Source organism: Lissotriton vulgaris, chromosome 8 (genome assembly GCF_964263255.1).
Source record: "Lissotriton vulgaris chromosome 8, aLisVul1.2, whole genome shotgun sequence".
NCBI classification, from domain to species: Eukaryota; Metazoa; Chordata; class Amphibia; order Caudata; family Salamandridae; genus Lissotriton; species Lissotriton vulgaris.
The window spans coordinates 1,382,027,499-1,382,099,587 of record NC_141696.1 but is presented as its reverse complement, the minus strand read 5'-3'; positions in this window follow the sequence as shown (position 1 = coordinate 1,382,099,587).

Genomic DNA, 72,089 nt, shown 5'->3' with positions numbered 1-72,089 from the left:
AAATTAGTCTGTCCCTGGCCCAGTGCATCATGGGAACAGGGCAGACCAAACTACCAAGCCAATTCTTATATTGGGAAGGAAACAAGCTTCCGGGGACCGGTTTCTGGCATTTCAGCCGTCTTCGGCCCGGCTTGCTTGAATCCTGATGGTGCAGTGAGCAAGGGACTCACATCTGAGTATACCCTTCCACGCTTATGGTGGACAAAACGATTCAGAAAAGGGGGTGGTGATGGACAGAGTATCTGAATTAAGCAGAACACTCCTACCCAGTCCAAAGATCAGGGCTTGATCCATCACCGTTTTTTAGCTCACTGCACCATCCCAGCTCAGAACCTGGCTACATGCGATTTAGTCTGTCCCTGGCCCAGTGCATCATGGGAACAGGGCAGACCAAACTACCAAGCCAATTCTTATACTGGGAAGGAAACAAGCTTCCGGGGACCGGTTTCTGGCATTTCAGCTGTCTTCTGCCCGGCTTGCTTGAATCCTGATGGAGCAGTGAGCAAGGGACTCACATCTGAGTATACCCTTCCACGCTTATGGTGGACAAAACGATTCAGAAAAGGGGGTGGTGATGGACAGAGTATCTGAATTAAGCAGAACACTCCTACCCAGTCCAAAGATCAGGGCAGACCAAACTACCAAGCCAATTCTTATACTGGGAAGGAAACAAGCTTCCGGGGACCGGTTTCTGGCATTTCAGCCGTCTTAGGCCCGGCTTGCTTGAATCCTGATGGTGCAGTGAGCAAGGGACTCTCATCTGAGTATACCCTTCCACGCTTATGGTGGACAAAACGATTCAGAAAATGGGGTGGTGATGGACAGAGTATCTGAATTAAGCAGAACACTCCTACCCAGTCCAAAGATCAGGGCTTGATCCATCACCGTTTTTTAGCTCACTGCACCATCCCAGCTCAGAATCTGGCTATATGCAAATTAGTCTGTCCCTGGCCCAGTGCATCATGGGAACAGGGCAGACCAAACTACCAAGCCAATTCTTATACTGGGAAGGAAACAAGCTTCCGGGGAACGGTTTCTGGCATTTCAGCCGTCTTCGGCCCGGCTTGCTTGAATCCTGATGGTGCAGTGAGCAAGGGACTCACATCTGAGTATACCCTTCCACGCTTATGGTGGACAAAACGATTCTGAAAAGGGGTGGTGATGGACAGAGTACCTGAATTAAGCAGAACACTCCTACCCAGTCCAAAGATCAGGGCTTGATCCATCACCGTTTTTTAGCTCACTGCACCATCCCAGCTCAGAACCTGGCTACATGCAAATTAGTCTGTCCCTGGCCCAGTGCATCATGGGAACAGGGCAGACCAAACTACCAAGCCAATTCTTATACTGGGAAGGAAACAAGCTTCCGGGGACCGGTTTCTGGCATTTCAGCCGTCTTCGGCCCGGCTTGCTTGAATCCTGATGGTGCAGTGAGCAAGGGACTCACATCTGAGTGTACCCTTCCACGCTTATTGTGGACAAAACGATTCAGAAAAGGGGGTGGTGATGGACAGAGTATCTGAATTAAGCAGAACACTCCTACCCAGTCCAAAGATCAGGGCTTGATCCATCACCGTTTTTTAGCTCACTGCACCATCCCAGCTCTGAACCTGGCTACATGCAAATTAGTCTGTCCCTGGCCCAGTGCATCATGGGAACAGGGCAGACCAAACTACCAAGCCAATTCTTATACTGGGAAGGAAACAAGCTTCCGGGGACCGGTTTCTGGCATTTCAGCCGTCTTCGGCCCGGCTTGCTTGAATCCTGATGGTGCAGTGAGCAAGGGACTCACATCTGAGTATACCCTTCCACGCTTATGGTGGACAAAACGATTCAGAAAAGGGGGTGGTGATGGACAAAGTATCTGAATTAAGCAGAACACTCCTACCCAGTCCAAAGATCAGGGCTTGATCCATCACCGTTTTTTAACTCACTGCACCATCCCAGCTCAGAACCTGGCTACATGCAAATTAGTCTGTCCCTGGCCCAGTGCATCATGGGAACAGGGCAGACCAAACTACCAAGCCAATTCTTATATTGGGATGGAAACAAGCTTCCGGGGACCGGTTTCTGGCATTTCAGCCGTCTTCGGCCCGGCTTGCTTGAATCCTGATGGTGCAGTGAGCAAGGGACTCACATCTGAGTATACCCTTCCACGCTTATGGTGGACAAAACGATTCAGAAAAGGGGGTGGTGATGGACAGAGTATCTGAATTAAGCAGAACACTCCTACCCAGTCCAAAGATCAGGGCTTGATCCATCACCGTTTTTTAGCTCACTGCACCATCCCAGCTCAGAACCTGGCTACATGCGATTTAGTCTGTCCCTGGCCCAGTGCATCATGGGAACAGGGCAGACCAAACTACCAAGCCAATTCTTATACTGGGAAGGAAACAAGCTTCCGGGGACCGGTTTCTGGCATTTCAGCTGTCTTCGGCCCGGCTTGCTTGAATCCTGATGGAGCAGTGAGCAAGGGACTCACATCTGAGTATACCCTTCCACGCTTATGGTGGACAAAACGATTCAGAAAAGGGGGTGGTGATGGACAGAGTATCTGAATTAAGCAGAACACTCCTACCCAGTCCAAAGATCAGGGCAGACCAAACTACCAAGCCAACTCTTATACTGGGAAGGAAACAAGCTTCCGGGGACCGGTTTCTGGCATTTCAGCCGTCTTAGGCCCGGCTTGCTTGAATCCTGATGGTGCAGTGAGCAAGGGACTCTCATCTGAGTATACCCTTCCACGCTTATGGTGGACAAAACGATTCAGAAAATGGGGTGGTGATGGACAGAGTATCTGAATTAAGCAGAACACTCCTACCCAGTCCAAAGATCAGGGCTTGATCCATCACCGTTTTTTAGCTCACTGCACCATCCCAGCTCAGAATCTGGCTACATGCAAATTAGTCTGTCCCTGGCCCAGTGCATCATGGGAACAGGGCAGACCAAACTACCAAGCCAATTCTTATACTGGGAAGGAAACAAGCTTCCGGGGAACGGTTTCTGGCATTTCAGCCGTCTTCGGCCCGGCTTGCTTGAATCCTGATGGTGCAGTGAGCAAGGGACTCACATCTGAGTATACCCTTCCACGCTTATGGTGGACAAAACGATTCTGAAAAGGGGTGGTGATGGACAGAGTACCTGAATTAAGCAGAACACTCCTACCCAGTCCAAAGATCAGGGCTTGATCCATCACCGTTTTTTAGCTCACTGCACCATCCCAGCTCAGAACCTGGCTACATGCAAATTAGTCTGTCCCTGGCCCAGTGCATCATGGGAACAGGGCAGACCAAACTACCAAGCCAATTCTTATACTGGGAAGGAAACAAGCTTCCGGGGACCGGTTTCTGGCATTTCAGCCGTCTACGGCCCGGCCTGCTTGAATCCTGATGGTGCAGAGAGCAAGGGACTAAGCATGGGCGTAAAATCCGTTCCGCTCGCGGATTTGGCGGATTTTCGGTAAATTCGCAATCCGCCAGATTTGCGAATTTCCCGCAAAATCCGCAAATTCGCACGCAGCGGATTTTTTGTTTCTTGGTCATACAATTTTGCGGCGCGCGGCGTTTACTTCCCGTCATTCATCGTTTGCCGAGTTATTTTTCTTGATATTTTGCGAGTGCTGCGCCATTTTGGATCTTCCTGCGGGATCCCGCGGGAATTTTGCAAGCGCGATTACGTAATCGCGGCTTGCCAACTTGTACAGCGAGAGTTTGTCAACGCGAGTACGCCATGATCACGTATTGCGGTACTTCGCAATTGCGAGCCTGGAGATGCGGCGAGCAGCAACAATCTCGCACTCGCGAAAATACATAATTTGCAATTCTGCACAAGAAATCCACCAGCAAGCAGCATAAACCTTCTGGAAATGATGATTTTTATCTGAATAACTCCTCAGGTTGACATTTGCCTGCACTTTTTTTGCGAGGAGTCCATTTTGGGGAGGGGTGGGGGGAGGAAAGAAGTGCCCCACAGTCTTCAACTTCCTGTTCCTATCCAGCAGGCTCCTCCCAGTGCTTTGTCCATCTTCTGGTCACTTTTCATTTGGATCTGGAGCTGGAAGGATTACTTTTTGTGGATGCTGCTGGATATTTGGATTTGAGGCCTTTTTGACTTTCTTTGGATCACTTTTGGATTAGAAATTTCACAAGTAAGTTTGTTTGGGGCATTACAGTTGCTGCAACTACAATTTTGGAATTTTCGATTTTTGGGCTGTTTTGGGGCCTTTTGCCCAGGGGTACTCAGTGGTGGGTGCACTGAGTCTTTCTGTGGGGTGTTTTGAATTTAAACAGCATGGAGGGGCTGGATGGCTTGGGATTGTGCTGATTTTTCTGTGATTTTCGTTTTTTTGGCCTGTTGTGGCCTTTTCACCCGGGGTAGTGAGTGGTGCATGGGCCTAGTCTTTCTGTGGGTTGTCTTGAATTTAAACATCATGGAGGGGCTGGATGGCTTGGGATTGTGCTGATTTTTCTATGATTTTCGTTTTTTTGGCCTGTTGTGGACAGACCATATGGTTGGGGGCCATTTTGAGTGCTGCTACAGGCCCTGGCCATGTGCTGTGAGGGAGGGGGCCATTTTGAATGCAGGCAGTGTTCTCAGGCCTGCACCCATTTTGCCTAGCTTTCTTCCATTATGCCCGGGGGTAGTGAGTGGTGCATGTGCCTAGTCTTTCTGTGGGTTGCCTTGAATTTAAACATCATGGAGGGGCTGGATGGCTTGGGATTGTGCTGATTTTTCTGTGATTTTCGTTTTTTTGGCCTGTTGTGGCCTTTTCACCAGGGGTAGTGAGTGGTGCATGTGCTTAGTCTTTCTGTGGGTTGTCTTGAATTTAAACATCATGGAGGGGCTGGATGGCTTGGGATTGTGCTGATTTTTCTGTGATTTTCGTTTTTTTGGCCTGTTGTGGAAAGGCCATGTGGTTGGGGGCCATTTTGAGTGCTGCTACAGGCCCTGGCCATGTGCTGTGAGGGAGGGGGCCATTTTGAATGCAGGCAGTGTTCTCAGGCCTGCACCCATTTTGCCTAGCTTTCATCCATTATGCCCAGGGGTAGTGAGTGGTGCATGGGCCTAGTCTTTCTGTGGGTTGTCTTGAATTTAAACATCATGGAGGGGCTGGATGGCTTGGGATTGTGCTGATTTTTCTGTGATTTTCGTTTTTTTGGCCTGTTGTGGCCTTTTCACCAGGGGGTAGTGAGTGGTGCATGTGCCTAGTCTTTCTGTGGGTTGTCTTGAATTTAAACATCATGGAGGGGCTGGATGGCTTGGGATTGTGCTGATTTTCTGTGATTTTCGGTTTTTTGGCCTGTTGTGGACAGGCCATGTGGTTGGGGGCCATTTTGAGTGCTGCTACAGGCCCTGGCCATGTGCTGTGAGGGAGGGGGCCATTTTGAATGCAGGCAGTGTTCCTAGTCCTGCACCCATTTTGCCTAGCTTTCATCCATTATGCCCAGGGGTAGTGAGTGGTACATGTGCCTAGTCTTTCTGTGGGTTGTCTTGAATTTAAACATCATGGAGGGGCTGGATGGCTTGGGATTGTGCTGATTTTTCTGTGATTTTCATTTTTTTGGCCTGTTGTGGCCTTTTCACCAGGGGGTAGTGAGTGGTGCATGTGCCTAGTCTTTCTGTGGGTTGTCTTGAATTTAAACATCATGGAGGGGCTGGATGGCTTGGGATTGTGCTGATTTTTCCTGTGATTTTCGTTTTTTTGGCCTGTTGTGGACAGGCCATGTGGTTGGGGGCCATTTTGAGGGCTGCTACAGGCCCTGGCCATGTGCTGTGAGGGAGGGGGCCATTTTGAATGCAGGCAGTGTTCTCAGGCCTGCACCCATTTTGCCTAGCTTTCATCCATTATGCCCAGGGGTAGTGAGTGGTGCATGTGCCTAGACTTTCTGTGGGTTGTCTTGAATTTAAACATCATGGAGGGGCTGGATGGCTTGGGATTGTGCTGATTTTTCTGTGATTTTCGTTTTTTTGGCCTGTTGTGGCCTTTTCACCAGGGGGTAGTGAGTGGTGCATGTGCCTAGTCTTTCTGTGGGTTGTCTTGAATTTAAACATCATGGAGGGGCTGGATGGCTTGGGATTGTGTTGATTTGTCTGTGATTTTCATTTTTTTGGCCTGTTGTGGACAGGCCATGTGGTTGGGGGCCATTTTGAGTGCTGCTACAGGCCCTGGCCATGTGCTGTGAGGGAGGGGGCCATTTTGAATGCAGGCAGTGTTCTCAGGCCTGCACCCATTTTGCCTAGCTTTCATCCATTATGCCCAGGGGTAGTGAGTGGTGCATGTGCCTAGTCTTTCTGTGGGTTGTCTTGAATTTAAACATCATGGAGGGGGGCTGGATGGCTTGGGATTGTGCTGATTTTTCTGTGATTTTCGTTTTTTTGGCCTGTTGTTGTGGCCTTTTCACCAGGGGTAGTGACTAGTGAGTGTTGCATGGGCCTAGTCTTTCTGTGGGGTGTCTTGAATTTAAGCCTCATGGAGGGCATGGGATTGTGCTGATTTTTCTGTTTTTTTCCGATTTTTTGGGGGTGTATAACTGAACTGATGTTCCTCTGTCTTCCATTGCTTTTAGGTGCACAAGACTCAAGAGAACCACCAGTGCCAGGAAGAAGTCCTGCAGCGGTGTGTGTGTGCAGCATAACGTCACGCGACGTCACGTCCGGCCTCAGACAACTCTGCAACTCGTGCAACTGCGGCCTGCTGTTCTGACCTGCTCTGAAGAAGATGGCCCCAAAAAAAGGTCTCCATAGCTTCTCTAGCAAGAAAGTTGCTAGTAAGGAGCAGAAGAAGCAAGTTACCAAGGAGGCTGGTGTGCCGGCCGCCGCGTTTTTTGGGAGTAAAAAAAAAAAGTACGCCTGCAGCAGCAGCGGGATCTGCTGGGGACCAAGCTGGGAGCAGCACCCCCGCTGGCTCAGTGCCTCCACCACCACGCCAACTTAAGTCAAAGCCCTTGAGTGCTTCAGAGGCAGTCAGTGTACTTCTTCAATCACCATCGACCAGTGGTGTTGGCTCATCGCAAGAAAGTAGCAGCAATGTCCCTGAATCAACACATGTTGTTGTAACTCATCTGACAAGTGTTGAACAACCACAGCCGCAACAACAACAACATGTGCAAGTACAAGCCCAAGTACATGTGGAAGGAGAGGCAGCGCAAGGAGAAGCGCAAGCAGAGGTGCATGGAGGGTCACAAGTGCCCACAATAGTTGTTCCTCCCGAAGTAGGGGCACATCAGGAAATTGACAATCAAACCGAGATATCATTTGAGGAAGCCACTCCTCCTGACAATCATTCATTGTCTTCCACATCCCTAGCAAGGAAAAGATCAAGGGGGGTGTCTACATCTTCTTCAAGCCCACCTCCTTCTGATGATCTGGATGAAGATTGGGAACCATCACAGCAGTCTGAGAGTGAGGCACACCATGATCTGACAAAGATACCTAAGCGTAAAAGGAAGGTCGTCGAAAAACTCATAGCTATGGAGTGTGATGAGGCTCAACAAGAAGTGACGGATACTGCTGCTGATGAAGCCTCTCACGACGACGAGCCAGTCATCATAAAGGTCACTGCAGCCCCAGCGGGCATGCAGCAAAGAGACATTTTGACCCTATCCCGAGAAGCTGCTGAGCGTGATGATGATGTCGACGAGGAGGCAATGGAAGAAACACCACAATCATTGGAGTTAACTAGTACACCAACACCTACCACTTCCATATTTCTTAGTCGCCAGAAGGGACCTCCATCCACCTCGACCTCAATTAGTGGTGGTGAAAGTGCAAAACGTACTGAAGTTCGGCAATCCACATCCTCCACTTCATCTGACATTAGCAGCAGGACCACCACCACCAGTATCGCCGCCTCCTCTGGCCCCCAAATACATTTCAAGTCCGCAGTTTGGGACTTCTTTAGTGTTTCCACAAAAAAGGAAAACCTCGCCATTTGTAGCATTTGTAAGTTTGCAGTTAGTCGTGGTAAGTTTGGTTCCAACTATGGTACCGGAGGCCAGAGAGGTCATCTTGAAAGAAAGCACGCTGTCCAATGGTTTGCGCACCTACAGGCGATCAAGGAAGCCCGAATTGCACGTAATGCTGTTTCATCTGATGATGACGAGGAGGAAGAAGACGTGTCAAACACTTCACTTACACCCAGTACCCCTGTCAGCAGCACACCCCATGTGAGCCACACTAAGAGTGTGGGAGAGAGTGATACACCAATGCGAAAAAGTTCATCAGCGAGCGTAACTGGGTCGAAGATATCATCATCATCATCCCGTAAATCCTTGGTCCAGGGCAACATTAAAACGATGTTGTTTACAGAAGCGCAATATGAACGCAACCACCCACTGACGCGTCTGTATAACACTAAGCTGGCTAAAATGCTAGCTCTGGACCTTCTCCCTTTTTCTTTTGTAGAAGGGGTTGGTTTTCTAGAATTAGTGGCAGCGCTCTGCCCTAAATGGAAGGTTCCTAGCCGGTTCTATTTTGCCCGAGTTGCGGTTCCAGCACTACATGAAGATGTTCTGGAGGTGATTGGGGCAGCTTTGCAGAAGAGTGCTGTTCACACTATACATCTGACAACAGACATGTGGACCAGTGGCGCAGGCGCTGATTACATGTGCATCACTGCACACTGGGTCTCTTTTTCAGGGGTTAAAGCAAAGCTAAACGCAGGTGTTGACCCGGACCAAGTTTTTAAAGCTGCTCGGAAACATGCAACACTAGCCATGTTTGGTTTGGAGAAACGTCACACAGCAGAAAACATTTTGGATGTGTTTAACACAAAGGTCCTTGACTGGCTGTCCCCAAAAAAACGCCAGGTTGGTTATGTTTCCACGGATAATGGCGCCAATGTAGTTAAGGCCATGGAGCTGGGTGAGTATTTCAGAGTGCCGTGTTTGGCGCACTGTATAAACCTGGTTGTCAAAAAATTCTTGAGTGATAAAGACAGTGCTGCGTACAGGGTAGTGGGCACCTGCCGAAAAATGTGCAAACATTTCAGCCATTCTTTTAAGGCCCGGAAGCATCTGAGGAGCCTGCTATATGAACGTCAAATGCCAGTGAAAGCACTCATCCAGGAGGTGGCAACACGTTGGAACTCAACCTTCTACATGCTTGAGCGTCTGTATGAGCAGTATACGGTACTCGATCACTATTTCTTAACACAGGGTACAGCTCAGAAGGAGGACCTGAGGATGGGTGCGGCGCAATGGGACATAGTTAAAAGCCTGACACGCATGCTTCGTCCTTTTGAGTTCTTCACGCGTGCAGTCAGCAAGGAGGACTGTAATTTGGGAAAAGCTATCCCATTGTTGTACATGCTGGAGCACCAACTGAAGGAGGTGTGTTCTGTGTTTCAAAAAGATGAAAAAAACCAAGACCCTTTTGTTCTGGCGGAGAAATTATTAGAGCGCCTACAAGGTGATGAACGTGTTAAAATGATCCACTCAAACCAGCATTACATTTGTGCTACTATTCTGGATCCACGCTCAAAAAGGCGCTGGCAGGCCAAGCATTCTTTCCTTTTGCTGATGAAGATGTTACAAAGTACAAACAGTGGCTAGCCTCCTCAGCCAAGAGGTTTGAAAGAGAACGGCAGAACATTGAAGGAAAAGGCAGTACATCAGCATCAGCAGGCCATCCCCAGTCACAACAATCCACTTCTGCACCTGTGGCTGCGGCACAAGTGACCTCTCAGCGGTTAAAGAGACCGGCAACCGGATCATCTGCACCACCAGACACAACAGTAACATTGGAGGCTGAAGAGGATTGGCTAGCTCGGCTTGGGTTTGGTTCTCAAAAGGTCACAGCAACAGCTAAGCAAAGTGGAGGAACCTTGGAGGAGCACCTTGAGTCGATGGTGAAGGACTATCTGAATGACTCAACAGAGGTCTATGTTAATGCTGACCCATTGGCGTATTGGCATGGGAAAAAATAATTGTGGCCACAGCTCTCCAACCTGGCTTTAAACTACTTGTCTTGCCCACTCGCAAGCGTGTCTTCTGAACGTGTTTTCAGTGCTGCTGGTGGCATTGTAACTTCCAAACGGAGCCGCCTCTCGCCCAAAAATGTGGAGTGGTTAACAATGATCAAGATGAATCAGCACCTCATACCACCAGATTACAGAGTACGAGAAAGCACGCCGGATGAAGACGAGGTGGACAGCAACATAGATGAGGGAATTTCTTCTCTGTCAGGTGACACTGAGCTCACCCTTCCTGAATTCGCAGAGTATGACGACGAAGCCTTATTCTTATTCGTGGACCGTGACACCGAGCCCTGAAAATGAGACAATGAATCAATAACTTTCTTTTTCGTCCTTATTCACTTTTATTCCTGTGTGTCTGTCTTTCTTTGTTGTGCACAGTTAATATAATTCAAACTTTAATCACCTAATCACAAAAACAAGCCCATCAGCAGAACTGTCTTCACTTGTTTGCTTATTGATTTGAAGGTGCCGCAGTCTGCATTCCTCAGGTTCACAAGTTCAGAAGAACATGCTCCTCTATCCTCCTCCTCCAGACTCCTATTTCCATCAAAGCAGAGGGCTGGTTTATGCCCAATGAAGAAAGTCTCAGCACTTGTGGGGGTGTTGTTCTACCTCTTTGCTGGTGAGTTGACAGCTCTGGGGCCATTGCTGGGAAGCTCTAATACCGGATAAAAGTGGTTTGGACCAAATCCGAGGCGGAAATTCTTTGGTGTTTTTGCTGACTTGCTTGCCTTTGAGGTGCTCTTTGGGGGGGTTCCCGCTGTTTGTGGGTGAGTTTCGGGGTCTGGGAGCACTGCTGGGACACTCTAATCTTGATTGCATTTGCTTTTCAGGAAATCCGTGGTGGTAAACCGGACTTATGGCCTAGCTACACAGCGCGTTTGGACCGAAGGCCGAGAAATATTGTAAGTATGAGATTTTGCTTTTGGCCTGTTTGGGGGTGTTATGCTTTTTGGCGGGTGGGTTGGCGGGTCTTGGGGCATTCCTGGGAAGGTCTAATACCGGATAAAATTGGTTTGGACCAAATCCGAGGCGGAAATTCTTTGGTGTTTTTGCTGACTTGCTTGCCTTTGAGGTGCTCTTTGGGGGGGGTTCCGGCTGTTTGTGGGTGAGTTTCGGGGTCTGGGAGCACTGCTGGGACACTCTAATCTTGATTGCATTTGCTTTTCAGGAAATCCTTGGTGGTAAACCGGACTTATGGCCTAGCTACACAGCGCGTTTGGGGGTCTTCTACTCGTTTTCTCCTGGGTTGACGGCTCTGGGGCCATTGCTGGGAAGCTCTAATACCGGATAAAAGTGGTTTGGACCAAATCCGAGGCGGAAATTCTTTGGTGTTTTTGCTGACTTGCTTGCCTTTGAGGTGCTCTTTGGGGGGGTTCCCGCTGTTTGTGGGTGAGTTTCGGGGTCTGGGAGCACTGCTGGGACACTCTAATCTTGATTGCATTTGCTTTTCAGGAAATCCGTGGTGGTAAACCGGACTTATGGCCTAGCTACACAGCGCGTTTGGACCGAAGGCCGAGAAATATTGTAAGTATGAGATTTTGCTTTTGGCCTGTTTGGGGGTGTTATGCTTTTTGGCGGGTGGGTTGGCAGGTCTTGGGGTATTCCTGGGAAGGTCTAATACCGGATAGAAGTGGTTGGGACAAAATCCACGCTGATTTTTTTTGTTGCTATTTCTGACATTTTGCTCAATGTAGCGTTTTCGGGGGCCTGTTTGGGGGGCTTCCTGGTGTTTGTGGGTGGGTTTCGGGGTCTGGGAGCACTGCTGGCTATGGATACTTTACTTTGCAAGAGGTTTGAAGCAAATCCATGGTGGCAGAGGGGAGTTAGGGCCTAGCTGCAGAGCGCGCGCGGAGTGATTTGGGAAATTGGCAAAAAAATGACTAAGTCCCCATTTTTGTACTTTTGCTCTTTGGCTGTCTGGGGGTCTTCTACTCGTTTTCTCCTGGGTTGACGGCTCTGGGGCCATTGCTGAGAAGCTCTAATACCGGATAAAAGTGGTTTGGACCAAATCCGAGGCGGACATTTTTTGGTGTTTTTGCTGACTTGCTTGCCTTTGAGGTACTCTTTGGGGGGGTTCCGGCTGTTTGTGGGTGAGTTTCTGGGTCTGAGAGCACTGCTGGGACACTCTAATCTTGATTGCATTTGCTTTTCAGGAAATCCGTGGTGGTAAACCGTACTTATGGCCTAGCTACACAGCGCGTTTGGACCGAAGGCCGAGAAATATTGTAAGTATGAGATTTTGCTTTTGGCCTGTTTGGGGGTGTTATGCTTTTTGGCGGGTGGGTTGGCGGGTCTTGGGGCATTCCTGGGAAGGTCTAATACCGGATAGAAGTGGTTGGGACAAAATCCACGCTGATTTTCTTTTTGCTATTTCTGACATTTTGCTCAATGTAGCATTTTTGGGGGCCTGTTTGGGGGGCTTCCTGGTGTTTGTGGGTGGGTTTCGGGGTCTGGGAGCACTGCTGGCTATGGATACTTTAATTTGCAAGAGGTTTGAAGCAAATCCATGGTGGCAGAGGGAAGTTAGGGCCTAGCTGCAGAGCACGCGCGGAGTGATTTGGGAAATTGGCAAAAAAATGACTAAGTCCCCATTTTTGTACTTTTGCTCTTTGGCTGTTTGGGGGTCTTCTGCTCGTTTTCTCCTGGGTTGACAGCTCTGGGGCCATTGCTGGGAAGCTCTAACACCGGATAAAAGTGGTTTGGACCAAATCCGAGGCGGAAATTTTTGGGTGTTTTTGCTGACTTGCTTGCCTTTGAGGTGCTCTTTGGGGGGGTTCCGGCTGTTTGTGGGTGGGTTTCGGGGTCTGGGAGCACTGCTGGGACACTCTAATCTTGATTGCATTTGCTTTTCAGGAAATCCGTGGTGGTAAACCTGAGTTATGGCCTAGCTACACAGTGCGTTTGGACCGATGGCCGAGAAATATTGTGAGTATGAGAATTTGCTTTTGGCCTGTTTGGGGGTGTTATGCTTTTTGGCGGGTGGGTTGGCGGGTCTTGGGGCATTCCTGGGAAGGTCTAATACCGGGTAGAAGTGGTTGGGACAAAATCCACGCGGAAAAGCCTTTTGGCACTTTTTGTAACTTAGGGTTCGTTAGGGTTAGCCCTAGCAGCAGGATTGCATGTGTTTCGGGGTGTTCTAGATTTTTGCAACTGAGTTCTGGGGTCTTAGAGCACTCGTGAGAATGTGTAATTTTGGTTGCAAGTCATTTGAAGAAAATCCATGGTGGGAAAGGGGGGATTTGGCATAGTTAAAGAAAGCCTTTGCCACTATTCTTAACTTAGGGTTCGTTAGGGTTAGCAGTATTTCTATTGCATGTGTTTGGGTGGGTGGGTTTCGAGTCTTGGAGCGATGCTGGCTATGGATACTTTTGCTTGGTTGCTTGCAAGTGGTTTGAATACAATCCACGGTGGGTAAGGGGATATTTGGGCCTACTTTTACTTTCAAAGTACGTTTTGTCACCAGTTTTCTGCTAGGCCTTGTTTTTTGAGATTTGATTGGGGGTCTTCTACATTTTTGCGACTGGCTTTAGTAAGGGTCTGGGTGGGAGCACTACTGGGAAGATCTAATTTTGTTCTAAAACACAGTTTACAGTACACCTAGCTTGAGGGGAAAGATCCGCTACATTAATTTGCCCATACTTATTTATCCTTCAAAAGGTGACTCAGACAGAGTACGCACTTTCAAAAATATTGTACTGTCTACTAGGAAAATCAAAGTGTGACTTTTGCACTCCACAGCCTACATACCTTATATTTATTTATCAGTGGTGTTGTAATATTATATCACTTCCTGTTTTTCGTTGAATAATTACAGGCCGGGTTTCAGTCTGTGCAATGGGGAAAAAAGGATGGAGTCAGGCTTCACATTAGCGAGTCGCAATTCAGCATTCACCAGGCAGGCAGTGGACAGGGTGTCTTCTGGTCACCAACATTGATGGACGAAGCGTCAGCTGCAATGGAGGAGTGCCGCTAATAAGAGGAATTTTTTTCTGCATGCAACTTACTTACCAATTTCAACAGAACAACTACAACAACATACAGATACAGTATCCATTGTTTTTTTCTATGACTGTGACTGCATTTCTTGGATCTCTCTCTGCTTCTAAATTGATCCCTTAACACATCACTTAGTCCACTCCACTATCACATCTGCACCACACATAGTCATTTGTAAGTGCTCCGACGTAATTCGCAAGTCGCAGCACGCCCCAGCCCGTAGAGGACTGGGATGGCCCCAATGATGAAGCATGTCACCAAGGGGCAACCCTGGTGAGTGAGGGGACACCTAGAAAAAGAGCAATTTCTCCTTTTCTATCTACTATACCTTCCAGACCAACCCCATTGAGTGTTGTGAATGGATTTATAGTGACCAGCAAGGCTCTCAGGTATCTGGCAACAGAGACCTTATGTTGAATATAGTTATCAATATTTCCACACACGCCCTGTACTGTCGCATTCTTTCTTCCACAGACTACTTACTTTTCACTGACATGCATGCAGTAGTGCATGGACTTTCAAAGATTGATGGATAGGTTTGTACCCAAAGATTTGTTTATGTTCACAATTGTTTGTCCATGTTGTGCTATTTTTTCTTGTCTCCCAAAACCTTTCCCAAAAACCCCCGTACCCATCCATTTTTCAAACCCTAACCCTCTTCCCCCGGGCTGTGTGGTTTTGATTGATGTGTGACTAAATTACAGCAATAAATCCACACACTTGCTGGGGAGGATAAGGTGATAGCAACAGGCTGGTGAAGAAATCCGAGGATATATTCTTACTCTGCTTGACAAAGACCCATGGCTAATGTCAAAGAACTTCAACCGAATTAGTAGTTATACTTTACCATTTGTTAGGCTACAATGTGGCACTGTTCTAGTGTACTGTCACCTGCTATATTCTCTATTGTACCGTTGTATTGCTCAGGAGGACAAACCAGATTTCATTTTCTTTTTTTTCATAGGCATGCAACTGCCACTGTGTCACACCACTAGTACCACCGCTATGAGGAAATTTCATCCGCCCAGGATTGCCAACCTTAATCGCCATTTCCCGTGGAGCCAGCCCTGTGCCTAGCCCTACTTTGAAACACTAATTACAGGCAAGATAAGCGTTTGGTGGGAGGGAGTATAATGGAGTATTAGGAGAGACGAGAGACTGACGGTAGTACTACTAAAGTCCTAGGACTCATGTTTGGGCATTTACACTTAAAGGAAGAAAATGGAACTAAACTTTCAGGAAAACAAAGTTACTGTTAAACCCCCACCCACCAGGCAAGCAGTAAAAACAGGTATGGTCAGATAAAGTTTCAAAAAGTATATTTTTATAGCCCTAACAAAATAATCTCCCGCAAGACCCTCCCTAACCCCAACGGTTGTCCTTTAAAAGTCCCAAACCCAACTCCCGATTCCCACCCCCCAAAAGTCTCTAAAAAAGGGGCAAGGGACACTATGGGTGGATGCTGTTTACTTTTTGGGCCAGGGCATCATACTCCTCGCGGAGCAAGGCGTGCTCTAAGCGGAGCCCCTCCAACACGTTGGTAAAGTGGTGGAGCTCCTGCTGAAGGCGGGATACCCTCAGGGTACTGCGGCGCAGGCGTGCCTTGCAGTTGCAATGGCTGTGAGAGGCAGCTGTTGTCCTTGCTGCTCGGCGTCGGCGTTTGGCAGCCCGGCTCAGTCTGGCTGGAGCACTGTGCTGGGTGGCAGCCCGTGGGGGCACGGAGGCCGATGCAGCCGACGTTGTTGTCGTGGTCGCCTGCGCACTTTCGTCGTCCTCCAGGGCCACCAGCCGCCGATATTCTGCAACAGTGGCATCGATCCTCCGTTGCCGGGCCGCTCTAGCCAGCTCCTTCCTCCTTGTTGGTTTGGAAGGAGCATCTATATGAAGAAAGAAAGATATAGTCTGTAACCAATGCTCTTTAAGATTAACTCAATCATTCAGCAGAAATTTGTGTTGCAGTACAACTAGCAACTTGCAAGCGGATTACATAACTATTGAGGCCAGTATCTATCTAACCTCCCACTTCTTCATCCTTGCTCTAACATTAGTGGGAGTTTAAGGAACAAATTCTACGAGCACTATGGACTTCCATTGGAGTCGACTATGAAAGTACACCCGTCTTCTTCTTCTTCTTATCTCTTGTTTAGGAAAATTGGTACGTTATCTTCTGCAAGCCGGCATAATGCCAGCGCAGTGAACTTGCACCCGAGAAAAAGAGACGCACGCCATGATGAGTGACCTAGACTTGCGTTACTGTACCGGTCCAGTACATGCAGGTGGTGAAGCTCTTACTTTTCTATTACGGGTGGCACTGAGAATACTCTGTTACAAGGGCTACTGCTTAATTAATTTAACTTTCACCCTACAGTGCAAATGAGTACTAGAAATGGAAAATGAAGAAGATAAATAATCTGATTATCTATCACTTCACATGGGATGTTTTTGCTTACATATGGGATGACTTTAGGTGCTTTGCTTTTTATTGAGTGACCAGTGATACATCCACACATGAATGACTGAGTACTACTAAACTTATTAAGAGAGGTAGGGAGTGGCCACCGTAATAACCGGATCTATGCTGTGCTTGCAATACAAACTACTGCTACTATTGATGGTAGTATTTGGACAAAATTACAACTTCTTTTCCTTGCCTTTCCTACACTGGAACGGACGTGTGGGTGCAGTGTTACATGCTCTTCAAAGTTACACTTAGTTCATCCACTGACCGTCTACTCTCTCTAGATCATGGGTACTCACAAACTTTCTCTCAGGGGCTACATTTACAGTGTAGGTTGTGGCCGAGGGCCGCACTGGTGGGGGCGGAGTCAGACGGGGCGGGGCTAAAGCAAAACGAAAACTTGTGACCATGAGGTTGCACACAGGTCCCTGCAGCAGATGCCTTCATCCACTGAGCCACCAGACCCAGCATTTACATACATCTCTCTCCCTCCTGCTCTCCCTCCTGCCCTCCCTCTCCATCTCTCTCTCCCTCCTGCCCTCCCTGTCGCTCCCCCTCTGTCATCTCACTGTGTGTGTGTCTGTCTGTGTCAGCCTTCAGCCCGGGCTGAGACAGCTTCCTCAACGCGCACACACAGACAGCCACACCAAAGTACTTAACAGGTATTTAAAAGACCATTAACATATTATTGAGGCTTTGTTTGTTGTAGCGCCCCTGCATCTCCACCCTGACAATAACTGCTTGCCCGGCCCCACAGAGCAGAGGCTTTGTTCTATTTCACCTCTTTGTGGCCCTGCATCTCCACTCTGCTCTGTGGGGGCCGGGGGAGCAGTGATTGTCTGCAAGGTCTGCGCACCGCCAAGGAAGGCTTGCCGGGCCGCCACCGGCCCGCGGGCCGAACTATGAGTACCCCTGCTCTAGATACACATATGCTATCTAAGAGTCAGATAGTAGCATGATCCAGGTATATGGACACATACAGTTTCTGTGTCACCCACACAGGCTGTTGTCCTTCCACCAATCATTGCTTCATCATTCACCCAGCCATGCATCTCATATTCTTTCCTTCCCAGCCACGTCTTCAATCTCAATAAGTAAGGAATATATAAGAGCTTACCTCTGCCCGCCACCACCACCGTCTCAACTCTCACAGCCGGCACTGGAGCCGCCGCCTCCTCCCCTGAAGAATTGCCCTCCGCCTCCGTGTCGAGCACCACCACCTCCGCGCTGGCCCGCCACCAGATGTTCCACCTACAAAGTACATTTAAGAATGTTAGAATAAACCACTCACTAGTATTTGGTCTAGGAATGAAGACATGTGAAAACAATGTAATTTGTGACTGTCTACTCTAAAGTAAAAAAATATGTCCCTTTTTCCAGGGAAGGGTGTTGTCTTGCTGCACATTTTGGCACAACTGATGAAGGCTGGCTTTTTAACACGCACCATTTTTCTCCACACAGACAGAAGATGGACCTCTAACAACAAGATCAAGTTGAAACCAGGTGAGAGCTCGGCTCGACCACAAGAAATGTCTTCAATTAATCGTCAGCACTAACCACTTTTCCATTCTCAGTTAAACGTTTAGTTTTTTTATTATGACTTCATTTTAATAAATGTGTTTACTTTTAATAAAGCTTTTAAACTTAAATAGACTCTGTGTTTTTTGGTCCAGACTAGAGTGACTGAGCGAAAGGTTTTGCAATTTTTGCAAGCATGAGTCCGTGCCTCTGACACTTCTTGACTCTGACTCCGTACTCTTGAGCTACGTTGGATAATCATCATTGGGGATCAATCATCGATGAATTCGGGAGATAAATGACTGTGCCACACTATGTAGTCAGTCAGTAAGGACATTGGGGGTTCAAAGTCTGTTATCACAGAGGTATGTGGAAACTCTAACAGCGCCTAATATAATTGATAAGCAATGCACTATTTATTGTCCATAGTTCTGTTTCTGCAGAAGAATTGTCCCTGCAACAGTAGTGGTATGGATTGTCCTCCTATCCAAACCAAAAGGTAGTATCTTATTCTTTCTTGGTGGTCATTTACATTTTATAGTTGGGAATTTTCAAAGCAGATAGAACACTTCAAAAGACATTATGGACAATCCCAGAGGACTGCACTAAGTTTATAGAGCTATTGCTGACTAGAATGGGAGTTTCGCCAACCGTGCAATGTTAGTTAGCTACACAGACAGACTAATAAGAATAATCTAGTAATACCACAGGGAGTCATAGTAGAGGCAGGATAAGAATTTAGATACAGTCTACAAGAAGATCAAAGACAATTTTGAAAAAATCAAATAAGGAACGCTAGGAAAAATAGGTACTAGTCTAAAATGAAAACTTACTGGGGCCAGCAAAGGAGCCCTCGCCTGCCCGATCCTGGCCCTGTTCAACAGCATCCGCTGCCGCCTGCTGCTCCTGTGTCCCCTCGCCCCTGGGGGGAGCTGACGTACAACATGAAAGAAAGAACAGAAAACATGGATGATTGTTGCTTGTCAATGTCAACCAAATCAAACATTTCAAAACAACAATAACAAAATATTTCCGCGAAATTATATTGATTAGGGTTAGTTTTCATTGATTTGCGGACCTGCGACTTCGAAAGTCACGTAACTCACTAAACAAAGTACTGAAAGGTTCACCTAGGACTGGCAGGCAGCAGTCCGCAGGCAAGACGCAAAGTGACAGACAAACTCCATTGTGATTTCAGTCAGATCAGTGACAACACTAACAGTTGCCTGCTACATAACCAGTCATTTAAATAGTCAAACTATCAATCCACTGCCACTATTTTTCTTATTGTCAGGGGTACAAAGGAAGGGGCAGATTTAAGCCCCTTGCGGCTCTTTTGCTCCGTTCTTGCGTGACTTTTGTGACGCAGCAGCTAAACAAAAGAGGCGCCATGGTGCGGCGTATAATATTATAACAACGTGACGCATTTGGGAGATGCATCCCGTTATAAAGCCCTGCGCAATCAGGGGGCGTTCCGGCGCAAGGGAGGGCATTCCTGCGCTGTAACACATCCTAAAAGTGGCTGAGGGAAATCTACAAAATTTCAATCAGTCACCTTTAGGACAATGATGCGTCACACAAACCCTGCACCTGCTTGAAGCAGACGTACGGCTTGACCCAGCATTGGGGAGATAGGGTACCGCAGAGCATTGCTGGAGCTGCGCCATCGTTGCGACGCAACTCCAGCAGAAAAGCTTCGGTGATGTTTTGGGCCCATGGTGCGCCGCATTGCAAATACGGCGCACCATGTTTGGTGGTGGTAGCGGGCCGCACAATTACTGGCGCATCCCTGCTACTTTGCAGGGATGCGACGGTAATTGCAATTCTGCCCCTTAGGGGCATACTTGCTTACGCGTTCTGGCGCATCTCCAGAGATGCGCCAGATCAAATGCGTCACACAAAACTACCCTTGCGACACGGCAGATGCGCCTCATTTACAATGCGGCGCGCCCTGGCGCAAGGGTAGGCACTTGCGTGACGCATCTCGTCACGTAAGAGCGGCGCATCGCTGGAGTCACGTCGCCAACGCAATGCAACTCCAGTAATGCTCAGGGCCACCCAATACTTAACATGCTGTGTCAGTCCTTACGCCTGCTTCAAGCAGACATAAGGAATTGAATTGACGTAGCAGCGTCGCAGAAGTGCCTGCGTTAAATCTTGTAGATTTCACGCAGGCACTTTTGCGAGGCGCACAGCCGTCGGACCGCCCACCCTGCGTACTAGGAACGCACCCATTGTGGCGCAGGCCCATGGCTTTATAACGTGACGCATCTCCCTAGATGCGTCACGCTGTAAATGACTCGCAGGGATGCGCCACGTTTACGCCGCTGTTGCGTCACGCAAGGCAACGTAAACGTGGCGCAAAGGGCTTGTAAATGTAATCTGCCCACTAGTGTCAAGCATTACGCAGTTCTGTAAAGTACACTCGTACATAATAGTTACTCAGGCCAATGAGACCACAAAATAGAAAACAAATAAGCATAGTAGCAACGCCACTGAGAAGGAGAGCAGTGCACCTGAAATGCACAGAAGATTTTGAAATATAATTTAACTACAATGTAATCGTCAGCAGCATTATTGGCTTGCTCCATGTAAAAAACAAATATTTGCAATACAACAACACAGAGCAGGAGAAAACATAGTAGTGAGTGATGAAATAGCTACTACTACTCACCAAGCCCGGGGATCTCCAAGCCGAGCTGGTCCAGCAGGTCGTGCTCCCGGTCCAGGAGGTCCGTCCAGCGGTGGGTGGCCTGGCTGTAGGTGCGCTGGACCCCGGAGAGTTGGGACATGGCCCAGCACACCTTCTGCCACCGCTTCCGGCGCTCCCGGATGTTGTAGCCGCCGGCCGCGATCCTGCCGCCTCCCGCGATGGTCCTGGGCAGGCGGCGCTGGACGAAGTAGACCAGCGCGCCCACTTCCTCCGGGCTGAAGATCTCCCGTCGCGTCACCTGCTCCCCCCTCAATCGCCCGCATGCTGTCCTGGCACGGGGTCCAGGACTCCTCCTCCCCGCCGCCGCTGCGGCCCTCAAGTGCCTGGGCAGCTTCACGGCGCCTGGCTTCACCATGGTCTGGGCAGGTAAGGTAGGAAGTAGAAAATTAAGAAGGAATAGGATAGGGAAGAAGAAAAGAAAAGAGTTTAAAAAAGTAGTTTACAAGTAAACAAAAATAGCAGAAAAGACAAAAATATACAGCTAGGAAAAGAGAGGGATAGATAAGAAGCAAAATCGTTTGAAAAAAAACTGAAAACAAGCAAAGGATGGCAAAGATAGCAAGAGGATAAACACCATGCCCAGACACAGGAAATGAATGAAAAACAAGATGGCTGCCCGTTCACGAGCGCGAAAGTAAGTTCGCACGCGATTTTCCTCACGATCTCGTGCAAACTTGTACTCGCAATGCGCTTACTTCGCGAGATTATACATAGCGGGCGGAAACGGAAATACGTCAGGCAAACAAAATGGCCGCGCCCGTACTCGACCTTGGGGTAAATTCGCGTGTTGCGCTGCAAGCGGCTCGCGAATACTGCAAAAAAACTCGCGAAATAACACGCCGCAAAAAAATATAAAGCTCATTCGCACGAATTGGCGGCTTCTGCGGTCGGTTTCGCACGACGCCGAGCCTCGCAAATAGCGCGAAATTACCGAAAAACGATTTTTGCAAAAGCAAAACAAATGAGCAGGTGCAAAAGGTCAATCTCATGATTTTTAACGATTCCCTGTTGTGCTTCCTGAGGGGGCCCTCCAGAATTCGGTTGCCTCCTTGCAACTATTGTGTGACCTTGCTCTGACCTTAACTGTATGCCACAAAGGTCCTGATTTACAGCTAAGGGAGCAGACAAGCAGGTGCCAGGCTGGAACTTCAAATTCAGTGACACATTAATTAGCCCCTAATTCATTATTGTCAGTTGGGGCAGGGCAGGTGTTGTTAATAAACTAACCCCAAATTAATTCATGTCAGTTGAAGCAGGGCAGGTGTGCTTACTTTCCCCCCCCATCTTCTACAGTGATGATGAACCAGAGGGTGGCATTGATGTAACAGAGGGTGGCATGGGTCAAAGAGAGGGTGGCAGTGGTGAAACAGAGGGTGCTGGGAGGCTGTGATGATGAACCAAACGTAGAAACAACATAGTCGCGACCGTTGCGAGCCGACAAGTAAGTTCGCGATTTCGAACTAGTACCAAATCCTTGCGAACTGGCAGAAACACTTGCAAACACAAAAAAAAAATCTGCGAATTCGCGGATTTTGCGGATTGCGAGTTCGCAAATTCGCTAAATTCGCGAACGCCAGATTCGCAAAATTCACCCATGCTTACAAGGGACTCACATCTGAGTATACCCTTCCACGCTTATGGTTGACAAAACGATTCAGAAAAGGGGGTGGTGATGGACAGAGTATCTGAATTAAGCAGAACACTCCTACCTAGTCCAAAGATCAGGGCTTGATCCATCACCGTTTTTTAGCTCACTACACCATCCCAGCTCAGAACCTGGCTACATGCAAATTAGTCTGTCCCTGGCCCAGTGCATCATGGGAACAGGGCAGACCAAACTACCAAGCCAATTCTTATACTGGGAAGGAAACAAGCTTCCGGGGACCGGTTTCTGGCATGTCAGCCGTCTTCGGCCCGGCTTGCTTGAATCCTGATGGTGCAGTGAGCAAGGGACTCACATCTGAGTATACCCTTCCACGCTTATGGTGGACAAAACGATTCAGAAAAGGGGGTGGTGATGGACAGAGTATCTGAATTAAGCAGAACACTCCTACCCAGTCCAAAGATCAGGGCTTGATCCATCACCGTTTTTTAGCTCACTGCACCATCCCAGCTCAGAACCTGGCTACATGCAAATTAGTCTGTCCCTGGCCCAGTGCATCATGGGAACAGGGCAGACCAAACTACCAAGCCAATTCTTATACTGGGAAGGAAACAAGCTTCCGGGGAACGGTTTCTGGCATTTCAGCCGTCTTCGGCCCGGCTTGCTTGAATCCTGATGGTGCAGTGAGCAAGGGACTCACATCTGAGTATACCCTTCCACGCTTATGGTGGACAAAACGATTCAGAAACGATGCTTAACCGGGCCGACGACGGCTGAAATGCCAGAAACCGGTCCCCGGTAGCTTGTCTCCTTTCTGGTGAAGAAATGGCTTGGTAGTTTAGTCTGCCCTGTTCCCATGATGCACTGGGCCAGGGACAGACTGATTTGCATATAGCCAGGTTCTGAACTGGGATGGTGCAGTGAGATAAATAACGGTGATGGATCAAGCCCTGATCTTTGGACTGGGTAAGAGTGGTCTGCTTAATTCAGACACTCTGTTCATCACCACCCCCTTTTCTGAATCGTTTTTGGCCACTATATGTGTGGCAGGGTATACTCAGACATGAGTCCCTTTCTCACTGCACCATCAGGATTCAAGCAAGCCGGGCCGACGACAGCTGAAATGCCAGAAACCGGTCCCCGGTAGCTTGTCTCCTTTCTGGTGAAGAATTGGCTTGGTAGTTTAGTCTGCCCTGTTCCCATGATACACTGGGCCAGGGACAGACTGATTTGCATATAGCCAGGTTCTGAACTGGGATGGTGTAGTGAGATAAATAACGGCGATGGATCAAGCCCTGATCTTTGGACTGGGTAAGAGTGGTCTGCTTAATTCAGACACTCTGTTCATCACCACCCCCTTTTCTGAATCGTATATGTCTTCAACAGCATAGGCAAATACATATTGTGTGCTACATTGATAAGTTACTTCGGTACTAAAAGCATATAATCTGTTCTACTTTGCTGCGATACTTGAGTTACTTGAGGTTAGTGTTATTATTGTGAAATGGCCAATCAAAGGAGACAGGCTTTCAGTTTCTACAAATATTGTTACAACATTGCAGTATTTGTTGACACACATTGATTTATATTTTAATTTAAGTGAATGCCAATACTGCAGCTTTTTGGCCATTGCACACATAGGGGATTATTAGCATGGCAGGCGGATCGCCAAAACACCCCGCCGGACGGCCATTTACCCCCGCCACATTATTTTTTCTTTTCTTTTATTATTTTTTTATTGAGTTTTAAATAGTGCTGGCTAGACCCGAAGGTATCTGAGTGCTTTACATAAGGAACCAACATAGCGAGTTACAAGGTACGATAATTTAAACATATTTCTCAGCAAGTTACAAAGAGATGACAAGTAATAAGAGGCAGAGAAGGAAAAGAGGGACAAGGATAGGAGTCTGGGAATAGCTGAGAGGGGAGAAAGGTACCTGATGGGGGATGGGGTAAAGGGCGTCCAGCAAAAAAGAGGAAAAACATTTGAGGGTCATCAGAAGGAGACAGGAGGAATGGAAGGATGGAGGGACAAGGGTTAGACAAGATGGTGGGTCCGGATCATGGTAATCGTCGAGACCATCTCCACAAAGAAATGGAGGGATGCACATAAGTCACGAGAGTCGGGGTATCAGAGCGTTTTACACAAGAAATGCAAGTAGCGAGTTATAGGTACGATAAATTAAACAATTTTTAATTTTTTTAAATTTTTTTATTTCTTTATTCCCAAATAGGTTCTCCACTCAGTAACATGTGTAGCACATATACAAATGTTTTGTCACAAAATTAAGTGCAGTATATCACAATCATTCGCATGGAGTGGTATTAAATACAATGCAGCATCTTTTACGTTTCAAATTGTTCTCCCCAAAAATAAATCAAGAAAAATTTCACTGTAACGTATTCGAGTGTCAGAACCGATATACATAAAAATAAAGAATACCAAATAAATAAAACCCCTAAGTAAGCATGCAAGCGGAGGAGAGTATAAGAGAGCCTTTCTGCCGGTAAATCAAATGCAGAATCACAATACCATCACCCAGGGGGTGTAAGCAATTTCACGGTTTGTGTCAAGCCAGGACGCATTGAGTTCGGGGCCTGCAAGGACCAGCCGCCTCATAAATACCAAACACATCACAGATAACCTCATGAACAGCCATCCGTCCCGATGCCTACAATCACTGTGTTGATGCATGCAGTGGACAAGTAACCGGCATCATGTCAATGGAGTATTTCGTCATAGTGCAACCAGTAGAACATTTACAATATGTACAATAGTGATTTCCAATATAGACAGTTTATACAAGTATACAAGTCAATATACTTGTATAAACTGTCTATATTGGAAATCACTATTGTACATATTGTAAATGTCACATGAGCACTATTCACTATTGCCACATGTTGCACTTTTGAACTATGATATTGACAGTCATTTATGAATTACTTTGAATGCATCTTGAAAATATAAAGATATAAATAGTTCCATACAGGTTTTTCTTTTCATTTATTGTAAGAACCTGTTCTGTATTCTTGTCAGAGGGAGGAGGTAATATCACATGCAAATAGAATTTACAAATCAGTTGTTCCACTACCCGACAGAACCAACTTTTTCTTTAACCATCCTCACCTCCAGCATATTAACAGCCAATGCAGCCACCACCATACCCACATACCCCACCCCACCACACCACATAGACCACCCCCACCATCAGCACAACCACATACACCACATCTACCACCACACAAACTGACACCAACTCCACAACACCCACAGACACTGAAGCTACCAACACACCAACATGCACGGAACCCAGCACATCCACAGACACCGGAGCCACTACCACACCCACATGTACCACAACCACACCCCGCATCTCCACAGCACACCCATATACACACACACACACACATTAGAATTCACACCCACAAAACTCAAATGCCCGCACTCATCCAAACAACAGGCACATATGATGCAAGACACACCTAAATGTGCACGACATACACCTGACCCACAGGCACCTGCACCGTCAACAGACTCATGCACATCAGACACTGCCACTCCCTCCTCCTCCCAATCCCAACTCCCTGACGAACACCCTACACATTTTCTTATAGACAATGTCCTTTTTCCCCTTGCCCTAACCCCTTCCAAACCCCAACCCACCCCAACCAAATGCAAATTTACCCCTTCCACACTTCAACCCACATCCCAACCCACCACTACCAAACACAAATCTACCCCTTCGCGCAACCCACCACTTCCACATCCCAACCCACCCTTACCGACCCCAAAAGCACCCCTCACAAAACCACTACCCCGTCCCAAATCCAAGGGCACCCCTCCCAAACCCAAATCCCCTTCCCATGTAAGATCTTTGAGGTGCCTGCTCTGCCCACCGGATGTCCCTTCCTGAGGAGATTCATGAATTAGGAGACAAACTTTTTGCCATTGCACAAAAGTGCACAATTTTGGATTTTATGGACTGCCATTTGGCTTTAATATTATTTTGAGAGCATTATTTCATTTTGTGGAAGAAATCCACACTTTTGATTTCACCAAATTAGTCCTGCCATTAATTTTCCTTAGCAATTCTTTGAATCCTAGCAATATTTCAGAGTACAATGGGAAGTACTTATTTTTCTTTACCTTGATGGCAGGTAACAAAACTGATTCTTTTAATGTCTACTTTGCTAAGTGCATACACAGGTTAACATAGTTTGTGATGGTCATTTAAATGTCGGTGCAGGCATTCGTCATAGTAATGGCCACTTGCACCAACTAATTGATGTTACTAATTTTATTTGAATTTGTTACTACAGGAGTGTTTGTTACACCTTGCTTACTGATCAGCATGAGCTATTTTGTGACTTTTGAAATTGAAAATGGTACATGACTTGCACTAGACAAGGTGGGATATTACACAGATGTATATACTTCTAACTTGTGACTGACATTGATTGTACTGTTAATTTATATGGTAAAGGTTACACCTTGTCTAGTGAGATTTCTACATCATGGTACACTGCACCTATCCCTATTTAATTTAAATTTAATTTAAAAAGTTATAAAGCGCCTGAATGACCCCCGAAGGGGTATATCTATGCAAGAGCAGTCCAAGACCAGAGCCAGCAGACAGTTAAACAGCAAATGGTTCGGTTTTAAGGAGTTCCTGAAGATCAAAGTGTAAGGGGCAGTTGATTTTATATCAATAGAGCCATATAGGAAAAGGCTTTGCCTCCTGTACGAGATTTCTTAAAATGAGGAAAGGTAAGGAGACATTTCTTTCCAGAACGTAAGGTCCTGCCGGCTGGTAGGGAATGAGTTTCTTGACTAAGTAGCTGGGTCCTCTACCATTTAAGACTTTATGTACAATGCAGCAAAATCTGAATTTAATTCTTTGGCGAATGGGCACTCAATGTAGTTGTTGCAGGAGGGGGAGCGAGGCCGTTCTAGGAGGCATGTTAGTAACAAGCTGTGCCGCCGTATTCTGTACTACCTGTAGGCTATTCAACAATGATTCATTGACCGCTACCAAGAGAGCATTATAATAGTCCAGGCGACTGATGACCAGTGCCTGAACCAAGATTTTATGTACAGCTAAAGGAAGGAGGGGGAATACTCTGTGCAGAAGATGCATAATATGGAAGCAAGACCCAGTGGTAGCTCCCGCTTTGTCCTTCATAGACAAGGTCTGATTTAAATACACACCTAAGTTGTTAACCACAGTCTTAGGGATCGGGGCAGTGCCCAACTCCGCCAGCCACCAAATCAGTGGCCCAAAGAATGTTAAAACCACAGTGGATGGACAGAATGCAGAACAATGTCATACATTCACCCCAGGACAGAGATCTGGGCCTAAATCCATCGTTTTTTTGCACTAAACACCACCCCAGTTCAGATATGGCCATATGCAAATCAGTCTGACCCTGTGCCTCATGGGCACAGTCCAGCCCGAATTGCCAATCCATGCCTTCCCTGGACCGGAAACAAGCTTCCGAGGACCGGTTTCTGGCATTCCAGCCGTCTTCAGCCCGGCTTGCTTGAATCCAGTGGTGTTGAGAGACTGGGACTCACGTCTGAGCATACCCATCCCACTCGGGGTGACAAATGCAAAAACCACAGCTGATGGACAGAATGCAGAACAATGTCATACATTCACCCCAGTACAGAGATCTGGGCCTAAATTCATCGTTTTGTTGCACTCCACACCACCCCAGTTCAGACATGGCCATATGCAAATCAGTCTGACCCTGTGCCTCGTGAAACAGTCCAGCCCGAACTGCCAAGAGATGCCTTCCCTGGACCGGAAACAAGCTTCCGAGGACCGGTTTCTGGCATTCCAGCCGTCTTCAGCCCGGTTTGCTTGAATCCAGTGGTGTGGAGAGCCTGGGACTCACGTCTGAGCATACCCATCCCACTCGGGGTGACAAATGCAAAAACCACAGTTGATGGACAGAATGCAGAACAATGTCATACATCCACCCCAGTACAGAGATCTGGGCCTAAATCCATCGTTTTTTTGCACTCCACACCACCCCAGTTCAGTCATGGCCATATGCAAATCAGTCTGACCCTGTGCCTCATGGGAACAGTCCAGCCCGAACTGTCAAGCCATGCCTTCCCTGGACCGGAAACAAGCTTCCGAGGACTAGTTTCTGGATTTAGGCCCAGATCTCTGTACTGGGGTGAATGTAGTTTAGGAGAGTTGGTTGGAATTAAATCTAATGTGTGGCAAGCAGAATGCTTAGGGCCACATTGGTCTTTCGCAAACGTAAAGAGGCCAAATCAGGCAGGAACTGTACAGCTTCACAATTGGAGCTGTTTTTATTATGTATGTTGAAATTCCCTAATAAGACAAAATGTTTTGAGGAAATAGCATGAATGGCAATTAGATCCAGCAGATTAAGGATGAAATCTTGAAGAGATGCAGGGGGACGATACACTAACACACCTTTCCGACACTCTTGAGGTGATAATTTGATTTTAAAGATACAGGTCTCTAACTTGTCCTCAATAATAGATACTTTTATTGACTCCTTACGTATCAGTGCTATACCGTCACCCATCCTACCATCCCTATCAATCCTTAAAATACAACAGTTTTCAGGGAGGGCAAAGGTGATGGCGGGGTCAGAGGTGACTTTGAGCTAAGTCTCAGTGAGGAAACCCAAGGCAGGAGTTTCTGAAGATAGCAGATCCCATTTTGGGATGACATGTTAAGGCAGGGATCTTACATTGCAGAGGAAACACTTCCAGACCGGAGTATATTCAGGGGGAAGGGTAGAGACTAAAAGCAGAGGCTTCTTCAAAGTGGAAAGCAGATCCACCTTAGTAGGGGCTAAATTTAAGACTGCCTCCTGACCCTGAGTAAGGCTCTGGAATTGACAATGGGAGCAAGAAAAGGGGCCCTCCAAAGAGGGAATTTTACAGCACCTGTCATTGACAACCGAGTTCCCTAATATAGATCTAAAACTGATAAGTTCCTCAACTAAATAAGCATGTCTAGATGTAGCAGCGGTAGTTGACGAAAAAGACCCAGGGTTTCTGGCTCCTGACGACGGCCATGTGCGCACGGGTGCAAACGGGCTTAGCTTTGGGGTGCCTTTGGCGCGCCTATGGTGAGCCCGCTGCGCACATCCGCGCTGCGATGCGGTTTAAGTAATGAGACCGGTAAGTGGCAAGAGCACTAACTCCTGTGACCTCCTCTGACCCGGAAGTCGCTCCACCCACTCTCGCCAGCTCCTTCCACACAAACGGAAAACCCATGGTGGAACGGGGAGCGTGCGAGAGGGCAAGCACAATCCAAGGGTAAAGCAGTCCCACATCCAAGACAACCCACAAGTAAAACAAGCAAGAGGGCTAACAAAATTAAATTGCAGAGTAAAATAGCAGACAAAGTTAAAGCATTACAAAATGCTCGTAAAAATACTACTAGCCTGGAGTACTGCTGCGCGTCCGTGCTGCCATGCGGTTTAAGTAATGAGCCCGGTAAGCGGCAGGAGCGCTAACTCCCATGACCTCCATTCAGCCGGCAGTTGCTCCGCCCACTCTCGCCAGCTCCCTCAACACAAACGGAAAACCCACGGTGGAACGGCGAGCCTGCGAGAAGGCAAATCCAAGGGAAAGGCAATTGCATGTCTTAGACGACCCACAAGTAAACCAAGTAAGAGGGCTAATAAAGTTCAAATAGCAGACAAAGTTAAAACATTACAAAATGCTAGTAAAAATACTACTAGCCTGGAGTACTGCTGCGCGTCCCCGCTGCCATGCGGTTTAAGTAATGAGCCCAGTAAGCGGCAGGAGCGCTAACTCCTGTGACCTCCTCTGACCCGGAAGTCGCTCCGCCCACTCTTGCCAGCTCCCTCCACACAAACAGAAAATCTGTGGTGGAACGGGAAGCATGCGAGAAGGCAAGCATGACCCAAGGGAAAAGCAGTCCCAAGTCCAAGACGACCCACAAGTAAACCGGATCACTGACATAATATCGAGGGACATAATATCGACTAGCAAAAATATCGGCGCAAAAATATCGACAGACAGAATATCGACTTTGTATCTACAAACAGGTAAGTACAAAAATATCGAGTAAAAAATATCGTTTACAAAAATATAGTTTATAAAAATATCGACTTTATTAAAAACAATGTTTAATTAAATTAATATTAAAAATTAATTACTAAAATATACTTAAAAATACTTACATTACCTTATAAATAAATAATTAATTAAAGTTATAAAAAAATGTTTTACAATCATATTTGTTAAAACATATATATAGTAACATAATATAATTCAAAAATATCGGTATACAACGTTTAGCACGCATTTTTTACAACGCACTACCATTACAACGCAGGCATTACCACGCATACCATTACAACGCATTGCGCTGGGGGGCGCTCTAGGATAGGGAATAAGTTTAATTTTATATCCAACACCTTCCCTAGTGTCCACGGGGACTGGAGTTGGAATATAAAATTATACTTACCACTATCCAGCACCTCAAAGAGCTATGCGTTGTAACGGTATTCGTTGTAAATACCGCGTTGTAAAGGTATGCGTGGTAATAGTATGCGTGCTAACGTCATACATCCAAAAATATCCAATATTATTACCGTAGGATAGCGGAAGTGTAAAAATTACTATTCCCACTCCAGAGAGTGCAACAGAAGATAAGGCGTTGGATAGCGTAGAAGTAAAAATTACTATTCCCTCTCCAGAGAGTGCAACAGTGGGGAAAGCGTTGGATAGCGTAGGGGGTACAAATGAATATTCCCACTCCAGAGAGTGCAACAGTAGAGAAAGGGTTGGATAGCGTAGGGGTAAAAATTACTATTCCCACTCCAGAGAGTGCAACAGTAGAGAAAGGGTTTTTATAGCGTAGGGGTAAAAATTACTATTCCCACTCCAGAGAGTGCAACAGTAGGGAAAGCGTTGGATAACGTAGGGGTAAAAATTACTATTCCCACTCCAAAGAGTGCAACATTAGGGAAAGCGTTGGATAGCGTAGGGGTAAAAATTACTATTCCCACTCCAGAAAGTGCAACGGTAGGGAAAGTGTTGGATAGCGTAGGGGTAAAAATTACTATTCCCACTCCAAAAGTAGAGAAAGTAGATACTTCATATATTATTTAAAAATATATATAAATTAATATCTATAAAAAATTAATTAAAAGTAATTACCAATTTAATATAATATAATAATTAATTAATTACAGATACTAGTTTAAATTAATCATTACATTTAGTTATCTATTAATTCTAATTAATTACAAACTAACAATTAATTAATTAGTAATTAAAAAGTTACTTAACAATTAAAATCTAATAAATACCCAAACAAATTAACATATGTAATTAGTTATAATTAAATTACTTCCCACCCTATTCCCCTATAAACCCACAACCCACTACAGAAAATAAATTAGTAAAATTAACATAATTATCAATTAATCAATTAAATTAAATTAATTCTCAATTAAAATGTAATTAATTACCAAATAACAAACATTTAACAATTAATTATAAATAAATGACACTACATAAATTAACATATTTAATTAATTATAATTAAATTACTTCCCACCCTATTCCCCTATAAACCCACAACATGCTACAGAAATTAAATTAGTTAATTTAACATAATTATCAATTAATCAATTAAATAAAATTAATTGGCAATTAAAATTTAATTAATTACAAAATAAAAATTAATTAACCATTAATTATAAACAAATACCAATAAATACATTCACATATTTAATTAATTATAATAAAATTACTTCCCACCCTATTCCCCTATAAAACCACAGCCCGCTACAGAATCAAATTACGCAAAATTTAAATAACATTAAATTCATTAATTAAATTACATTATAACATAAATAAACACTTTTAACAAATAAAATACACTATAAAAAATTCGATATTATTGAATGTTCGATATTTTTATTAACCTATATTATGTACATCGATATTTTAACTATCTATATTTTAAAATTCGATATTACATTACTTACCTTCAAAACGATATTTTTGATGTCTATATTCTGTCCAGCCTATATTTTGTACTCGATATTATGTCCATTCGATATTTTGTAGTCGATATTTTGTCATTACAAAATGCTAGTACAAATGGATGTATGACGGTAAGACGCGGGCTATTACCACGCCTACCGTTACAACGCGTGTTTTACAACGCAAGTTGTTACCACGACTTGCGCTGTAGGGTGCAGACTTAGGAATAGTTTAATTTACTATTCCAACACCAGTCCCCGTGGATAGTAGGAAAGATGTTGGAATAGTAAATTAACTATTCCTTGTCCTTGACTTGGGTTGTAAGGGACGCATCGTAATGGTAGCGTGGGGTAACATCTGCTTCGTAAAGGATGTTCCCCAGTACAAATGCTACTTGCCTAGAGTACCACACGTATGATGTGTGTTGCATATGTTTTTAATGTGGGAATTTTAGAAATTTCCTTAAACACACCTGTATGGTGACTTTTTAATTTTTGTTTGGATATCCTTTTTTGTGCAAGTGCCCATTTTTTAAGGCGGCTTGCACCAAATGTATACATATATTGTGATCATGCATGTGTTTCTTTACATTTCTTAAATGTCACCATTAAAGACATATGCATTGCACATTGATATGCTATTGCTTGGAAGAGAGATTTATAAATGCACAAGTCCTGTGCAAACGCTAACAGACAAGTCAATAGGTAACAGGTAAAAGTGGAGCTTACTGTTGATTGCATCCACAAAGGTGTTGGTTTTATTCAACATCATATAGTAGCAATGGCAGGACTTTGAAGATCTGACCCATGGCGGAACAGGAAGCGTGAAAGCGAGAAAAGGTGTGCTTCTTCCTTATATCCCTTACATTCCGCCAACTCAGATATGGAAGTTTTCCCGCCACAGTCAAGTCGACTGGAAGGCACATCATGTTTTGCCCGGCAGGAAAACTGACGGTCCTCCAATCGACAGCTGCTTTTGCCTATCCTGCTGTTGACATGGTAGAGATTTCCTGCGGTGACAGCGGGACTGAGTTGGTTTTTCATCTATGGACCCACTAACATTTAAATAGGGCGGCCGGACCACCAAGCCGGGGGTTGTTAGATCGCCGAAAAAGGCACGGTGAGACTCGATCCGCCAAAATCTAAATCGGGATTTAACTCTGTGAACTTTACAAAGCAGCGTCAAGATTTGAAGAAAAAAAACATTGGTAAAATAAAATCCAGCAAAGCCTTCCTTTGATAGGAGCATTTCCATTCAATCAAGTTTTCACAGGAAGATCTGCTGCAAAATATGTTTTATAGGCACGTTATCCTGCAGAAAGTTTGTTTTCAGACCACAAACTTTCAGCTTCAAAAGTTGCCAAGTAATGAACTTTCTACAACCCTACCAAAGGAGTGGTAATTCTGACAGCCTAATTTAAGCCCTCTCTTAAGTGGACAGCTTAAATTAAAAATAAATATATTAACATTTCAGGTTCTGCGCTTTTGAAGGTGTGTCTCTCCAGGAAGGGCTTACCTTCGTTATTTACAGATTTTGCTGATAAAGAGTTGGTCTCAGTGTAATGAAGATTACCTATGAACATTGCTGTTAGCTAGACTTCCACTAGACGTACTCCATTGATTAGTATTATCTTCCAGATTATCTCCGCTGTGCATGAATTCAAGGATACAGATGTGGCCTCAGAGTGCAGGTTTTGCTTTACTCTATGGCCATCTCAATTAACATTGTCAGAGTGGGTCATTAATATTGAGGGCCATGTTACGAGTGCCGCCGCACTCACTGTGGCGGTCTGACCAGCACCACACTGCGGGACCGCCTGCACTAGTACAAGTGTGGCGGTTTGACCTTAAAACAACCGCTGCGAGCGGCGGGAGTCCCCGGATCCTGTAGTGGTTGCGCAGCGGTGAGAGGCAGCATATTTTGAGTTGTCTCGCCACCGCCCATTTTATGGTGGTGAGCCCACCATGAAAAGGGGAGTGGAGAGGCAACAAAGGGCCCCCCTGCCTCTCCTACACCTGGATTTACACCCCAGTTGCTGCACGGTGTGCAATACATGCCACACCATGGAGGAAGGTGCAGTCAGTGCTCTGACAGTGGTGGTCTGCACGTCAAGCTCTTCTATGAGCCTAACAGACCGCAGCTGTCAGACTGCCGCAGCACCGCCCACCAGACCGGGATTTAACTCGTAATCTGTCGGGCGGGCGCACCATGGATTTGGTGGTCCTACAGCGGACTGTGCGTTGGCGCCACCGCTGTAGCACCGCCAAAGTCTAAATCAAGCCCTTAGCCTGCGGCTCTTTTTGAATTTGTGGTCAATAACTTTTCTACACTGGCAAGCCTGCAAGGAATGCCCATATGTAAAGCTGTAATCAACATTATTAGGGTTAAAGCTTATATTATTTCATTTATTTATTTTGCTGCTTGATATGGCTCTCCTGCTGGGAACTTTACAATCAACTAAGGAATTTATGAATTAATGAAGTATATTGGAGACAAGACAACAAAGAAACGTAAGACGCCAGAATAATTCTTGATTGTGGAGCTTCAGAAAACCAGAGCTTAGAAGGGCATTAAAGGCCCACATATTAAAAATGTTGGAGGGTTACAGTAGAATTGTAATTACATTTGCTACCAATTGTATTACATGGAGGTTACCGCAGTTACAGTCTTCAAAGTTCCTAACTACAACGCTCCAAGTCACAGTAGAGATTCATATTAAGAAGGGGAGATATTGGTCCATGGGTGAGAGAGAGCCCTTTAAGATGAGCAGATTACATGGCGGGGAGCATAGCTTGTTTTTGTAAGAAAGGGGGAGTACATGGTAGGAGAGTTTTGAAGGTTACAGATCCTGGGGGCTATCCTTAATCTAACACTTACATACCTTTCCATTTCCTTCCTCGCCAATATATTCCTGCACTGTTTCCGATTTACTTCAGCCCTTAAATGCGTTTGCTGTTTTTACAATAGGGCCAACCTCTTTCAGTTTTCAATAGTTTGGGCTCGTGAGGCGATAAAAAGGTTTTTCCTAAGAGAAAAAGAATTCATTGATTGACAGTGTACATAGTGACAAATACGTATTTTAAAACTGGAGAAAACAAAAGAGAATTGAAAATGCTCGAAGCAAGCAGTAAATCACAACTATGAAAAGGTGCCTTTGAACTGTGAGTCTTCCTTGTGAGGCAGTGTATTTAATGACTGGAGGCTGCATGCCATACCACCCACCTAGCGAGGCTGCCTGGCTTGCTTGTTTAGTTTTGCACATTTTCAGAACTTTGTCACTTTGCTGATCACAGTAGCAGAAAGCATACTTCAGAAATCCCCAGATCCCTTCCGTCAGCAAGTAGGAAGTAGACAAGTGGAGAGACAAGAGGCTGTATCAACAGCCGAGCAGGCATAGAAATCTTGTTCAAAGAATTGGTGGAGTATTGTCCCTGCGCTGCTGAAGGGCCAGGCTGAGACCTTAATGTGCCAAGTTGTAGTTAAATATGGGCCCGAAAAATCAAACTCATCTTTTCAGTAAGAATGACCAATTGCATTCATATGCCCCATGTTCTGCCTTTGCTTAACATACATGCACACTTTATTTATAAATAACTGACGGGGGAATCTCCACACCAGTGTTACAATCTTTGCTTTGCAATTTGACTGAAAACCATGTGATTCTTGGCGAATCACTTTTTTCCAGTTGATCGTATGTAATATAATCTGCTGACATCTAAAACGAGAGTACATGGGGCTGCCTAATAATGTCTATATTACATGTTTCCACTTCCCATCATATCCAGGTTTCTGTGACCCCTAAGCTCATAATACATAACACATTAATAGAAAACACCACTCCCTGGAGGTGCACGTGTTCTATATTAACATACCTAGAAATGCATAGAATCAATCATGCAACACGTTTGGGCACTAGTCCTCCTTTCAAAACGAATAAATGTGTGGATCTCTATTGTTATAGGTCATAAATGCAGCTCCCGCGCATGTACCTTCAAGTTTCAGGGCAGAGGTAGCCTTCCTACAGCTAATCTTCTGATAGAGTAAGTAACCCGTGGCCTACTGACTGCAGCCTTGCAGGTCGTGTATGCCCCCTAGCTCTTTCTCTCCTTTTGGTTCTCTAAACCTAGACCTCAGGGCCAGTGCCCTCAGAGACCTGAGGTAGGGCAAAAGTGATTCTCTTAGGTTTCCTCTAGACCTGTGCAACTCACTGCCAAGGATGCAGTCTGCAGGTGAGCTTGGGCATTGAGCTATCCTCCTCTGGGCAACCACCACTATAAGCTAGGGCAACCTTGACCAAAGAGAACTCATTCATCAGTGGTGGCCGGCACAGATCGGGGGTTTCGGGGTGAGGGTCAAGTAGGTAAATGATTTTTTTTTTTAAATGTACCTTATTGCTGCGTCTCTCCTCCACATCGGACTTGTGCAGGAACAGGAAGCACCCAGGCTCCCCCGACAAATCACAACGCTGCAGTGCAGCATTGTGATTGACCTGAGTGCCGTGCTTCGGCACTCAGACGGGGACTGGGGGCCTGGGCATTTTCTCCACCCAAGATGTAATGCAACCTGCGTGGAGAACATGCAAAGTGCGCATGACTGTTTGGCTTGCCCGAAAACATAAATACGCACTTGGAGTAGGCAAACCTCTCCTCCCCTGCCCTGCTCTTAGAGCAGAGCAGCCCTCCCGCCCCAGCTGCAAAGCAGCAGGAACAAAGAAAGTGATAATAACATTGAATTATTATAATTTTATTTTTCTTTTCGTTACACTGCTTAAAAGCAGAGGAGCAACGCTCCTACGCATTAGCAGAGGAGCTGCCACTGCATTCTATCCTTAAGGGTATTCCTTTCCCTGCAAAACTTTCCAGGAACAGTTTATAGGCAACAAGCCATTCGCTCCAACTGGATGCAGCTTTCCATGCATCTCATAGAACAGTTGTAAGAGTTCGGTTCACTAAGGCGTTCTGATAGTAATTTATAGAAGCCTTTGCTTACCCTCAAGGTCCACTTCACAACTAAGTGACACTAGGGCATGTTTTACCTTTGTTTCCAGAAAATGACCTCCCATCAGGGCCATCGTGGCTGTCCCTCTGGATTTAGACTGCATTCTAGGGGAAGACGTTTTGGGGCATGAGGAATATTCTCTCGAGCACCACAAATGATATCCCTTAAAACACCAGCCCTTCTCCTAGGACCTCTTCTGCCCTGGGTGCACACCTTTCTTCTGCATCAATGTCGTAATAGGATTCTTTTCTTCATCTGTGATTGGGGCTCTTGCAGGTCATGCATCTTATTTTTCAGCTTGGTTCCTGACCCACACTTATCCTGGTCTCCTCTTGGTGCCATCTTAGACAGTCTGATGCAGACCCAAGGGTCACACTCTCTCCTAGGGTCGCTGTGACATGTAGCTTGGAACCTTTCTAGGTATTTGTGAAACTTTTAAAAATAATTACTCATGATATGCTTCTCCAAAATAAAATTATACTGTCCATCAAATGTACTTACGTTGCTGCCTCTTCGGTTGACTTAAGGAATGCATCTACCAAATGCTGTCATGACTGCTCACAACTTTATGTTAGTCAACCTGAACTTCATGCTTGGCCCATCAGCTGTCAGGCCAGATTTACTCAACAGAATTCCCTTGCGTGTATACTGCTTTAGTTATGTATCACTTAGGTTAAGAACTGCATCCTTTCTTGAATAGGCAATCCCTTAAAGAATATGGCTTCCAGCGTTTCTCCTCCAGTTCAAGTATTACCATTGCCAATTGGCATGAAATTGATCACTTTTCCGTGTTAACCACAACCACATAACTAGGTAACACTTTCTTTGGTAAGTAGGGTTTTGATTTCTCCAAGACTGGTGCTTCACTCACTACTCCATTCCTGGCATTACCTACACTTGCCTGCCCCCTGAGTCATATCCCTCTGGCTTTTATTAAAAGGCAGTGTGGTATTTTTCTCTTCAAAAGGTATTTCCACTACAGGACCTCCTTCCTCTCTTGCTAAGAAGGGAAAGTGGTGGCCTTCTGCTCATCAGCAGCAAGGTATGCCTTTTTCTTATGCCACAAGAGTGCCTTTTCCGGATCTTCAGCAAAGAGCTTCGTTTTGTCCCTTCGAAAGACCAAGGAAGTCAATTTGCACTTAATGGCTGCGGGATGCCAGCTCACACAGGGCAGCGCCGTGGGGTCACACAATGTTCCCAGCCATGGACAATGTATGCGAATAAGCTTTCCCCCCTGCTTCCTACTGCACTTCTTCTTTTCACAGCTCTCTCTCTGTTTCTTCACTCTGTGCATTCTAGACTGCTTCTCATGCACTGTGGGATTTTCCTGGCCAGCTTTCTTAGCCTGATTGTCCATCTTGAGCCAGTTTTCCTGGAATATCGTTTTTACATCTCTGACTGTCAGGTTTAGCAATGCAAACCTCTCCAACAGCAATATCCCCCCCCCCAAAAAATGATCAAAAATAGTACCAAATAAAAACAGTGATCCAATTAAAAAACTAAAACATATTTTCCAAATAAAAATGAAAAAGGTGTATTCTTTTTGTGGAAGACGTACTCTTCCAGCAAGGATAGACAGGATTTTCGGGGCCCTGCTGAAGACTTTAGTTTTGGTGACAAATGCTCTGAGTGAGACAAACTTTACAAAGTTGGTGCTGAAGTCCTCTTCTCGCTGTGATCCCTTTGCTGCCTTTCCCCTTGCTCAGGTTTTGCCTTTGTTCTTGAGGCTAGTCAGGAGTTTGACTGGCACGTGCCCGCTTGTTGCGATGGCAGGGGCCATCGCCTCTGCCCTCCCAGCAAAGTACTGCCCTTGGTATTCAGAGATCTCCTACTGCCCGAGACAATCCGCACCTGCAGTACTTTCTCAACTGTTGCTGATGCACTGAAGTCACAGATAAATGTTGAGCAAGCGCTATGTATGTTTGGTTTGCTCAGCATCGTTTCATCGCAAATAAACTTCCTAAAGCAGAGGTTTTTTGAGGAAAATCAAATATCAATGACCCAAAGATGCAGCGAGTTTCATACCTGTGTGTGGGGGAGGGTATTCTTTGGCAGGGTCTGTCATGTTTCGCGTGGCAGGCACTGGCAAGGAGTATCAGTTGTCACACCGTGAGTGAGACAGGGTTACTGCCACTGCAACTCAGTGGTCCTTTGGCTGGTGACCTGCCAGATGAAAGTTTTCCAATAATGGAGCCAGCTGAGATTCTGCTGTCCTAAACTTGGCAGCAATCTCAACTGTAAATGGGGTCAGGGAATTGTGAGTTCAGTGGGGTGGAAGACCTGCCAATTTATGACAATGTTGCTGCTCCAAATCACTCTATAAATCTCCTTACTAATTACTTTTTTGTACCTTGATATCCTCCAGTAGTGCAGGGCAGGATGCTGTAGTGGGCACTGACTCCATGACATCAGACACTTGTTTTCAGTGGTCCTGTGGTGCCTCAATCTTTCCACCAAAAAGATCAGAGTGAGAAAAAAACATCGGGCCCGATTCACAGAATGAACTTAAGACTCAATCATGAACCTACTACTATTTTGGTATTCACAGAATGCACTTACTACTTTTGGCATTCACAGAATGAACTTACTACTTTTGGTATTCACAGAAGTTAGTATTTCGTCTTAAGTCTGTCTTAAGTCTGTCTTAAGTTTGTCTTAAGACAAACCTAAGACAAAATCCTAACTTCTGTGAACACCAAAAGTAGTAAGTTCATTCTGTGAATGCCAAAAGTAGTAAGTGCATTCTGTGAATGCCAAAAGTAGTAAGTGCATTCTGTGAATACCAAAATAGTAGTAAGTTTAGGATTGAGTCTTAAGTTCATTCTGTGAATCGGGCCCGCCTAACCTAGGATTCCTAGGTCTGGTCTTTGCCATTGACTCTTGACACCTTGTACCGTTCTGGTAGAGGTTGAACAATGTCCTAACCTTTTCCCATTGCTAGACATCTTCTTTGCGGTCATTTTTAAAACTTCCATGAGACATGATAATGTATGACAGCTGCAAAATAGCTCAGCCACTCATGATCGCAAAGTCCTATCCAATCAACTCAAGTAGTCATCCAATTCCTCTTCAGTTTAGTCTTTCTCTCTTGTTTTGCCTTTAAGACAATAAGAGGGCTGCTGTTTTAAATCTTATGAAACACTTCTACTCCTAGAGCTCAAAGAAGAGAAAATCCAGACCTTTTAGTTGTAGATAGAGTAGGAACTTGCCTTTTCTTTTTGTTCTTCAAAAGCCTTCTTATATTCTGAGGGGCTGGTAGTGGGAAGCAAAAACCTTTCTTATGGAGGCTTCTATCCAGTGATTGTGACAACTTTAATTCAGTTTCAAATGAATTTTCGTAGGACATCAGCCCACTTTTACATACCTGTCTCTCGGTTTACTGTAAAACAATCCCAGAACACGTATGTAGAAAATCTTCCAAGATATTACGACCTCTGTCTGGGTCTGAGTCTCCACCCTGGGGCTGTTAAATGGAGATGAAGGAAATCTCCTGGGAAAATTGATCTGGCTGCTTCTGAGACAAGTTCCCCCCACTTTGAGAAGCAACATTTTAGTGCGGGAGGAGCTAAGTAGCTTCAAATGTACCCCTAACATTTAAAAATGTTTGCCAGATACAAAATACTGTGGAAGGTGATTCTTTGTAAAGGGCATTTAATGTTCTGGTCAACTCTCTTCCTCCCTTCATATTCTAAGGTAAGTACTAGAGGGCGGCCTGCACTTAACTCCTTTCTATGTTCTTGCCAGCAGGTCATGACTATAGTTCTCTGCTTGGAACAGTATGTTTCGCCCCATGAAGGTGCTAATTATTGCCACTGGAGAAATGTAATTTAAAACACCGATGGTTCCCTCTGGGGAGCTTTTGAGCAAAAGCTTTCTTGATTTAACAAATGTGTCTACTTCCACATGTAAGAAAACCGTTATTTTATTCACTGTTACAACAGTAGTGAACAATGCCACACCAGTGTTTTTTATAACAGCAACAGGTAACGATGTTGACTTGGTATTATTTCAGTTTAAAAAAGGTCTCAAAATGCTAGTGCAATTTTGTGAATACTGCAATATATGTCAGTCGACCGGTACGTTTGTTTACGTTTAGGACCCTATAAGTATTTCCATAAAGTCTTTGTCAGGACAATTTAAGTAACAACCTTGGGTGAAACTTCAAAACTAATCTTGAACAGCCTTTCAAAAAAGCGCCTCTTAATCAGGACGAGTAGAGAATGTGCATTGAAGATCAAGATTAATCTGAGTGGGTGTCACTCTGATGTAAAGGATTCCTTTAAACACCATAACAAATCAGTGCGATAAGCCCGCCCGAATTTGCGATATGGAGTGAGAAACAGTTAAAGTGCAAAAGCGGAGAATTGTAAGCCTGGTCAGAAGTCAATGAATTATTTCCCAGGCTTGTAGATGGAGACAAATGGGAAACAGCCACTACAACGTGGCCGTTTCCACGCAGACCTTTACCAAGCATGCATTACAACGCATGCGTGGTTACCACGACAGCCTTTACCACGCATACCTTTACTATGTGTGGTAAAGGCTAAAAAAAGAAAAAGGGAGCTTGGGGGGTCTCCCCTCCCCCCAAAAAAGCGTGGGAATAAAAAGGGAGGTTGGGGGGTCTCCCCCCCCCCCCGAAAAAACGCACCTGATGTGACGAAGCGGAGGCAATCGGCGTCGTTTGAGAGGAAACAGAAAGAAACTTTCACTTCCTCTTTACAACGTAGGACGTCACCAAGGAAGATGGAGGGGAGACGAAGTGAAAAGGTAAGGAGAATTTTAGATTAAAAAAAAAGAAAAAAAGTTTGAGGGTTAAGAGCAGCGGTAATTATAAGGATTGGAGGCTGGTGGGGGGTCATGTAAGGGTACAGGGGAGGGGTATAATCTTTACCAAGAGTATGCCCTTATCATGCATGAATTTACAACAAAATCGTTGTAAATCTATGCGTGGTATAGGAATATTTGTGGTAAAGGTTATGCGTGGAAAAAGCATTCCGTTGTACCGCATGCGTGGTAAAGGCATACGTTGCAACGAAATGCATTGTAACGACATACAACCGAGACAAACACATTTTTATAACCATCTTTACAGTGGATGTAACAGGAATCTGTGTTTTCCACTGATTCAGATGACTCATAAATATTACACCACTGCATGGATGATCGCTGTAGTTATTTTGTAACCTAGCCTATCTACACTACTATTATAAAGTAAGAACTGTGAACTTTTGAGGCGGGTAAACTTAGGAACCACAGCGCCAATCCAAAAACCCAATACATCATTTGAATTGGCAGGGTGTGCAAAGTGACATAGGCTATATACCCCCCAAAAAATACCTTCTTTAAAAAATATACCTTACAAAAAAAAGTAGTCCCTTTGAAGTAGCGCCGGCCGTGTGCGCTAATGTGCTGACATCATCAGGAGCGCTGGGAGGAGTGGTAAACAGCGTGAAGTTTTGCAGACTGGAGCGGGCTGGGAGGAGCGGTAATATGGAGGATAGCGGGGAGGAGCGGTGAACAGCGGTGACTGGAGCGGGCTGAGGTACGTCAAACAGAGGAGCGGTAAACTTTGGGGGAGGACCGGTAAATTTTGTCGGACTGTAAGCCTCATTGCCTTTGCAGACTGGAGCGGGCTGGGAGGAGCGGTAAACTGGAGCGGTGGACAGGATAGCGGGGAGGAGAGGTGAACAGCGGTGACTGGAGCGGGCTGTAAGCCTCATTGCCACCGGATGCCCGCGGTGGGCTGAGGAGGTGCTTAGGGGCCCTTGGATTGTGGAGCGCGGGGAGGAAAGTTAAACTTTCGAGTGCAGGGAGGAGCGCTACGCTGTAAGCCTGATTGCCCCCGGTAAAGTTTGTCGGACTGTAAGCCTCATTGCCTTTGCAGACTGAAGCGGGCTGGGAGGAGCGGTAAACTGGAGCGGTGGACAGGATAGCGGGGAGGAGAGGTGAACAGCGGTGACTGGAGCGGGCTGTAAGCCTCATTGCCACTGGACGCCTGCAGTGGGCTGAGGAGGTGCTTAGGGGCCCTTGGACTGTGGAGCGCGGGAAGGAAAGTTAAACTTTGGAGCGCAGGGAGGAGCGCTACACTGTAAGCCTGATTGCCCCCGGACAACGTCGGGCGGGCTGCTAGTAGAAATATATGACTCTTATTGACAAGTTGGCTTTTACCAAAGTAAAAGGCTAGAACGCCCTTTACAGTGGTAAAATAAATGTTGTATCCTTTTGCTTTGGGAACATACCAATATAAAATCTAGACATGCATTACATTTTGACATTTAACATCCAGACCCAGTGACCTCAGGGTGATTACTTGCAGGTGACTTTGATAAAATCAAATGTAGTCTTTCATAAATGGCAAAAATAGTTTCCTTTAACAGGTGGCTGGTGAAACGTCACTCACAGCAGTTCAGAGCTTTTAAACTCACACATGGTGTAGTGTAGATCCACAATGTAGCCCCACGTGACAGTTAACCCTTATGCCTATGGTGCTTTTCCCACACCATCATTCTGTGACCTTACCGAAAAGTTAGGCAAGCCAAACAGTTAGACAGGCATACATATTTTGAACTGTTTAGCAGTTTCCCAGTGTCTAGAATCAACATTTGCCGGTAAATTAAGTGTCATAAAATGAATATTCCGGGACACCATGGAAAAAGGCAAGTCTTTAACCCTGGTGCAGGAGCTTAATGTTAACAATATGTAAGGCAGCTTGTCTGCATTCATTTCCTGTATCGTCCTGTACCTTCAGAAGGGTGAATATCTGTGCCCCCTTCCACTTTCACCATTATACTGCGCCCACAGGAAAATGTCACCCTGTGCCAGAACTTGCACCCATAACCATGGACCTGGGTGAACCTAATCGGGAAAAGAGGGTAAAGGGTTGAGGACCAGTTTGCTCGAAGCACTGCAATGGCTGCCTGTACACTTGGTGAAAGTGAAGACATGTAAAGTAAAGTAAAGTAGTAAGTATGAAGTCTTATATAGCGCGCGATTACCCTGGGGCATCTCGGCGCTTGCATAGGGAACCCGTCCTGGTATTCCCCTGTGAGATAGCCCTGGAAGGGTATCCACAAGGTGAAAGCCAGGCATCCCGCCGCGAGGGGCCGTTGTGGAGATTAAGCAAGCTATTGCCCAGAGTCGCAGAGTGTGAACCCGTGAGCTGAGAAGGCACCGGAGCGAGAATTAACGAGTCCGCGGAATTTTTGAGCCCAAGACCCGCCGAGGCGGGGAATTGAACCCTGGTCCCGGACCGAACTCAAGCTCCAGGTCTGCCGCCTCTAACCCCTGAGCCACACTTCTCCACATGTGCGCTCCTATTCACAGTATTGAACCTGGACATTTGTTTGTGATTGTTGAAATAGCACGGGCTACATTTCCCAGTATCCTATTTGAAATTGATCTCTAATGCTGTCACCACTGCACCGACGTACATGATTCACCTTAGGACCCTAGAGTATAGCACAGACACTCACAAGTAAGATCAAGGAAACCTACAAGGGACTACTAAACCTGCTTCGATGTTTCAACTATTGAACTTCTAGAACATTAACTCTCACCTTCCTTTTCATACACCCATGGTACATCAATATCCTTGTTATGCGAAGGCTAGGATACAGCAACCGCCTTTTGCTTTTGGCTCCCACAAGATTCCATTGCCACCCTGGAAATAAATCATACTCTTTCTGCTTGAAACCTATTCAATTTTACCACATCACTCCCATATCCCAGTACCACTCTCACCTTGGATACAGGTGTGCTAAACACTGAACTGTATGAATTGTGGGAAACCCCTGAGATCTTTTGCCCGGGATGTCTAAGAATGAACTCCTTTCTCAGATACGTATGTTAAATTACCAAACACTAATGAGCTCTGCATCACTGGGCAGGTTGACATCTGAGTTCCTCCTAGTTAAACCAGAACCAAAAGTTAAGGAATTCATGGACCTAATTGAACCCCCAGTTGCTCGAAAGCTATATCTACAGTTAAGGCATGGCACTCTTCCCATTAGGTCCTTTACATCTAAATGGTTAAAACCCAACAATGAAGTTTGCCCTGCATGTAGCTATAAAACTGAGAATGTAACCCATGTACTGTTCTTCTGCCCTGCCTATTCTGCAATTAGAAAATGCTGGTTGACACCTATTTGTAAGAACTTGGGACTTCTGCATTTCACACAGGCCTGTAGGATATTGACTCGTGATACTCATCCTCCCACTGTGTTTGCGGTTTCTCGTTATCTATTTAAGATGTGGCGTAGGAGACAAACCTTTTTAACTTAATTGCTGTATATACTGTTTTAATGTCTTATATTGCGATAACTTCTAGTTTATTTCTTTCTTAAACATTTTATGATTATTTATTGTTTTAATGTTTGTGCTGATGTATTTTATATGCACTTTTTATGGTCTTTTGACCGAAATAAAAGTATATAAACGTCTCAATATGCATGGAGCGTCTCCCTTCCCTCCCTGGGGTGGCCACTCACTCAATGTATTCATCAATGTCAAGAATCTGCAAGCTGAAGCATTCTGCATACCCTGCAAACATATATTATGAGGTTTTTCAGTAATGTGTATTCACAACTAGGAGGTTCACTAAGTCTGGTACCTTACCTTATGGAGTATGAAAACACAAGAGTGGATTTTTCTCATGTAAGGTATTTACAGCAGCAGTAATGCCAGACTTGGGGTCAAAAATTGAAAGTGCATATATGCTTGCCAGTGCTATTACCTATTTAGAATTTCTTGTAATCTTTTTTTGTCATAGGCCTGCCCTCAGTGCCTCAAAGATAACTTTCAACTCTTTATATTCAGTGTTCAGCCATTCTTCGGTCTTTAGCCAGCTAGGAAATCCGTCAATACCTAAATACTTACTTTACCGGTGCTTAGCTGCTAATGGGAAAACTGCTGAACATTTGGGGCCGGCAGTCAGCAGAGGGTCAGGTCATTTTCCATCTTCAGGGGCATAGCTTCAGGGTAGTGTTTGGGGGGCTGACATACGCTAAAATTATTACATTCTTGGCTTTGTTTTTTGGTCTTGGGGCCCTGAATCAGGTCTGCTTTCTCTGTGTCAGTTTTTGTCATCATGAACCGAGAATGAAAGACAAAACAGAGACCTACGAAGTCAATAGGAGATAGAGATGCAGAGATACCCACCTGGTGGCTGAATTTCAAAATATGAAACCAGATAACCTGGAATCAGTACTAGCCTCCCTGGTGTCCAAGTTGTGCTATCAAAGGCAAACATAATATCATAGAGCCTCCTTTTTAGGTCAAGCCTAGTGCCAGCACGCATGCACTGCTAGCTCTGCGAGACTGCTGTAGTAGAGAATGCGAGGGAAGCCGCGCCGGCTCTCCTCCCATATTTTTCCTTGGATTGTGTCAATGTCTTTTGTAAATGCTGCCTTCAGATTCGTTATTAGGCTTATTAGTCCCTCCTTAGTACAGCTTTGTCTTCATTTGTAACCTCCCCACTTTGGATTTAGTCTGTAAGTACTATTTACTTTATTAAATTTCTCTTACTGCAGGCCAGACAAGCGCTGCTTCAGCTGAAACCGCTTGTGTTTTTTTAAGCGTCAGGGCAGCCCCGTAACACTGGCACACGCTTTCAATCACTTTAACCTGGCATTATCTCATGTCTCTTTCAAACCCCACCCCCAAGTAAAATGGATTTAGAAATGATTAGCAAATTAAGCCGTGTGAATTCCAAGTAGGTGCTACAGTCACCATTGAGCTAAATTCTAAGGAACAAGAAAAAGGGGAGTGAACTAAGGACACAAAGCAATGGGCTAATTCAAAAACTGGTGAACATGATCCAGATCATCTCATCAAGGATTACCATCAAACAGACCAGGTGATCAGTCATGTCATTTGGCCGTCCAACCTGTGACCTGGCAGGTCCCATGATCATCGAGACCCTCTGCCACACAGTAAGTTGTTGATACTGGATCAGGTCCACAGTTGGCTATAAGCCACCAGTTGTTAGCCAATTAGTGATGGTAGACACAGATAGTGAAGACAAAGTGCAACTAACCAAAAGGTGGTAAATTTAAAATAGGGTGATATGTCTTAACAAATTATTTCAATAGAAAACAAGGCACATCCCCTAATTAATAAACGGGAACAGCGCAAACGATAGTGTCAAACAAATAACTGTCGCAATATGGCCCAATATGTTTCTGCCTAACGGGCAAGACGTCTCTTGGCTTTCATCAGGTCCACTGCTCTTAACTTGTTGCTTCTGTTAATAATAGTGGAAACTAAAATAATACACCAACCAGATCAATGAAAGGAATAACTGAGTGGAGCTAAATTGCCATCTGGAATTCCATTCTGCTCAATGATAAAGACCAGTGTTCCTGCACCCCCAGTTCCCTGATGTTGGAATACTGGACCCGATATTTCTGGCTGGAAATCCAACATGTGAAATTACTTTTGGAGTTGGCTACAGTGCAACCCAGACCTGCTCCCTCCACCCCGCTGGACCCCCTTCCAAGACATGGGGAGCATGTAAGGCTCTCTATTGCCATTTAGCATTCTTCACTTCTCCCTTCCACACATCCACCATCACCCACCCCTCCGTCACTGCCCCCCTCCGGCACACACCTACCACCTGCCCACAGCAGGTGGCATATATATGTGTGTTAAAACACATTGAATTGGGGATTGTGGCCTGAATGCTGGAACGAAAAAACGGATCCGTACAGTTATTCCAGAATCCTTGGGGTCCAACTCATAATGGGAAGACATCAGTACAGATACCGACCGGAAATGGAAATTTCAGCCACTCGGAATCTTTGAAAATATTTCCTCCTCAGACGTAATCAGGGTATAAGAGTGCAAATGGGCCTTGTTTGCTGCAAGATAGAATTACTACAGAAGGAAAGGACGCAGGCAAACACTGTAGATGTGCACATTGGTGGGGGTCTGTCTCTGAAGGAGCCGACACTCCAACATGGAGCCCCACTTTGTCATTTCACTGCCTGCCATTGTGTGATCTACTTTCAGAACGTGATCTCTCTCCTAAACACAATATGGCCCGCCTACACATCTGCATGTTGTTTTTTTAAATCCCCAAAACTGCTGTGGGCTGGTCTTTGTGGTGACATAACTCTTAAAGGCTTTTGAATACACGCAAGAGAAATAAACAAAGCAGCAAACCAGGCCGGTGTTTGTGTCTCGGTGCATTTTGTATAAACCAGCGCAAAACACTTCTCTATTCAAGCACACCGAGGGCGCTTTGTGCATGAGTCCAGACTGAGAAACAACCGCAACCGCAGTCACATTCGCAGCGTGTAACTGACAGCAAGGCCAGCCGAATCCTTCTTTTCAAGAAGCAATCACTGCATTGTCCTGCTTCAAAATAATAACTGTGTCAAACATTATTTTGATATTAAACATAACAATCAAGTGCGCAACCGGTTCCCAACTGCCAACAACAGCAGAATGTTTAGTTGTCTCTCACACTCAAGGACATCTTCATTGTGTTCCCATCATTCTTCTCAAAACAAATGTCGCAAGAAGGTGAACTGTGAGCACCCTTTTTTTTGGTTTGCATATACATTAGTCTTTATGTTTCACTAGTGCCTGGATCCCTGGTGCAAACGTCTGTGGCACTCCTTAGGCTGTTTGAAGTGTATCCTGCAAAGCATGTGTCTCAGCCACCGAAGCGCCTCCCACTTGGTGCCCATGAATCCAGCCCAATACAGGGTTTAAACCCAGGAGCAAGCCTGCCCAGTTGTGCTGCTCTTGCACCATACAATGTGGTGGTGCAAGAGTGAAGTAACTCAAAATTAGATTTATGAAGCCACCAAGGCCACATTGAGTAGTCCTGCGTAGCTTCATAAATCTGGAGGATCGCAACGCAGCGCAAATCGCTGCATTGTGTTACTCTGCCCTGGGAAGGCATTCCATGGGCGTTTCGTGGGTGTTCCTATACAACTCCCATGGTTTTTGACACATTCACAGATTTACCAGTAGTGGTAGACCTGGGAAAGGGCCAAGAAAGACACGCCTTCTCATGGGAGGTGTAATGAGGAGAACTATCTTTTCTCCTCGTTACTTCCTTTTTCTATGTGTGCTGTAGAATAGCACTCAAAGAAAGAGGAATATGCCTCTCAGGATTATGTTTGTGCAGAAAGGTGTCCCTGCAAAAATGGAATCCGGCATGTAACGCAGGCACTGATGCACCATAGTGCAAGGGTGCCTGCATTGGCAGGCCATTGTGCTCCAGCGCAGAGGAAAGGACAGGAACGTGCTGTATTGCAATAAACTCAGCACATTCCTACCCAATTCCTGTAAGGCAGCACAGCAAGGTGACTTGCTGCTCGGTGTTGCATTACAATCCCATGAATATGCCCCCTAATCCATAAATTGCTATTCAGATCTTCTCATAGTTGACTTACTTACAACATTGTTTTTTTAAAATGATGGGACCAGTCCAACTATGAGCCTAAACCTAGAACTGCTAACATATTGCCAAAGGATGTACCCTTGTAGAAGAAAAAGATGCAACAAAATTCACTACGCAAAACAAGAACAAGCACTAGCAATGTCAAGTGGTCTTGCTTTAAGGGAATGTTGTATGGTTGTGTGAAGTAAATAGCATGGGAATGGATATGTATTTATGTGGAAGCAAAGAACTGTGGAATAGTATTGGTGTAAGTTACAAGGCCCAGAGACAGTGAACTGCCAAGCCAGACTTAAAAAATCCATGTAAGTTAATGACTGCCTTCCTCCCATCTTTCCTGCTGCCAGATAAAAACAACATATATTATCTAATTATCTAAGACACTTTAATATAACTTCAATGTCATATGTGTCCCTCTGAAAGTTCAAGCTTAGGCAGCTGGACAAATAAACCAAATGATCACAGCTGTGTGGAGGGCAAGCACTTTCTTGTGGATGCATAGAACTTCTGCCCATTGGCAACAAGTTCTCCTTGCTCCTAACAAGTGGGCGTAGCCAAATCCCTTTCTAGTAATGCTCACGTAATTAGCTGGCAACAGCTTTACTGTCAAGCCAGACGATAAAAAGGACCTACCAAAACCCCCAAAGCAAGGGCATGGAAACATGGGAAAAGGAGGATACTGAAAAGTTTGAGAGAAGTCTATGTGATTGCAGATGCAGGGTAGCTTCAAGAACAGATAAAGGGAGATGCCTCTGTTCCAGTGCTAAAATACCCCTCATGGGTGCCAGCTGCCCTGCGCCCAAAGTGCACCACTCTCCTTTCGGATCCACTGAAAATTGAGTCCTGAAACAAGAGTGGAAGACACATGGATCCTTTCGAGTGCTGTGATGCAGGTATTCCACCATAGCCACTTGTACCCATCGTGTTGCCCCACATTATGGTGCAACCCATACAGTTCCTGACGCTGGGTATGGGGATGCTTTGCACTGTGGTTAATTTGTGCCAAAGGGTGCCTGTGAGTCACACTGGAACTCATTTTAAGAAACTTGCACTCTTGGTCCTGAAACGAACAGCTTTTTGACTGCTCTTTAATGTTGAGTAAACATTTCAAGACTGTTGCGCTATTTACACAACATATGTGTTGTCTATCATTGCAGTGAGAAAGAGAGAAAGAGACAGATTGTGAGACAGAGATCACACACACGTGAGTGCAAATGTATGTGAGTCGGCTTGATGTGGGGTGGGTGATGAACATGAATAGTATTTAAAAAGAGACTGAATAGGTCTCTTGGTGGGCTATCTCTTTCAAGTCTTAACTTCACAAGTAGGCACAATGATTTCTTTCTGGAAAGTGTCTAGAGGAACTCTTAAGATAATTCAAGCCAGTAATGAACTTCCTGTTACATTTTGCACATTTTATTCTATGACAGTATTACAGCTTTGGACTGGTAAAATACCCTCCAAGCCAACCTAGAAGGAAGAAAAGTAACCCTTGACAACTCACATGTTTTGCCCTTATTAGAGCTCTACAAAGAGGTATAGCTTTGTCTAGGCATTAGGGAACCCCAAATATAAGTCAAAACAACACTCTATCAGGCTTAGAGTGCTATATAGAGTATGCAAAAAAGGGGTTAGGGAACTCTGGATAGTTCCTAGGTTTTGGTGGAGAGCAGCTGTATTATAGTGCACCCTACAACTCTACAGACACTCTGAACCCGCTCACCTCGAATGTCTGTTTTTCTAACAAAGTTTTTAATCAGAGGAACAGTGCAGTGCCATCCATGCTGAGCTAGATAGGGAGAAAGCCTTTTGCCAATTTTACAGCAATGTCTTTTAGGATAGGATTAGCTATCTAATTGCTTGGCAAACTACTTTAACTATAACTCTGACATCTATGATGCACAGTGTTCTCATAAATTATGTCATTTGTTTTGAATGCTATGTTTTTACATGCTGTAAGTGATATTATAATATAAGGTATAAATAGTGGATGGAGAAGGAGTGGGTTAAGATTTAAGTAGTCTGCCTATTGAGTTCACAATACTGAGAACAGAGGTACAATAGGCATAGTAAGTTTTGGGCGGAGCGTAAATTATGATTTTGCTATAATTATATTTTTAGGATTTCCAAGGTTTGTGTAATTGCTATAATTATACCTTTAGGATTTCTAACGTTTGTGCAGTTTAAGTTGGTTTTGAATACAAATAATAAAATAATAAAATACGTTTTTCTAACTAGTTTTCCTAACTATAACTATATCTTATCCTCAACCTTTGGTATATTCATTGAATTTGGATGTTTATTTTTTTTTTAAGTTTGCATTTACAGTGGTGAATAGTGTTCGTAGAGTGTAGGGGCAAAGAGTTGAGTGGAGTGTTTTAGAGTGGAATGTCGTAGAGTGGTTTGTCATAGTGTGAAGTGTTGTCGATAGGAGAGTCACTGAGAGGAGTCTCGTCGAATGAAGTATCGTCGACTGGAGTGTCATTGAGTACAGTGGCATATAGTGGAGTAGGGTGCTGTAGAGTGGAGTGGCATACAGTGGAGCAAAGTGTTGTCGAATGGAGTGTTTCGGAGTAGAGTGGAGATAAAATGTCATAGAGTGGAGTGTCGTAGTATCAAACAGTGTTGTAGAGGGGTGTGGTGTAGAGTGGAGTACAGTGTTGTAGAGTGGTACGTCACTAAGTGAAGTAGAGTGTTGTTAAAGTGTTAGAGTAGAGTGGTGTAGAGAGGAGTGGCATAGAGCGGAGTAGTGGAGTAGAGTGGAATAGAGTGAAGTAGTGTATCGTGTTGGCAAAGCTCTGAAGTTGATGCTGAATACTGTGTGGGTTTCTGACAGTGCCACTCAGTGTCATAAACAGGTTCTCAATACATACTCATCAAATCCTTGGCCTCTCTGCAGAGAAATGGCCACCTATGTGACAATTATAATTATGATTGTATGGGATAATGTGAATCAATTACACAGACTTCGAAATATTGAAAGTGTCATGGGAAAAATAAACATAGTAGAATGGAGACCACCTTTTTCAACCCCATCCCCCCAATGGGAAACTGGCTTGCTTGCTTAATTTCACTATTCAGGTAGTGGGTGGTGCCAGTGATGGAAGTGGGCAGTGCCAAGGGGAAAGTGAATGGCCACGATCGTGAGCAAGGTATTTGGAGATGCCAAATCGCGTAGATCGCCTATATCACTATAAATGAAGGAGTAAACAAAAATAAAAAAAAATTGCAAAACAACTACGGGAGTGCGACCCGTTTTTCCTTCTGGCTGGAAGGATTGTGACGAAATATTTAGCGGCGTGGTTCTGCCGCACGGTGTCGCACCCATACTGAGCACTGCACAACCCGGTGAAGGGGAACCGTGATGGAAGATATATGTATATATACATTACCTACTGCCGGTCGCCAGTAGGTAGTTATAGTTAGAACCTATTATGCATAGGAAATTCGCAACATTCTATTCCCAATAACTTTGGCGCGGATTGATGAATCATTGCGAAATTTTCCAACCTTTTGGCCAGCTCTGGTCCGCTCCTATCCTAGAAGTTTTGGGGTGATTCGTCAAGTGGAGGCTGAGAAAAAAGGGGGTCCCAAAGCATGTTTTCCCCATGCAATTTCCCATAGGACCTTAAGCCACAGCTACAGTCCGAACGGCTGAACGGAATTACCCCAAATTTAGTAGAGAGGTAGTCCTCAGTTCAGACTTGTGACTTTTCCTTATATGGTGTCAATCTGTTCAGTAGTTCCTGAGAAAATTACAGTTAAAGTCATTTATATATCTATGGGCACGGTGGATCCGCGGAGTGTGCGAGGATTGTCATCGTACCATAAGCGCACCCTTCCGATCACGCGCTGAATGGTAATTGGCTGTCAAGTGGTTGTCAACATTTGAAACCAGGAACTGTTGGCAGCCATTTTGTGCCTCGGTAAAAGCGCTGCTGAGGAAGTCAGTGGAATATGTGTGGAAAATGGAGAAAGGGGGCTTGGTAGAATTTTTTTCACCCTCTAGACCTGCTTAGGGGGTCCCAGAAGGACCCCCAGGGCCCCCAATTATTTTTTAAACCCGGCAGGTGCGTGGTTTGGGGGCTGCAAAGTCTCTAAAGCCTCGGGGACCACCACTCCATCCTGCCCTCCTATAGCAAGGAAATGTGTTCTCTCTTTCAAAATGTAAATGAGATTGCTTTCCCACATGGTGAGCTGCATGTTAGTAGCTCCCCATGTGGAAAAGAAATGCTGGCTCCCAAACACGTAGATTTTGTGCACCAAAGGCGCTGAAGTTTACCCTACAGATTATGAGTTGTACACCAGGGCTGCGCTGGGTGCGCAACTTTTAATTTCACCGTAAAAAATAGCCCCTATTAGTAATTTCTAATATCCCCGGGGACCCTATTCCCCGGGTCTTATAAAAAATGTTGGGGACTGTGGGGGGAGTCATAAAGTCCCGCCGGCTCCTCGCTTCCTTCGGGAGCCGTTATTGCTTTTCCACATGGGGAGATGCTAAGTTGCATATAGAAAAGCAATCTGGTTCGGATTTTGAAAGTGAGAATAGATTTCACTGCTGTGTCTTTCAAAATACAAAGTAAGTTTGCTATGGGAGGGCGGGAGCCGCGAGACTCCCGCCCTCTCATAGCAAACAGCAGCGTCCCAGGGGTAAGCACCACAGGAGACTGCAGGAGCCGGCCCTGGGGCGTGGCGTCCTCATGGCCCTGGGCTCCAGGCGGAGGGCCACGCAGTCTGCCTCCCACAATACACAAAACCGCAGGGGTGGTGGTTCCCGGAGCTTGAGGGGGGTCGTTGAGGTCCCCACACTTCTAATTTTGCAGGGGGGGGCTTGGAGCCCCCACTACCGTTTTATTTATAGCCCCCGGGGGTGGCTCTCAGTCTTGTATAGGAAACAGCAATGTTGAGAAAATTCTTACTGTAAGATAATAAAGAATTTTGAAGTCCATTTTCTGTGTTTTTGTTGTACTTTGCAAGTGTTAAAGCGACGACAATTTTAAGTCTGTCTTTGTAAATATGCCACTAAGTTTTGTAATGTCGACAATCTCGTCTTCCATTTGAATAGGCACAAAGTATTTATTGAAGTTCATTGTGAATCGTGAAACAACACTGTCTAATTGTGATCGATAAAGAAGTGAATGAGTTGTGTACTTGTTTTGCTCGTAATGTGGATAGGGGCAGTTTTAAAAGTTCATTGCGTTACTATTGCATTACATTTAAGATGGGAAAAGTAACGCAAAAGTGGTGCAAGGGTGTTGTAAATCTGGTTTGAATTTTGAAAGAGAGAGCAGGGTGCATCTGTAGGGTAAGTGCAAGTTAGTGTAGGGGTAACAATTAATATTCTAAGTCCAGGGGGGTGCATCTGTAGGTTAACTTCATGTTAGTGTAGAGGTAACAATCATTATTCTAACTCCAGGAGGGTGCATCTGTAGGGTATGTGTAGGATAGTCCATGAGTAACAATTACTATTGCAAATCCAGGGGGTTGCATCTATGGGGTATTTGCTGGATAGTGTATGAGTAAAAATTACAATGAAAAAGAAAGGAGTTAAAAGAGAAGGAGACACGCACTTTCAAGGTGAACCTGGAAGAGGAGAAAGTGACGAGCGATGATTTCCGATGTGTTTACGCTTGAGAGCCTAGTTAATCATTAAATTGGGTCTGGCAGATAAGTGGTAACTTATTCTGCAAGTAGCCTTTCGGGGTCTTGCGAAAGCAAGTCATCTTTATTAATGGCCTCTCGCTGCGTGTACTTGCAAGGTCATCTTATTTGCTTATATGTTAAAAACAGAAACTTTCTACACCTCTTTTTCAATGGTTGTGAAGCATTGTAAGAAGACTTATTACCGACCAATCCTTTTCCTTGCGCAGATTTTGAAGAACATTTGATTGGCTGTTGTGTGGTAAACTCTCCCTTCTTGATCCTAATGTTGATTGGCTTGTTTTTTCTATGTGACGTTACGATACTCTCACCATGTATGTAGCCCATTTTGTGACACACTTTATTTTACAATGCTTTTCAAACCCTTCTTGATAATATGGCCCCAGTTGTGGTAGGGCGTTTTTAATTTAAACTGTCTACTGTTCTTACGAGTTTGTTGACTGTGAAGGTATTTAAGAATATTATTCTATTTTCTATTCTATCATATTTGTGCTGACTTTTCTCCTTTAGCGTGGAGTACTTTGTCCTTACATTAAATGCATAATTCTTCAAACCATCCTTAAAAGAAAAATGCTCAAGTTTTCAAAATATTTTTATTGAGTCTTTTATATTCATCACATGGGTGAAAGGCAAAATCTTTTTTTCATTCATTGATCTCACGCTTTGAACCGCATTTATTTTATTTTATCATAAGCACTCATTCCTTATGTTTACATTATATAAGTGTTGCCCCATCATTTTTATTTAAATGTTTGGGCTTTTTTTACTTTCAGATAAAGTAGAATAGAAGTGCTACGACAAATACTCCCTCACTACTTCATCTTTCTGTTTTTTTATGTACATTTCATTTCAATATTACATTTAACAATCGTTTTTAAAAATTGAAAAACTTATTAACATTTGAAGCCACAATTATATTATTTTTTTCAAAAAAAGTGCATGCAAAGATAATCCTCCTGTTCTTCACTAGTGAAAATTGGTGAAAGCACTACTCAATATAAATACTTTTAGCCAATTTTCACTCTAGAAGATAAAGAGTATTCTCTTTTATTCCAAAGTATTTCATTTTTTCGTCGATAGTTTATTTATACTACATTTTTCAATCATTAAGAAATACTTGCATGCAAAAAAAAATATTATTTATTATGTTTTGAAATCCTCTGTTAAAAGTCATCCAACTCCAGTTGAAGGATCATAAAGTTACATATAAATTAAAATATACATTAACAATGTGATCCCTCTGTGGAAATGAAAGATAAATTCAAGATGATGGCATCGCTCTTACTTATTACTTTGCACGTAGTAACTCCTTAATTAACTTATATTTCTTGTAATGGTTCTCTCGTCAACTTGTTATTGTATTCCATTTAAACTTAATCATACCGCATTCTATAATCATTTAAATTTTTTTGCTTTGTTTTTTAAAAATATCAAACATATACCCATTGAGATAATTTACCTCTCTTCGATATTCTTTCCTTCCTCCGTTGAAATTCATCCAACTCATCTGGAAGGAAGATAATGTTTAATGTATTTTTAAATATACATTAACAATGTGTTCCCTCTGAGGAAATGAAGAATATTCTCAAGTTGCTTCCGCAGCCCCCAATCATTACCTTGCTCATAGTTTCTTCGCCCGTATTGATTCTCTGAAACAAAACTAATTATCCCATGGGTGTGGTTTATATACTTTTTGGTAACTGAACACTATGGGATCAATGTATTGCTCCTCCCACTTTTAAGTCACGTTTTTCAGTTGACAGGTGTTCTCATTTCCACTGTTTTAGTGTGTCACATGTTTATGTAAACGTGCCTATTTCCATACTTTTTAACTTTCGTATAATTTCTAAAATGCTTTATTTAAATTTGTTTTTCTTATTAAAGCATTTCTATAGGTTACTTTTTTTAATACGAGTATTAACATTCATTCCCCTTTTTTTTGACTTATCATTCTATTAACTTCCCTATTTTTGTAAAACTTTTGTTATGATTCGTCATTACCCTAAACCCTTATTTTCCCTGCATCCCGTGCCAAAGATACTCTCTATTAAACTTTGAGTATTCTAATTTATATCTGACTATTAATTGATTTAATTCCATTACTGCGAGTTTTAATACATTTATTTATCTAATATTTTTAATCTTTCTTTATACACTGCAAGGGATACTGTTATTTGTCTAGAATCACACTATGAATCAGTGTAGATTTGGCAAAATTGAGAGAGAATGATTTGGTTTTTTGATGTGTTTGCAGTTACATAAGTACGTACACTCTTGCAGTAAGCCAAGCTTTAGGGTATGCAGTGCTTCAAACTACTATGCATTATGCATGTAATGGTGTAACCACTTTCACACTTGTGCTTTAGGCCTACAATTCCCCAGTCACTATCTATATACTCTAGCAAGCAAAGTGTGACTGCTGTTACAATTTCAAAATTAGACTTTCAGTACCATGTAGTAATTCATTCACTAAAGTAAAAGTTAACCAATTAAGAATTCACCCAGTGTCTTTACTTATATTAATGTAATCATGCAGTCAGTAAGCATGTACTCATGCAGTGAGCCAGGCTTTAGGGAATGGAGTGATTCAAAGTTCTATGTATTAGGCATGTAGTGGTATTATAACCTTCACATTTGTGCTTCAGGACTACTATTCCCCACTCACTATACATACTAGGGGTCTCCAACTAGTAGCTCGGGAGCTACTGGTAGCTCACCAGCACCCTGACAGTTACTCTCAGAGGTGAAGCCAAACCAAGCCAATCTCAGAGATTCTGTGAATATTAAAGAAGGTAGCACTGCTCATTTCACTACCCTTAAGAGTTACAGCCAGCCAAACAAATTGCAGGGCCTGTTGATAACACTCAAACAAACACGGTGGGTGCGTATCAATTATTCATTTAGGGATGTATAGAGTGCAGTACTCACCTGTGAGGGTTTCCAGGTGCTGGGGAGTATGTGGGGGGATTTGTGCAGCTTTGGGGATTCGAAAAGCCAGGTATTATGGCTCTTCCTGAATGCTTTCAATATGGGGGTTCATCTGATGCTGAGGGGGAGTTCATTCCAGGTCTTGGCCATGATGTAGGAGAAGGGTGTGCCTCCTGTCTGGTTTTGTGGATACAGAGGATTTTGGCCAAGGCCTGGTCAGCGGAGTGGAGGTTTCTTTTGGGGGTGTAGAAGGAGATTGAGGTATTGAAGTCTGGTGTTGTGGAGGGCTTTATAGGTGTGTGTGAGCAGCTTTTGATGGGGAGCAAGTGGAGTGCTCATTTATGCTGGGTAATGTGGTCTTGTCGTGGGATGCTGAGGATGAGTCTGGCTGCGGTGTTCTGAACAGTCTGAAGTTTATGGAGTAGAGATTTGTTGATTCTGGCATAGAGGGCGTTCCCGTAGTCCAGCCTGCTGGTGATGAGTGCTTGGGTGATGGTCTTCCTTTATTCGGGGGGTGGGTCTATTTGAAGGTCTTGCTGAGTATGTGGAGGGTTTTGAAGCATGTGGAAGCTGCAGCGTTGGCCTATGGGTCTGTCACATGAAACATGTTTATCCACTTTAAATCTAAGTTGGGGAGACTTACTGCTGTGGTAATACCATTTGTAGCACACTGAATGTGATGATTTGAATTTTACTTGATTAGAAGCATTTAATATTGATAAATGTTTTCCTAGCATTCTGCTGATAACTTCACCTGGAATTTTTTGGTGGTTACTACTTATAATTGTGCTTTGGGTGGTCATGGTGTAATGTTAATACATACCCCCAGCACAACCTCTATACTTCGCAAACACCACTGCACTATTTTAAACCCTAAAACACTATCCCCTACAGTAGACGAATACCACTGCACTATCCTAAACCTTAAAACATTACCGTCAGCACGACTCCCTACACTACACAAACACTAGTGTACTACCCTAAATGCTAAATCTACCACCAACACGACCCCCTACTCTACACAAAGACCAATGCACTACCTTAAACCCTAAATCTATTCCCAGCACAACCCGTTCACTACACAATCACCACTATACTACCCTAAACCCTAAAATACTACCCCTAACATTTATACAAACAGCACTTCATTTACTCATATAGATAGTAACTCATAGTTAGTGTTATAAAATCACTATTACAAGTATACAGGTATCCATACAGTTACTGATGCAATCACGGAGTCATATGTATACTTCTTTCTGTACAACAAATGTCACATACACTGCCTTTTATTTTTGTACTGTATTGCACATGTACTATTGAGAGATATATTTGCTCATTGCCACACCCATAAATATATTAACTCACCCAAACAATTGTTATAACATGTAGTCTTAACGTCATATACCTACTGAATCAACTATTCACACATCTTTGGGCAGTTAGACACCCCCCAGCGAACCACACACACATTCACTCTCCCATACAAATACTCCGTTAACTAATCAATAAGTAATATAGACTAGTAACCAGCTGGTGCAGCAGTTTACAGAGCAACTGACAAAGTAATGCAGATATTCACACAGTTTAGTCACTGTCCAATATATTTAATGAGACACTATAAATGACTCAAGTAAACAATCAATCACACTGCTACTAAATCCTTTATCCAGATTTTTTCTATATCCAGTCATTCTTCAATGCAAATTGCTATATATATAATCCATATTTAAATAACAAACCAAACCATATTCACTGGATGCTGTCATCAGTGATGTCATAAGTGATGTCATATGAGATGTCATCAGTGATGCTATCAGTGATGTCACTAACCATGTCATATATGATGTAATATACATACGTAAAGAGCTGCGTATGAAGGGGCCGTATTTAGAAGGAAAGGAAAATTCACGCAGGGTAACTTTTTCTCTCCTTGTAAATATGGAGGAGCCACCTGCGCAACCAGTACGCCACAAAAAGTGATGTACTGGTGGCGCAGAGAGCTTGTAAATCTGCTGTAGAATTGTTTTCATTTCTCTTCATTTTTTTCTTACAATATTCGCTACAATGCTCAGCATACATTGTAGGAAAAAAATGCCTTCACTGATTGTTTTTGTGCAGGAAGGTGTTTCTTCCTGCACAAAAACAAACTCCACACAACACAGATATTCTTGCACCATGGTGCAATGGTGCGTGTATCACCGCATGCCTGCAGTTTAAGCAGCAGTGTAGAGGGAAGGACAGACTTCCAACATATTTATGTACATTTGTTGCATCTCTGTCCTTCGGAAGTAGCTCAGCACGCTGTAGCTAAAGCGCTTACAGTGTCATGGTACAGCACTTTCTTATAGTTCTGCAGTTATACATTCATCATATATGACAAATGCATTCTTTAGTCAAGTCAAGTCAAGTCAAGTCAAAAGATCTTTATTCAGAATAAAAACATCCATAAAAGTACATGCAAATGCAGTTTCAAAACAGTACAGTACAATAATATGACAGCTGGCAAAAAGACATAAACCAATCAATCAATTAATTTCACAGTAACACACAGAATGTCCCTCCTTGCTAAAAACAATGTTATATACAATTAAAAATATTTTCTAACAAACAGAGTAAAAATGGATAAGGAATAGCAGCAACATTAATAGGTCCACGTCAGAAATGTGCAAAAATGCAAAATGTGCAAAAAGGAGGTATAAAGTGCATAAAGGGTACAATGTGCGGATGTTATACATCAATATATAAAGTGGCTCGTGATCGAACAACAGCCTTCAAAAAGCAACTCACTCTAAATATTACTTCATCAGATCCCAGTGACAAAAAAGACCTCAATGCTTTTCTAAAGTTAGTCAACTTATGTTTTCTACAATAGGGCATTAAATAGTGAGCGGAAAGAGTTTTTTAGAAATCACAGAAAAACAAAAAGTGCATAAGGCTCTGTTTCATATTAAGGTTACAGGACAATACAGGGTTTCTAGATGTTTGTTGTAACCCAGAGGGAAGTTTAGTAAGTTTACTATGCTGCCATCTCGAAAGTGAAACAGTAAGCTCCTATTCCATCTGCCAAGGTGTAAAAGTAAATACCTGTGTGGAGGGCCTGGATGTTTGATTTGGGGTTCAGAATAGCCCATGTATTTTGTAACGGTACACTTTGACAGGTTCTTCCTTTCCCGCTCTTCTCTATACAGGTGATATAATGCCCTATGAATAATAGTCTTATGTGAACGATTTATTAAACTGGGAGAAGTAAACAAATTACCATGCCCTACGCTATCAAGGCATTCTTTCACAGCTTTTAACCATGGTATACAGTGGGCCCTATCACATTTTAAACAATCCAAGATTATATCACGGGTCAGAGTGGCAGCCGGATTAATCCATATCTTTAGCCAGAAGAGTGCTGGTCTGGATCTTACAAAATCTTCTATATACGAGATGTTCAATTCACTATGACATTTATAGTTGGGGGAACAAATGACCCCACCCAGCACCTTCCGACAAAACCTGTTTTCTTCGGTCTGGATATGGATACAGTTTGTATAACCATAAACCTCGGCGCCATAAGTACCAGTTGGGATGCATTGAGTTTGGTAGATCTTTACTAGTGGTGTAACCACATCAGCGTGGTTGGGTTGTCTTGAAGAAGTGACACAATTTATAGCTTTACCCAACTTGTTCCTAGCATAGGAAACCTGTGGTTGCCACGATCCAGTATTTGAAAATAGCAACCCCAGATAGGGAAAAGTGCAAGTGCTTTTCAGTGTGTTTGACCCTGATTTAATCTCAACAATTTTATATTTTTTGGGGCCACAGCTCATAATGAGAGATTTTTTAAAGTTAGTGGTCAAACCTAGGTCTGCCATAAAATCGACAAAACCTGAGATTAAAGTGCGAAGTGCCTTTGGTGTGCGGCCCATTAGGACCGCGTCATCAGCGTAAAGGAGGGTAGGTATAGGGACTCCGTTCACATGGGGTACATCTTTTGATAGGGTACTCAGCGAGCAGCTCAAGTCATTAATATAAAGAATAAAGAGGAGGGGGGCCAGCACGCACCCCTGTCTGACCCCCCTGCCAATGTGACGTCATTTGAGACTTCGCCAGATTGATTAAGGCGCACACGTGCTCTTAGGTCACTATGTAAGAAAGCTAAAAAGTGGACCAAGTAATCATCCAAACCATAATTAAGAAGGGTGGACCATAAACGAGAACGGTTAACAAAATCAAATGCAGAACTTAAGTCCATGAAACCAAAATATAGGGGGGATTTTTTAGCAATATTATATTTTGCCATGATCAAGCTCAAGTTCAAACATTGTTCCACCGTGCCAACATTGCTGCGAAAACCAAGCTGGCTGGGATGTAGAATCTTACTCTCATCCGCCCAGGTTCTAATCCTTTTAAAGATAACCCTCCCCAGGACTTTCAAGGTGTTATCGATTAACGATATAGGGCGGTAGCACCCGGGGTCAAGCCTGTCGCCTTTTTTAAAAATCGGCACGATAGTACTACATGACCATGTTTCTGGGATTTGTTCATTCGTTAAAATATTGAAGATGTTACATAGCAGTGGGGCCCAAAAGTTAGGTTCACACTTTAATTGATCAATTGAGAGCCCATCAGGACCAGGCGCTTTATTTCCAGCGCTTTCAGCTATAGCATCCTCGACCTCAGACACAGAGATGTTAAGGGGGCTTAAGGGGACGGAGGTTAAGGCGGGGTTGTCTGGTGTGGCATAAATTTTGGCAAAGTGCTCAACCCACGCAGATCCAGTGATATTACAATTAATTGCCGTTAAGTTGGAACCTATGGATCTTAAGTTCTTTACCTCCCTCCAGAACCCTGTAGTGTCTTTCAATTCAGCTGAGCGAGCCAGGGAGTCCTAGTGGGTCTTGACCAGTTCATTGGTTCTAATACGTAGGGTAGATTTGTACTCTGCTCTGAGTGACCTTATTTGAGGGATATCCCTGGGTTCAGATTTTAAAGCAGCCCTTAGCTTCCTATTTGCCTTAGAGCAAGAAGCATCGAACCATCTAGGTGTTTCCTCAGATTTCCTCAAAACAGGTCTGGAAATCTCACTTTTTATAACAGAGCAGAGTTCACTAAACGATGTTATTATATTACCCCCGTGATCATCGATGGTGAGGCAAGTGTCAATCAAAGCTGGATGTTTTTTGATACATTTAGCCAGAATTCCCCTGTTATCCACGCCCCTCCAAATTACCCTCAATTTATCAGTTGAAACTTCCAAGTTTCTTGCACCTATTTCACTTTTTGAGGACTTACCCCCAGGAGTAGTAGGTGAATTACAATAGGGTAATGGTCGCTATATACTTTACACACAACCTCAGCCTTTGTTAAGACATTAGCGATAGAAGGTGAAACAAATACATAATCAATCGTAGTACCGCTCCCATGACCAATAAAAGTGGGAAACGGGGCAGTGCTAATTTCAGTACCAGCATACTCCATGGAATTTAAAAGTTCTCTAGTTGCAAGGAGATTCGACAGTTCAATACCTCTTCTGCAGGGGGGGTTTCTAAGGTGTATATGTGCATTGAAATCTCCTCCTAGGTAGATACCGTCAAATTCCCCATATTTCTGTCCATCCATAATTTCGTCAATGAAATCAAACAAAAAGATAAAATTACGATTTGGTTGGGACAAAAAGTCGTTGTTGTAGAAGTTGATCAGACATAGCCTTATCCTTTTAGTATATGCCAATGCCATAAAACTTGGGCAGTTGGTTTGGAGTGTATCAACTTTGGCTTCAGCAGATATTTTGACCCAAATACAGAGACCCCCGCTAGGACGGCCTAAAGGGGGGGCCGAAACAGTCCTGTTATGACAACTGTACCCCTCAAATAGCAGGTCATCAGTGCACCAGGTCTCCTGGAACATTAATACATCATGGCGGTTGACCCAGTCCCTCCAAGATGCAATTTCCATCTTAGCCTTCAGCCCGGCAATGTTCCAGCTAAGGATTGACAGATTTTTATCAGACCTCAAACAAGGGTCCTGGTCAGTTCCTAGGCATTCTTTAGTCAATTATGCAGTATGTATACATTTATGTAAACTTTCACACACTAGCATATACATTTAGCTCTTTCTTTAACCAGAGTAGTTAGTTCTGAAAATAACTTTTTGTTGTAGTTTTTATGTACTTTTATATATTTTTTTTATTTTTAGAACATTTTTTTAGAAAGAAAAAAAAGTTAACAGGACGAACATAACCATGAACTTTGAGGGAATAAAAAAAAACTTGCATTGATGGTTATCAATTGCTCTACAAACTAGGTCTACTGATTGCTCCCATAACAAATTAAACAATTGCACTTCACGCACTGCATTCTAACTTTCACGATTTGGGGACGTATGTCTGGTGGTGATGTTGAAAGTGATGCTTCAAAGGTACTTGGTATTGCCGGTGGTGGAGGTACATTTTAGCGCAGTCTTCTACATTCTTCGTGAGCATAGTTGACAGGGTGCATGGATTGGAGGTGCTTGCGCATACTAGCAGTGCCACAGGAGTATTTCTTGTTTGGGTCTCCTCTGGACAGTACTGCCTGGCAAATCTTGCATGTTACTTTGGTGGCTTTACATTTCTTTAGCCCCTCTTGAAAAGTAAAAAATTTCCGTACGATGGATGTGTATCTTTTAGGAGGGTTAGGTTCTGATAGAAATTGTTCAGTAATAAAATCATCAGAATCAGGTGATTCTTGCAGAGGTGTAGCCATTTTTGAACCTAAAAAGAAGTTCAGGTTTCCAATGAACAAAAAGTGACGTTCTTTTCAGGATCGGTCTTCTCGTAAGGAAGGTCTAAGAAGAGTCATGGAAATGGGTGGGGTTCTTCAATAGTTAGAACAGTAAGTGTTATAAACCAATGAAATCTCTTTTTTTTGGTCGCATGGGATCCGTGTTGGGTGCGTACACGCAGCACGCATCTAGCGCGACATCTCCAAATTGCATTTAAAAGTAATAGAAGTTTATTAAAACTAAAAGAATAATATTTTTTCCCTTAATATTTATATTATATATATATATATATATATCTTTTTTATATCAAAAAATTTCGCTGAAGTCGCGTGCTCACCGTGAGGAATACGTACATGACATCATGCGGAAATGCGCACGCGTGGTGTGGCGTGATACGCATATGTTGCGTATGCGCTTGAAGTCATGTATGGGTCGCCCAGCAATCGTGCATGAAAATATGCACCCATTGCACTCCCTACGCGCATCCTATGGAACAATTGTAAAATGGTGGCTACTTTCTGCACAGCAATCGAGAGAGGTGCGCTTTGAGTGCGGGACTGCTCAAAAAATTGTAAAAAAACAAGAAAACAGAAAATATAAAAATATTTTTAAAAATATAAAAAAATATATATTATTTTTTTTAAATATGTATATTAAAAATGTGTAATATAATCTATAAAATAAGATATCAAAAAATGAATATATTTAAAATAAATTTGTAAATCAATATCAAAGAAATAAATATAACACTTAATAGATTTAAAAATTGTTATTGAATAAATCTTTCAAAATCACTGAAAAAACCTTGGGTTTCAGGCAGGTTATACTTTGGAACTATCTTTTAAAAAACCTTTGAAATTCACTGAAAAAAACATAGGTTTCAAGCAGGTTATAGCTAGGAATTATCATTTTAAAAACCATTGAAATTCACTGAAAAAACCATAGGTTTCAAGCAGGTTATAGTTAGGAATTATCATTTAAAAAACCTTAGAAATTCACTGAAAAAAAAATAGTTTCTAGGGGTGTTATAGTTAGCTGGACATTTCACTCATACAAAACCATTGAAATTCCACCGTTATAGTTAGTTGTACTAACTGTAACTCTCAAGCCCGCAATACGTGAGGCAATATTTGATTGTGTCAAGATGGCCAACACTTTTTCTCTATCTATGCAGGGCATATGGGGTGAAGTCCGTCTTTACTTTATGTATTTCATTTAATACAGAAGTTTGTGGTGTGTAACTGATGACCGCAATCAAGGCGCAATGCCGAAACGCCTCTTTTTGTCATTAAAATGAATATTTAGCATGAGTATTTATTGCTCTTCGGGAGGAGAATAATGTGCATTTTAAGGGAAATCCGGTGACCCGACTCAGACCGCCAGCAGACAGCCTCGCACGCACGGGAACTGATTGTATGGGTTTTAAAAAAAGTCATGAGACCGACCCCAATGTCCAGTATGTTGTGAGAGAAGTGGCGTGTTTCATCGACAGCCTATGAAGTATTTGATGGCTGCGTATGTGGATGTGGAAAGGTGCAGAAAACGCATGGCAATACAGATTGGAAGCTAATGCAAAGAAGCGTGTCCGGTGTTGTTGGGATTTGGCTGAGGGGACTCCTTGCCATCACACTAAGCTGTTGAGACTGCTTCGGAGGATGCAGAGGGCACTTGGAGCGCCGGTAAGGTTGGCTCTTCAGTCTATTTTCCTCTGTACCAGGCGCGTAATTTGCAGGACGAAGGGTTTGGAGCTGACTTGATTTCGAGACCGAGTGGCCTCGGGTTATCAGCACTTGCATGCTAATGGAGGTATTGAATTTGAGAAATAATGGCTAGAGGTCTAGAAGCCAAAAGGAAAAAATCTGCGAAAAAATTATTTTTCACCCATAACAATAATGAGGAAATTAAAGAGCAAATACTATATCACCAATTAGAGGAGCTACATAAGAAAGAACTATCTAAATGGTGGGAAGCGGAATCGCTCCAACGATACATCGATGTAGAGTGTGTACCTTGAGGATTAAGAATATTCACAATTCCCATATATGAAGATCCTGATCCGGATATGTTGGAGGAGTGGTTTAATAATTCTGCTGCCTGCTCCTTAACAATGATGAGTATCCTTGTCAAATATGCCCTTATGGATAGGAGCAAATATTTGGCAGACATTGATGGAATACAATGAGTTGAGTAAATTAGTATCAAAAGAATCTTTGGAGGAATTTATGAAGAATTTAGTGGTGTGTCTTCGTAAAATTGAGGAGGAAATCACTGCGAAGAAACAGCGCAAATACATCTGGGATTTTAACCCCTTCGATGCTCATGAGGAGCTCAGCTCGTCATGAGGCACAGTTGAGCTGTGCTGATGACGAGCTGAGCTCGTCATGAACAATGGGGAATCTGGGAATGCAGCGCAGAAGGAAAATATGGCTAGCAGCCAAGGTGTTAAAGATTACCAGGCGGGACGTACTTTAACGTTCCACAAGAAGTATGACCACTTGTTTTAAAACAAGGATTGTGATCCAGCAGTGAGAAATGTGTCACCGACAACCACTCTAGAGCTCAGTGAGAGTGACATCTTGGACGGTATGTCAGATGTATCAGTGTCTGCACTAAATCAGGATGTAAACCAGGATCATCAAAAAAATAATTTTATTAGACAGTTCCAAATATTAAATCAAGGAAGGACAGAGCACTATCTGGAACAGAAGGTACAAAGGGGCAGAGGACGAGGCAGCAGAGGAAGAACTCAAGGAATAAACAAATAAAAGAAAGAAGGAAACAACGAAGATAAGGCACCTGTGGGAATGACGACAAGGGGCTAACAAGCGAAACCATGAATGTGGTAAATTTGTCACAGCGCACTCTATCTGTAGAAGAAATTGAGCTTCTTTCTCTGGGTATGTCATTTTGCATTTCAGCAAACTTAAACTACGCACAGACAAGGATTGATTTATTTTTCAAGGAAGCTGAAATTGAAGAAGTGGTTTGACAGTCAGCATGATAAACCATCTGCTAGGAGTATGTTACCTGTGTGTAGTAATCTGAATATCGATGATATTGAAGTACTACATACATTGTCAACATTGGATGCGAATTGTGATAATCATGATAAAGCTGTTTTGAACCTTGACAATTTTGATTTGGAGTTGAATTTAAATCCAGGGAGTTCATTCAAACCGCAATCTGTGTTCCTACCTAATATTCAATGTGATGCTATTGAAGTTTTTGAGAAGGGTTTATTGAAGGGCCTTAAAAAGATCAAATATAAGGCAGTACACACCAATAAGAACAATATAATTATTGTCTAAAGTAAAGCCATAGCGAACTTAAAATCAGATAACTCCATTGTAATTCGTCAATCGGATAAACAAGGAAAAAAGTATCCAGCTGAAGGAGTAAGGCAGCTGAATGCTACCAACTGTTATTGCATTTCTGCTAAGAGTGAGGTGATGAAAGCAAATGTCATATTTGGGGAGGTACTAGTTGATGGAGAGAAAAAGGTTTAATGGAATGGGAAGAATACAACTACCTAAGGTGTACCCATCACAAAATTCTGGTGGTGCATCTCTTACCCAAATTGCATACGAATAAATTAAATCCTCCGGGCAGATCTATTGTTTCCACGATAGGATCTCTATTGAAAAATACTTCACAATTTATAGATCAATATTTAAGACCTTTGTGGTAGGAATGCCTGCATTTACATATGACACCACTCACTTCCTAACTGTGATTGATGGCATCCATTGGGAAGGAAGTCATACACTCATCACTTTTGATGTCAGCAGTCTGTACACCAGCATTATGCATAATTTAGGATTTCAGGCTGTAAGACATTTTTTGAAGACATGTTCAATCTATCTTCTATTTCATTCCGAGATGCTTCTTGACATGATTTCTTTTTGTTTAAGTAATAGCTTCTTCATCTTTGACAATGGTATCTACAGGCAGAAGCAAGGTACAGCAATGGGCCCCTCCTCGCCTCCAGCTATGCAAATTTATTTATGGGCTGGTGGGAGGAGCAGGTGGCCGCACAACTCTAGGAATTCGAAAGTTGTGTTGTTCTGTGGCTACGTTTTATAGATGACATTTTCTCCATTTGGAATGGGGATGAAGAATCTGCTAAACTATTTGTAAAAAAACTAAATAGAAATCCTTACAATCTGACCTTCACAGAACACATTAGCAAAACATCAATTGATTTTTTTAGATGTGAGGGTATGTGTGAAAGATGGAGCATTGGAAACTGAATTAATCAGAAAAGAAGCGGCAGGTAATAGCTTGTTGAGTACAACACAAAATTGCAAAACTGTGGTTATAATCATATGTATACTATAAATGTGCTAGGTTACCGCTCTCATGACCAATGTGAAGCTACAAAACTAACTGGGGGAGACATCCCTTAAGGATAAGAACCCTCACTCACCCGAGGGTGACATGCTTCATCATATGGGTCCCCCTTACCAGTGTTGAAGTCCTAGTCAACACTGGGAGCTACTACTCCGGAGTTTAAAGGAGGAGCTCAGAGATGTTTTTTTGGGTAAAGGGATGGTAATCCCATATGTGAGTAAGTAGGTGTAGTGAGGTTAGCAGCGCTGTGTGAAGGAAAGGTAAGTGAAAATTAAAACTATCTAAGTGGATACACTAAAATACTTTATTGGTGTGTTCCGCTTGACAGGATTAAAAAGTAACAGCACAGTAGTATAGAGGTAGAACCACTGTCACTAGATGGTCGACATGTTTCAGCCTATTGATCCAAAGGTATCATCGGCTTTCTTCAGGACCAGATGAAAAATGTGTGATATTGCTGCTGCAAATAGTATGTGGAAAAATAATAAATGAATTTATATATACTCCACCGGTATTCCTGTCTTTATTAGATGATCAGGTCATACCCAGGTATCTGCAAAGTAAGTAACAAAACAAAAAGAGACAAGAGAGAAACATATATGCACATCTATTTAGATTACATATGTTGCGCAAATGATATGTCATTGATTTAATGGTGTAGGTTTACACTCATAAGGACTTACCCTCACTAGTAGGAAAATCCTGCCTCACCTCAACCTGGCTGGCTGCTCTGGGAGGAGGCCCCGCGCTATGGGGAGGAAAAATATAGATGTTTATGTATCTATATGTTTGTTTTAAAAGACCGAGGTGTCTAGGCTAGTACACCTTACTACTTCCAAAACCAGGCTCAACAATGAAGGAAAGGTGTTCAAAGAACTCAATAGGGTGCTCTAGGCACTGACCCAGATTGTGTATATAATTACAACGAATACTGAAGGGGAACTCAATTGTAAGTTAAATAGCTACCAGGGTTCTAAAAAAATTTGAAAACTAAAAGGCCAAAGCCTTTCCTGTAACTCCAAACATTCCCCTAGATACTAAAAACACGATTTCGGTGCTTCAGAAGTCTTACCTGTCCGTCTGTACCTCCTTGCTCAGGTAGAGCTAGCCCGGGAGGTACCGAACAGCAGGAAGACTCTTCGTTATAAAGGCGTGTTTGTAATTGCCCACAGCTGCAGTGGCGGGGTCCTATTCTGTCAAGGGCGTCTAGTTGTATCGCCTGCGTGCGGAATGCGCATGCGCGGGGAACAAGTGTGACGGTCCCGCGCATACGCGTAGGCAAAAACCAGAGTTGTTTTGCAGATGGTTGACGCGCATGCGTCAGAAAACACTAGTAGAACGAAATGTTTACGTTCTATGTCACGAACGCGGGTAAAGTGCGTTCGGAACAATGTGCTAGTGTCTAACCCAACATAAAAGGCGGTAATGGATAAATCGTCATGATAAATAAAACGTCATGGCTAAGAGAGCTGGTAGAGTCCCTGAAAGGGAAGAGACATCAACACAGAGTGACAGAATATAGTAGGTGCCCTGACTGTCTGACTGTCTTAAAAGGCTACCCACGCATCAGCATCAGCATCATCCCAAATGATGAGAGTTAGTAGAAAATGCCAGATACAGTGCAGTGATAGACTTTCCTGCTTATGTTGTGGTGTTCTCAATTGTACAGCATATACAATCATGAAAAATTGCTGTGATGTATATGCCAATACAAAGTCAAGTATAGCTGGAGACTAATAGAATAATCATAGATCCTGAGGACTCTGCAGTATACTTTCAAAGTAGTTAAAGATTGGTGATCATTACTCATTCATTAAGATGGATACTTCTTATTAGGGTAAAGAGTATTTAAAGTGGTCAGAGTGTCACGTTCTTATAGTGCCACCCATGGTATGTCAACGTTCAGACCTGAGATGTCTGTTTTTAATTTATACACCCACCTTTGCTCTCTACGCAGTAAGAAATTAGTAGAGTCTGTCAAATGAGGGGGTATCCAAGGCTTTTCCAAAACCACCCAATGTAAATCAGTGTCCTGATGGCCTTTATCGAGGAAATGATTAGTCAGTTTGGTTGAGCGTTTACCGCATTTAATGGTGCTCTTAAGCTCTTGGATGCGGATCTTGACCCTTCTAGTGGTCTGTGATCGTGGGCGGTCGGCGGACTGGTAAAGCAGGCGAGGAGGCCGGATATAGTGGGCTATAGTGTTTTTATTTTCTCTTAACAGTAGGATACGGTGAGAGAGAGAGTCCCAGATACAACATCCAACGAGGGAGACGCGTCTTCTTCCGGGTTTCTCCTGGTGTGATGAGAGTCCGATGGATATCCGGGTCTTGGGTGTAGAAGCCTCGGTATGGTCGGAAGACACCTCGGAGGGCAACAAGAGAGAGAGGAGCCGTTAGTCACTCTGGGACTAGAGACTTGAGACCGACACCGTTACCCGGTAGTGTGAGGAGGAGAAAGGGGAGTGAGGAAGGTACGGGATGGAGTCAGGGAAGGAGAAGAACAAAGAAGTGTACAGGGGGTGGGGGAGAGGGGTGCTCTTTATACAGTGCTTAGTGCTATTATATACAAGGTGTCTAAGGGCTATTGGTGACGTGCCTAGGATAGCGGGAGTATTTGTACACGGGGAGGGTTTTGTACTATTTACACAGAGCACCTAGCGTGCCTTAAGAAGGTAGCTGGTACTCACGCGCTCCGCC